The sequence below is a fragment of the Leucopleurus acutus genome (genome assembly GCF_964270905.1).
Source record: "Leucopleurus acutus genome assembly, chromosome: 5".
NCBI lineage: Eukaryota > Metazoa > Chordata > Mammalia > Artiodactyla > Delphinidae > Leucopleurus > Leucopleurus acutus.
In genome coordinates, this window is record NC_139147.1 from 88,058,604 (window position 1) to 88,130,692 (window position 72,089).

Genomic DNA, 72,089 nt, shown 5'->3' on the forward strand with positions numbered 1-72,089 from the left:
TTTGCTTCCGTATTGTGACTGTTATCTCAAAACCTGGCTTCCAGATTGGAAGATCACATACTGGCTCTTAAAAGCTTTGAGTTAGAAATGACATACATTATTTTCTTTCCCAACCCAAAGCTAGTCACACAGGCTTATCTAACTGCAAGTGTCTAAGGAAATGTGGAGTAGCACATGTATATTTGGTGAGGAGTACAGGACTCTACCATTGGTGCTTCTTCAAGCATGAGTCTTATTATCATGGAGGTGCAAAATAGCTTGAACCTTAGTGTGACTTACGGGGATAAAGTCAGAGTAACTGCATAAAATGACCCATCTTTCAGTGGTTTTTAAAAACCAACCCCACAAATTATGAAGAAAATCACTAAAAGTTTTAAACAAAAATGAAATAATTAAAGCTGCTTTTGAAATTACTTTCAGAATTCTTGTGGACAACGATGCTACTGAATGGGAGAAAGTTTGGAGAAGGTTTGGTACTGCAGATTTAGCTAAAATATGTTTTGCCTCAAAAATTGGTATCCAAGCTGAAACAATTGACCTTTCTGAACTATACTGTTGAAGGACACATTTTTATATGCTCAAAACATGTATGCAAACATGTTGATGACAAACATTATTGATCTAGCTTCTCATTGATTTTTGTTTACTATTGTTTACAGTGAGAATATTTGTGAATTCATATTTATTTGCAAAGTACAAACAAAAATATTTTCAACAAGATGATGAATTTTTAGTGAACAGAATAGAAACTGAAAAAATTAATAAATGTGGTGAAATCTATCACATATAAAGTTGGGAGGTGCTTATCTCCTGAATTTATTAGCTAATACTGTAGAATTTATTGAGAACATTTCACAGGATGGTAAAAATGATAAATTGTGAATGTTTTTACTGAAAACAATAGTGTTGCTTCAATGAAAAATGAACTTTGAGGGTAAATCTTGAGGATTGAAGAAGAAGGTTGATCATGAGGGTCATGAACCATCTGAGACTGTTAAATATATATGTGATTGAAAATTATAGCTTAATGGTAAAATCTCACTTTCTTCATTGAAAATGTCTTTTGACAAGTAATCCCCAAATTGTAAAATATACTGACCCTGGATTAACGAGCCTATCAGTCTTTCTTATGTCACTAGTGACTTGTTCTTACAGAATGTCTAACATTAGCCTGATGTTTCTGCTTGCACCCACTTATCTTTGTAGCTGCATTCTGAGTGCCTCCTCTTGATGATTTCCCTTCATAGCTTGAAATGTAGTAAAAGCAAACACATACAAACAAACCTCTTGTTATCCCTACCTACACATTTATGGGGTTCTGGGTCTCCAAAATATTCTTACCTCAAGAGAATAGAGAAAATTGAGAAGAAATTGAAAATATGTTTGGTAGGAGCTTGCTTGAATCCAATTTTTCAAATTGGTGTTTACTGTTACAGAATTCTGTCAATTTACCACAAGACATGCTTTTACTAAAATTTTCCCTAGCAATGACTAATTCAAAACATTGTTTCTATATTCAAACAAACATATCATAAAGTAAGATACAAGAGTTCTAATAGGCATTTTTTTATTCTGGAGAGCCCCACTGGGTATGCCAAGACTGTCAGATCTACATTGGTTTTTGATTGGTTTCCCTGCCTAGTCCTGCTTTATTCCCTCTAACTTTGACAGATCTCATCCTCCAATAAAACTCTTGCACTCCTAATACTACCTTAGTGTCTGCTTACTCAAGGACCTGAAGTGATGCAGTAAGGCACCAGCAGTGAAGATTATGAACTGGATCGTTTGGCTGGCATCCCAAGTGGTATGTGTGGCAAAGATAGTTTCTAGCACAAGATGGCAGCCAAGTTGTTTACACTTTCACCATTGGTGATTTGGGAAAATGTTCTGGTGGAGAATGCCTTGACTGGTACAATAATTCAAGCTTTGGAAAAGTGCCAGGGTGGTAGTGGGTGAACAATGAAAACAATGACATGAAATTTGCTGACTGATAGTAAGTTGCATTGATGCTTTACAGGGGGCTAAAGAAATGTTGAGGGCATTTAACAGACACTTGAAAACTGAGTGTGAATGTCATAAGACCTCTTTGGTAATTACAAAAGGTCTTTATCTCCTGCAATGAGAGAACAAAAATTGCTGAAAACCATACTCAGTACTTAGTTTGAGTCACTGGTCTTCAAAGACAATTGACTTCTTAGCTAAGGCAGGACTGCTATGTCAAGGTGAGGGCTTTGGTTGGAAAACTTGGGTCCCTGATGTATAGGATGAGGATATTTGTGTGGATAACCTCAAAGATTTTGAATCCCCAGATTCCTCTGAACCATCAGAGCCTGCAGAGATATCCCGCCCCTCCGTATTAAGAGCTAGTACTCCTATCTTCTGTGGGAAGACACTACAGAGGACTCTCTTCTGCAAAGCAGTGGAGGCTCCCTCAAGATCTGTCCTTGCTTCCTCTTCTGGCTTCCAGGCCAATAACTAAGATTAAGTCACAACATAACCCATCCAAGGACATGCTGGACTTGACATGGAAAGAAAGAGACCAACCAAAGGAGCTACAAAAATGAGTCAGCATGTACTGACAGGAGCCAGGGAAGGTTCTTGATCAAAGTGACTAAAATTTAAGACTGGATAAGGAAGAGGTTATTGACTCGGGGCCACTTTCTTAGGATATCAGATTTAACATCCTGACAAGGATGCCAGAGGATGGTGCAAACTCAGAGCTAAGATGACTCTTAGAAGCTTGGAGAAAGCAATGGCCCAGGCTGAATGAAATTTAAATGCCTGAACTACCATGGCTGATGGTGGAGGAAGGGATTAAAAGGCTTAGGGATTGGGCATGCCAAAATGTTTATATTATGCACCACCAGAAAACCCACCAAGGAATTATAGCCCAAGACCCAGAGGACACATCATTACCAAGACCATCATGAGTGCATAAGTGAGAGGAGAATAACTAACAAGGTCAGTGGTGGCTCTCCTTTGTAGGTTATAACTGATGGAAGGAGAAGTTGTCACAGAGCTTGGCTCATGATAGCAATGGGAACAATGGGAACCCAAAGTTATAGAGGCCAGAGGGTGATGCTTATCTGCCAGAAGCCAGGGGGTTGCAATTATTGTAATGTCCAGAGGGGCTGGAATGGCAGCTGTCTTACTCAGCTTGGGCTTTTATAACAAATACCATACATTCAGTGGCTTACACAGCAGGAATTTATTTCTCACCGTTCTGGAGGCTGAAAGTCAGAGATCAAGGTGCCAGCATGTGTGGTGGTTTCTGGTGAGGGCCCTCGTCCTGGTTTATAAACAGCAGCCTTCTTGCTGTATCCTCACATGGTAGAGAGAAGCAGCTCTGGTCCCCACCTCTTCTTACAAGGATGCTAATCTCATCATGGAGGTACTACCATCATGATCTCATCTGAATTTAATTACTCCCCAAAGGCTCCACCTCCAAGTATCATCACATTGGGGATTAAGGCTTTAAATGTATGGCTTTTGTGGGGACACAAACATTCAGTTCATAGAGGCAGGCTTGAACCACATAACATTGTGAAGATCGTTAACAGAGCATGGCCTCCCTAGAGACAAAAGAGATGAGCAGGAAATGAAGATGGTGTTTAGTACATATAATCAAAAGAAAGTGGCAATGGATAAGCAGGAAACTGAGGGTTATCTTCCATTAAAAAGTAAAGATGAAAGGTGACATATTATATGAATCCATTTATATGAAATGTCTAGAATAGGCAAATCCATAGAGATAGAAAGTAGATTAGTAGTTGTCAGGGGCTGGTGGGGGGTTGGTGGCATAGAAAATAGTGACAACTACTTAATAGGTACAGATTTTCTTTTTAGAGGTAATAAAATGTTTTGGAATTAGATAGGGGTGATAATTGTACAACATTGTGAATGTGCTAAAAATCACTAAATTGTACACTCTAAAGTGGTTAAAATGATGAATTTTGTGCTATGTAAATCTTACCTTAATTTGAAAAGAGATGATCCCTTGCCCAGACCTGAGTCAGTGTTCAGGTCCAGAACCTGCTACATGAAGAGGTAGCTAGATTCCCAGGAGGAAGTTCTCTGAAATACCACAGGAAGTACATGCCCTGATGGTAGCCTCAGTCTTCGCCCAAATGGACCTATGGCCATTTATTCAGGTGACAGTTCTGTTCACTGAGGAAAGGGAACTGTCCAGACATGTTGAAGACTATTAACGCTGCAGGAAATAAGTTGACATTGATAAACAGAAACCCAAAGTGTCATAATGCCCCTATATTAGTCTGCTTGGGTTGCCATAACAAAATACTACAGACTGGATGGATTAAACAACAGAAATATATTTCTCACAGTTCTGGAGGTTGGGAAGTCCAAGATCAAGGTGATGTCAAGGTAGGGTTTTGTTTTTTTTTTTAATTTATTTATTTATGGCTGTGTTGGGTCCTCGTTTCTGTGCGAGGGCTTCCCCTAGTTGTGGCAAGCTGGGGCCACTCTTCATCGCGGTGTGCGGGCCTCTCACTATCGCGGCCTCTCTTGTTGCGGAGCACAGGCTCCAGACGCGCAGGCTCAGTAGTTGTGGCACACAGGCCCAGCTGCTCCACAGCATGTGGGATCCTCCCAGACCAAGACTCGAACCCGTGTACCCTGCATCGGCAGGCAGACTCTCAACCACAGCGCCACCAGGGAAGCCCCCAAGGTAGGTTTTATTCTGAGGCCTCTTCTCTTCACTTGTAGGTGGTCACCATCTCCCTGTATGCTCACATGACCTCTTCTGTGTGCACATGTGAAGAGAGAAAGAATGAACTCTCTGTTGTCTCTTCTTATAAGGGCACCAATCCTATTGGATCAAGTCCCCACCCTTATGATCTCACTTAATCTTAATTACTTAATTACTTATGTCCTTACAGAACTCATTTCCAAATAGAGCTACACTGGAGGCTAGGTCTTCAATATATGAATTTTTAAGGGACACCAACATTCAGTCCATAATACGCCCTATTAGTTTGGAAGCACATGGGGGGCAGGTAATGAATGGAGTCTTGATCAAAGTGTGACTTCCCACTGACCCATTAGACTGCAGACCCACCTGGTGTTCATTTTCATGTTGCTAAATTGGGAACGACATTCTTGGTTATGTCAAGCATGTCATAGCCCCATAATGGGTCTTGGTTTGTGAGGTAAGAAATATCATACCAGGGAAAACTAAGGGGAAGCCTTTGAAACTTCTCACCCTTACCCCCAGCCAAAACAGTGAATCAAAAACAATGTTGCATCCCAGAGAAGACAGTGGAGTGCGTCCCTTAAATATCTAAAAGATGCAAAGATGATAATCTCAATTTAATCCACCAGACTGGCCTCTGCAGAAGCCATATAGATCCTGCAGAATAACTGTAGACTACCTTGCTGTAATAGTCTCGCTGCAGTAGTCATGCTGGGTGTAGTATTTTTGTTAGAACAGATGAATGTGGCTTCAGGTACATTATTTGTGGTCACTGATTTTGGTAAATAAATTCTTTTCCATCTCAGTGAGGAAAGAGGATCATGAACATTTGCATTCACATGAAGTGGATAACAAAACCTTACACCTAATGGAACTAGAAAAAGAAGAACTAATTAAACCAAAAGTTAGTAGAAGGAAAGAAACAATATAGATCAGAACAGAAGTAAATGAAATAGAGACTTAAAAAATAGAAAAGATTAATTTAACTAAGAGCTGAGTTTTGAAAAGATAAAACTTAAAAAAAATTTATTTATTTTTGGCTGCATTGGGTCTTCGTTGCTGCGTGCGGGCTTTCTCTAGTTGCGGCGAGTGGGGGCTACTCTTTGTTGCAGTGCCCGGACTTCTTGTTGCAGTGGCTTCTCTTGTTGTGAAGCATGGGCTCTAGGCGTGTGGGCTTCAGTAGTTGTGGCACGTGGGCTCAGTAGTTGTGGCTCGCAGGCTCTAGAGCGCATGCTCAGTAGTTGTGGCACACGGGCTTAGTTGCTCCGTGGCATGTGCGATCTTCTTGGACCAGGGATCAAACCCGTGTCCCATGCATTGGCAGGCAGATTCTTAACCACTGTGCCACCAGGGAAGTCCCGAAAAGATAAACAAAATTGATAATGCTTTTGCCAGAGTCATCAAGAAAGCAATTAAAAATTAAATAAATAAAATCATAAATGGAAGAGGTTACAACTAACACCACAGAATTACATAAAAGATCACTACAAACAAATACATGCCAATAAAATGGACAATGTAGAAAGAATGGATAAATTCCTAGAAATGCACAATTTCCCAAGACTGAATCAGGAAGAAATAGAAAATATGAATAGACCAATTACCAGTAATGAAATTAAATTAGTAATATAAAAATCTCCAAACAAAAAAGTCCAGGACCAGACAGCTTCACAGATGAATTCTGCCAAACATTTAAAGAAATTCTGTCCTTCTCAGACTATACCAAAAAATTGAAGAGGAAGGAATGCTTCTGAACTTACTCTACAAAGCCAGCTTCACCCTGATACTAAAATCAGTCAAGGACACTGCAAAAAAACAAAATTATAGGCCAATATCACAGAATGTAGATGCAAAAATCCTCAACAAAATATTAGCAAACCAAATTCAGCAATATGTTAAAAGTACCATGTACCTTGATATAGTGGGATTTATCCTAGGGATGCAAGGATGGCTCAGTATTTGTAAATCAATCAACATGATACACCACATTAACAAAAGGGAGGATAAAAATCACATGATCACCCCACAGATGAAGAAAAAGCATTTGACAAAATTCAATATCCATTTATGATAAAGATCTCTCAGCAAAGTGGGTACAGAGGGCATATACCTCAATATAATAAGGGCCATATATGACAAACCTATAGCCAACATCATATTCAATGGTGAAAAGCTGAAAGCATTTCCTCTAAGATCAGGAACAAGACAAGAATGTCCACTCTTGCCACTTTTATTCAACATAGTATTGGAAACCCTAGCCACAGCCATCAGAGAAGAAAAGGAAATAAAAGGAATCCAAATTGGAAAAGAAGAAGTAAAACTGTCACTGTTTGCAGATGACACAATACTATACATAGAAAATCCTAAAGATGCCACCAGAAAACTACTAGGACTAATCAATGAATTTGGTAAAGTTGCAGGATACAAAATTATTATACAGGAATCTGTTGCAATTTTATACACTAACAACAAACTATCAGAAAGAGAAGTTGAGGAAACGATTCCATTTACCATGATATCAAAAAGGATAAAATGCCTAGGAATAAACCTACCTAATGAGGTAAAAGACCTGTACTCAGAAAACTATGACACTGATGAAAGAAATTGAAGATGACACAGACAGATGGAAAGATATACTGTGTTCATGGATTGGAGGAACTAGTACTGTTAAAATGACAATAATACCCCGGGCAATCTATAGATTTAATGCAAGCCCTATCAAAATACCAATGGCATTTTCACAAACTAGAACAAATAATTCTAAAATTTGTATGGAAACACAAAGACCCTGAACAGCCAAAACAATCTTGAGAAAGAACAGAGCTGGAGGTATCATGCGCCCTGTCTTCAGACCATACTACAAAACTACAGTAATCAAAGCAGCATGGTACTGGCATAAAAACAGACAGATCAATGGAACAGGATAGAGAGCCCAGAAATAAACTCATACTTAGTCAATTAATCTATGACAAAAGAGGCAAGAATATACAATGGGGAAAAGACAGCCTCTTCAATAAATGGCGATGGGGAAACTGGACAGTTTCATATGGAAGAATCAAACCAGACTACTTAAAAACAATGTGGCCATTTAAAAACTTGACATATAAAGTATGTATATATAAACAGAAAATTAGTTCAGAAAAACAATTTGTTTTCTACCTAAGTATGATGGATTACTCTCCCCAAATGGCCTGTGTACACTAGCTGTGGGTGTGATTGCTAAACAGTCAATGTATTTATTAAGTCATTTCTAGAAAACAGTCAATTTGGTGTGTTGGTGGTAGCATTGGATGGTGTGTTTCAACCAAAGAAACAGCTTTAATTTCCTGCAGTAGTTTGCCTACTACTAAGGCACATCTTTCTATAAGTAGGTCTCCTTGACATTTTAATTAATGATTACAAAATAAGTACACAACATTGTGAATGTACTTAATGGCACTGAACACTTAACATGGTGAAAATGGTAAATTTATGTTATGCATATTTTACGTGCCCCCCCCCCCCGGAAATATTCCTATGGGTTAATTTACAAGTTAACAGAATTTTAGAGCTGCAATTTTCTCAGCTCATCTTTCAATGTCAACCCTGAAAGTGTTGAGGTTGACTATGAGAGGATGTGACATTTTGGCCTTAGCCAGTCTCTTCCTAGTCTTTCCTGTTTTGCAGGCGCGGCTGGTGTGTGTGTGTGTGTGTGTGCGCGCGCGCGCGCTCAAGGGAAGGTCCTCTCTATCCCTTGCCCACTCTGATGCTGGAGAGAGGGCAAGTCTGTCTGTCTGTCTCTGTCTCTCCCTCTCCCTCCGTGTTTTCTTGTGTGATTGGAGACCACTGAGTAGGCAGCCGGACTAGTCTTCCTCCTTCCTGGGGAAAGGTGCAATTTAAAGGTTCTGTCGCAGCAGGTTAAAAGATCCTGGATATTTTGGCCACTCCACTCTGCCGCCTTAGCCGGCAATCAGCGGACTGAGGGTGGGGCTGGAATGAAAAAGATTTGGATCTCAATGACAGGAGATGAAAGTTGCAAAAACTCTGCCCAGGTTTCTGCTCTGGATCAACTTTCCAGGTTATATGATGAACAGGTCTTAGGACTCGCGGTGGTGCATCCTCCCTCTGACTCGTGCCTTGGTTCGCCGCTCCTGCTCAGCGCCCCTGCGCTCACAGTACCCGCACCTGCCGGGCGCGCGCCCCACCAGCCCGGGGCTGGAGCCTCCGTCGCCGCTGTAGTTGCCGCCGCCACGGGGCCTGCTACACCAGGCACATGCGCACTGGCGACGCCGGGCCGGCGCCTTCAGTCTCCTCCTCCGCAGCCTCCGGGTTCCGCAGTCACTTCCTGCAGCTGTTTCCCTGTGCGTCCGGTTGGACTGACTTTTGACAGTCAGCCTTTAGCTGCGGAGGGGGCTCGGCGGGACCAGCGAGAAAGTTGCGGGGAGGGAGGCGGAGTTGAACCGGGCCGAGCGGGGTGCGTAGGACCGAGGGCGGCGGGCGTCCCGGGCAGACGCGGCGCCCAGACTCCCGGAGCGTTCTGGGGGTTCCGGTAAGTGCGGGCGATCGCGAGCCTCGGGGCATTTAGGACAAGCACAGGAGCGACGGGACTAGGAGTTCCTTTCCGGTGCGGTCTTTCCACCTGCCCTCCACGTGACAGACTTGCGCTGCTTTTATTTATCTGTTTGTTTATAAGCATTTCACGTGTACTGTTTGGATCATTTTAGGCGTGCAGCTGCCTTGGCCCTTGCGCTTGCCCCCGCCCCGTGGGAGACCGGGGATTCCATGTTTCGTGATGGCATCCTTATGGGATTGAGGTGCGTGTGTATGTGTATGTATGTGTGTGCGCGCTCGTGTGTATGCATGCACATTTTAAGAATGTAAGGTATATGTGGGCGATGCTGAAGTATATGTAGCTTTGATTCAAATAACGTGAAAGGTTCCCTGGGATTAGGAACCGTCATAGCTGAGCCTAGAGAACATTCGCCAATCCACCAAGGCCTCTTCTCCCCCAGATTCTTCCGTTCTTTTGGGTCTTCCTTATGTGATATACCTTACCTCAACTGATTATTTTTCTATTTTCCTCTTTCTCATTCCTTCTCGCTGCGTTCTGATGACCTTTGAATAACGCTCACCGTCTTTCCCTCGTTTCCAGAATTCCCAATTACAGACTTCCCTAGTTTGTTGAGGTGCCAGTAACCTGTTCCTTTATTGTGTTCCCTTTCCTAAGAAGATTTCTCCAAATGAGAAAGTGGTTGTCTTTAATACAGTAAGTGAAGAGTAGGCCCCAGTCCGATCATGAAAACTATGCTATATGATCATTCGTTTTCTTTAAATAGGGTACACTGAAGCTTTGATTTTCTTTATTGCCCCTCAACCCCTTCCAAACCGGGATATTAACCACCATAAATCCTTCATTTATGCCACTTCAAGCATCAAATTGAATGGCTTTTATGATCCAAGGAATACTTTATTTACATCAGCTATCAAGTTAGTTTCTTTTAATCTAATGCAGTAGTTGAGCAGGTCTGAGTCGCAAGTGCTTTGAGTCTCTTTATATTCCACCATTCCTGCTTTCACTGAAGGCTTCGTTTTAGTATTTCTTTTAGTTATTTATTTTCCGCTAGTTTTTTTTTTTTTTGCAAGTATAGAAATACCTGATGTAATTGTCATGCACAGATGCTTTTGGGGGGAGTTGACATCGTTTCGATTGTTAAATATTACAAGAAAGAATTTTGGACTATCTAGCTATTCTTTAAACATTATAAAGGTAAGATGCAATAATGGGTAAGTCTGTACTTGGTGAGAATTTTTTCTTCAATTCAGGGGATTTTATCAGGCCTTTATTTTGATGGAAGCCTGTAGACAACACTGGGGGAGACACATGCTGGTATTTCCTCAAGTGGGAGTAAACTTTCATAAAACAAGTCCAGACATGTCTAGGCATTTGGTAGCATTTGATTTTCTGTTTATATTGCTGATTTCCTTTATCCAGATGTTTTGACACCCTCCTCCACCATTTCTCTTCTGAGCTGACAGCTTGTCGTTGGCACTTTGGTATCAGTATGTCTCTGTACAGGTGGTATGTGTAGTTTTTTAATATTATGAATTATTATAATTAGGTAGTTGAACTTAAAAAAAGTGGTCTTTGTCTCCTTAGTTTCCCTTTTCAAAATATCTGTATCTGCTTTCTGAATGTCTTTGACTTAATTGAGAAATAATATGGTTATAGAGACCCTGACTTTTTAAATGTTCTAAATCTGTATTGCTTTTTAAAAAAATATTCTCAGAGAAATGGACAGCATACTTCTGCTTGAGAATAAAATAATATTGTTGTATTTCTAAATATTATGTTTAATGAGAAGTATTGTTAAGTACTATGACTAATAATTTATGTACTTTGTCCTTTACTATATTATTTTCCCATTGCACTGATGTCCTTTGCCCCAAGACCCTGAATTTAGTATAAAAGCTGTTACTTGGTTGCAATTTCCATGTGTATACACTTATTAAATGTGGTAAAAGAGACTTTTAACTTTTCAAAATGTTCTTGGTTAATTTTAGTAAATCTATTATTGTCATAAAATGTACACATTTCTATTGCAGATGGAAAATTTCAGCAGCTTAAAATAGCCATATTCTATTGACCAAGAAAAGAGGTTTTAATAGTATTGAGAGTGAAAAGAATAGAGGAGTTTGAAATAAGGATTTTAATTTGGGTTAATTAGAATTGTGGGAACTCAAAGTGCATACTGTGGTTCATTTTGAGATACTCAGGGTTAGAAGTTGCCATCTGGGTGGGAGACCGGAGAAATCATAGATAAAATTGAAGTGGGATTGGAACATACTGGGTCTTTTCTGAGGGAAACAGAATAGAGACTATCAGTTATTTAATAAGAAGGGGAAAGCAAGTAGTCGAAAGACTGAGGAACTAGAATTATATTGGGGCTTGTGGTAGTGTGATTCAGTATGCCATTGGACATTTACTTGATACACTATTTCATGTAGGTAATTTACCTCTAGAGGGAGAGAAAATACTCTGATTTTATAGTGGACTCATGAATACCATCTAAGGCTATATGAGGTGGGGTCTTAAACTCAAGCTTACGGGGAGCAGGCAACTAATATGAATATAGGCAGCAGGCTGAGTGCAGACTGAGGTGGCCTAGAGAAGGCAAGCTTGGCTACCCCGGGACAGTGCCTGTCAGCACTAACTAGCTAATTGTTGCCCATGTAGGACCATGGGCCAAGTGTTGCCAGATCACCCTTTTAGGAGCCACAAATCTTTTGATTTTTAAATGTTGACTTTAATTCAATTTAAAAATGAAAGCAAAACAAAACACTGTATATTCCAAGCAGAGCACATCTGTGGCTGCATGTGGCGTATAGGTTGTCTGCTTGCAGCCTCTGCTCTGAGGAGTCATTGGCTCAATTATTTAAATATTACTAGTTGATCAGAAGGTACACTTTTATTTATTTTTGTCACATGGTAACTCAGATTTTTTCCTAGAGTTCCATGATATTTTAGCTAGTTCTAGAAGTGCTGGCAGTAATCTGAGCAGTGACACTCTTTATTTCATTCTTTTTGATATCATTTGGATAGAAAGACTAGTTTGCATGGAAAGGAGATATTTGCTAAGGTTCTTTGCTGGTGTTGTTGTTTTTTTTGTCTATGCATGATTATCGTCAGGAGTGTTTAAGTGTGCCTGAGGGAAGGGGTCTGGACTGGGTGACCTTTGATGTCCATTTCAGCCATGTGATTTTTAGATTTAATTAGCCACGGATGCAATACTGTTAATAATGTTCCTGGGCCAGAGGGACTGCATTTGGAGCTGTGCCAAGCAAAATCAAGCCAGATCTATAAAGCTGTTCTCAGTGGAAGAGCACTGTGTCAGTGTGGATTAACACACAGGGCAGTCTGCTGGATGAGGTAAAAGGAAAGGAGTCCTAAAGATGGTTTGGAGAAGTAGAGGAAGGGGCAGATGGTGTGGTCAATTTACACGTCATATTGCAGAGGACACATTTTTAAGTATTTTTTTGCTGTTGATTCAGATTTGAAGACCTGACTTCTCGTCACCCACTGGATTATGCCCAAGTCTTTCCTACCCAATGATCCTCTTGCAACACGCTGGGCTTCCTCCGCCTAAGCGGCCCTCATCCTCTCCTCCTATGTCAGTGGCCGCCAGGTCTACAGGAACCTTGCCGCTTCCGCCGCAGAAACCTTTTGGGCAGGAGGCTTCCTTGCCTCTGGCCGGGGAAGAAGAGTTACCTAAGGGAGGGGAGCAAGACACTGCCCTGGAGGAGCTATGTAAGCCCCTGTACTGCAAGCTCTGCAATGTCACCTTGAACTCAGCACAGCAAGCCCAGGCTCATTATCAGGTAAGGGAAGAAGAGAAAAATCAGGCATTTAGTGGGAGAACATTTCAGGGCTCTGCCCAATTCAGAGTTGTCTCTGAAATGACCAGTTGTGCCTGGAATAATAAGATGGCTAAGTATTAGTTTGTTTGGCTAAAAACACAATGTTCCTACTTTAAAAAAAAGCATCACTTTTCATAGGATGGCGTCTCTCTCAACCTCCTACACTTAGCTGTGTGGCATTTGATAGCTTACCAGTTGTTAAATGTAAATCGTCTATGCGCGTTTGAACCTGTGATCCTAAGGAGAACAGCTGTTTGAAACATGGTGTACCAAACTCAATCCAGTGTCAAAATTGTTTAGAAGAATTAGTTTTATAAATATTCTCTTCTAGCTAATACAGTTTGTATCAGTTCAGGGTATTCTCTATGAATCTTATGCTTTTCCTGGTGACCTCTGTCACTGCTAAGGAAAACACAGGTATCTTTCTGTAGCGAGAATAAAATGACATTGCAGTATTGAACCCTGTTCTTCATTTTTAATAATCATACTCAGACTCCTTTTAGCCTTTAGTATGAGCTGTTACTTATTTCTAAGATGTAAAGCTTCCACCTCCATGTAGAATAACTAGTGGAAAGGACAATTTTAAAGGATGTTATTACCGAAGAACAAATGGAAAATTAAATTTTGGCTAGAAAGAGAGTACAGTATTTCTTTTTATTCTAGATTGTTTTCTGTATATAAAATTATATACTTTTTTGAGAAAAGAGCTCAAAGAAGCAATTGAGGCCAAATGCCATTGAATGAAAGTGTATCTTCTGGGTATCATTGATTTGACTATTCTCTGCATGAATATCTAAAATAATAAGACGGTATGGTAGAAAGATGGCTGTTACAAAGATGTTTCTTCTATTGTGCCTCTACAACTTTCTCCAACTTTAAGCTTTTATTTACTCTGGGTGCAAGTCTTTTTTGTTTTGTTTTGATCTTGAAGAGTGATAATTGTGTCACTTTGTGACTGTACATCAGAAACATTTTGGTGGTGAATTGTTTTCTCTGGGATTTAGGGGAAAACATGATATGTTACTTCTCTGGAGTTCCTGTTATTTGGGTTTGTTTTGCCCTCTGGTGCAAAAAGTTGAGTTGATTATCACCCAGATCTTGACACGTGTCATTATTGGTTCATAAAGGCCTCTTCTGGTTTTAGTTTACATTTTTTTCCTTTTCCCCAACCCCTACTCTCATTCTCTCTGTGTACCACTCTCCACGACGATGGTTTGATACAGGGTCTTCCTTTGCCTGTTTTGCCATTCGGTTGGAGTCTGTTAGGATGGATGATCTATCTCAAATCCAAGACACAGTGCTAATTTTTGTCTTCATTTGTTCCTGTGGAATATTCGGTATTATGGCCTACGACTCACTATGAAAAATCAAGCCTGGGTTCTAAAGTTTTGATTTTTAGCTGTGTAAAGCCCCTAGTAAACCATTAACTTGGGAGCAAGCCCACTTGTGTGTCATGCAAACATATAATTACTCTTTATAGAAGAGTTGTTCACTTTTATGAGGGAAGACTCTCGGGCAATGTGTAATTTTAATATGTGTGCATGGATTGTGCATACACCTCCTGCCTTTTTTTCTCCTAATATCACTTTGTGACTTTATAGACAGTGATGGATGCTTTTGGTTATACATAGAGAGAATTCAGTTTGAGCAGGGTCGTTGGATTCTAAAGCTTAAACTAAATAAGAAAGAGAATCAACATTTATTTAGATTTTTTCTTTTCTTCTACATTTGTGTGTGTGTGCGCTCTGAACTTTTTAGCTGATGAGTAATATATACTTAATTTCAGCTCCCTCAGTGATACATTGAATATATAAATTAGAAAATATAAGAAAATGGAAGTAAATTTTAGATAAATTTCTCAATAATCAGAATTTTTAAGTGGAAAAGTTGGAGGAAAGGACAGCCTGTCATAGAAACAATTTAAGCAGCCAAAAACTAAGGAAGGTTAGAGTAGAGAAGAAGCAAGCAGGTATCAAGAGAGTGGAACCTAATGGAAAATGAAAAGTTTGGGTGTAATAAAAGCCTATTCCTAAGAGCTTAGAAGCAAAGATTTGAATGAAACCAATGACACTGGTAATTCTTAAAGAAGAAGAAGTTTTCTTCAGAGGAACAAAGCAAAGCAGTTCATGTATACAAGTACAGAGCAATTTCATTAGGGTAGCATAGACAAAAGCTAATTTAGACGTGAAATCTGGATTCCAACGAGATAGAAATGTCAGGATGAGAGAGTGTGGATCAAAGAGTAAATCAGAATAATAAACAATCAGAACATGAACACAACCTAGAGGTGGATGAACCAACATAGAAGGAAAGCATAGAAATGTTAGCCTGAAAGATGCATCAGAGACTACACCAAGGGTACATGAATAGGCTGTGATTTTAAAAGGCTGCTAAAGACAGGAGTAAGACTAATGAGTAAGTCTTATTGCGAACCAGAAATAGGCAGAATGGCAATGATTGTAGACTAATAAAGCTAATGGCTGGTGAGATGGTGGGAGTAAAGTTTTATTTCAACTCTAAACGCCTGCTTTGTAATTTTTAATACAGAGTGATACCAAGACTGCAAATTCATTATTTCAATTATGTGTGAGATAAAAGGGGTCAGTGGTAGCTTATTTATAAGCTAGAAACACATTCATGTGAGGTAATAAATCACAGTTGATTACACTACTCAAAATGTTTTAGTTAGTTGATGCCATTGTTGAAATCTCAAAGTTTCAAATTGCCCAGGGTATTGTAAACAACCCTTAGTCTGGTTTGAGTGGTGTTACACTAGAGTCTGACTGTATCATGTTCCAGTAATCCAGGACACACAATGGAAACTGCTCAATAAATACTTCCCTTTAAGCTCACTGCGATCCTTCCCTGCCATCCTTGTGTTCTTAAGTTGGGGCTGCCTTAGCAATGACCCATGCGTATCAGTGATCATCACAGATTTAGTTTTATTCCCAGGACTTTTTAACCCAGTCAGCTTGCTTCAAAATACCCTTAGCTGTTGTTTAATTTTTAATGAGGGTGCATATTTTTGTGGTCTCAAAATTATGGTTTTAGTTATAATTTAAAGTAAAACCTTTGGAGGAAAAACATGTCTTCATTTTATTAAAATTCGTCTGCAGGCTTCAGGTTACTTAGGGTAAGCCTGTCATGGAGTAACATAACACTGTTTCAGCAGCATAAATGCCTAGAGGAAGAACTACTTTAGGATGGAAGGTCATTAACAGAAATTTAAAAAGCAAAAAGCATGAATAAATTTTGCTAAAGCATCTACATTTTAAAACAAAGTCAACGATTTTTTTTGGTAAATTCCTGTACTCTTTTGAAAAAGAACTAGTTACTCAAGGTAAATTTTAAAAATCTGTCATAAACATAGATTTCTATTTGTAATATTTAGTAGCTAAATAATAACCTATCATAGTAATCAGGTTAATTTGAAAGAGAAATAGGGACTTCCCTGGTGGCGCAGTAGTTAAGAATCTGCCTGCCAATGCAGGGGACACAGGTTCGAGCCCTGGTCCTGGAAGATCCCACATTGCTGTGGAGCAACTGAGCCTGTGCTCCAGAACCTGCAAGCCACAACTGCTGAGCCCGCGTGCCACAACTGCTGAAGCCCGCGTGCCTAGAGCCTGTGTTCTGCAACAAAGACAAGCCACTGCAATGAGAAGCCCGCGCACCTCAATGAAGAGTAGGCCCCACTCGCCACAACTAGAGAAAGCCCGCGCACAGCAACGAAGACCCAATGCAGCCAAAATATAAAAAAAAAGAAAGAAAGAAAGAAAGAAAGAGAGATAGAACACAGGAGGAAAAAGTAGCTCTAGAATTGTAATACTGAAAGTAGTGATCTTAATTCATAATACAGAGAATACATCTGATGTTATCCCCAAATTTAAAGTACTGATTTTGGCACATACATTTTCACATTGATCACCCAGCTTTGGATAGCATAATCTCTAATTTCAGCAAATTTTTATGTTTTCAAACATTTCCTGTCTGATTGTTTTTCATATGAGCTTGCAGTGTACTGAGAATGGTCAAAATACACTTCATCAGTGGATTAAGAAGCTCTTTGTGATCCTGTTAGCTGGATCTCACCGCCTTTCCGCCTCCCAAACTGAATCCATCCCTACCTCTTTTCTTTGTATTTCAGAAGAATAGATATCCCTTCTTCTGTACAAGGCTGATTCCTCATCCTGTACTCTGGATTTCATCACCTGTCGTCTCTTCTTTACCTTAGTCAAATTAAAAACATGCTCAGGTTTTTTCCCCATGTAAAAAAAATAGCAACAACAACCTTCCCTTTCTTTTTAATTCTTCTTGTTAGCAACCTTTCTTTTCTTCCCTCCTGTCCTTAGAGTTCTGCTGGGTATACTTGTCCTCTTCAGGTCTTCATTTCCCAGCCCACCATACTCTGGTTTCCATTCCAATATTCTCATGAAATGGTCTTTTCAAGGTCATCCGTGATTTTACAGGCCAGATCTAGCTTTCTCACTTGACCTCTTTGTAGCATTTGCACTGGTAACAGCTTTCTCCTTAAAACATTAAAAGATATTTTTCGCAAAATAATGCCTATAGAACAAAGTACTTATAATGAAAAGCAGTAATCACCTGTTCTCCCTTCCTTATCCATCCCCTACCTTTTCTTTCTTCTCCATTCTTCTTTCTACCTCCCATCTTGGGTTGGCTGTAGTTTTATTTTGACACTATCAAGGTTTATCACATTTTTGTTTATTCTATAATCAAATTAAGTTTCCCATGCTTCATATTTGCAGGTTGATTCCGACCTTTGAAAATTGATATTCAGCTTTTGCATTATTAACAGTAGGGAAATATTCACTGCAAAGCTGTTTCTTTCTCTTTGTTTCCAATGTCATGATTCCATGCTACTTAAAAGAGGTGTTCAGATGGGTAGCCCTTTCTTTTAAGTCACCAGTTACTCAAAATCATGTCCATTTTAGTTTGCTTCATATGTGGATTATAACTTGGAAATAGCTTTTTGTTTTTCTTTGAGTTTCTCACACTTTTAAAAAATATACAGAGAAGAATCTTATGCCTTAAAAAAATCTACTAGTTTCTTAATCTTTCTGTTTATTGTTTACAGTCCGTTTCACTTATCTTCATGAAACCCACTGATTTCCTGTTCTAATTTGGACTAGATATTTTACATTTGGATCATGACTTCATTGTGTAGATTTTCGTATTCCCTATAGTTTTTCATTGCTTTTCTTTTCTCCTTTCTTTTTCTTACATAATGTATTTTTATCATATCCTCATTTTCCCTTCCAACTCTTGAACACTCTGTCTATTGTGTGGGATCCTTCCCCCCGCCCCATCTTCTGGATCCCTCTATCTTCTTGCTCCAGTCTCAACTGGTTGCCCTCTGGCTTTGCTGCACAGCTGTTAATTTTGAACTTCTCTTCATTACTCTATGGCTTAGGCTACTATTTCTAAATATACATGTTTTCTTTTTTTTTTTAATCTTGTTTTGTTGGAGTACATCTTCACCTTACTTGAAGGAAGAAAGGATAAATATAAATTTATATTACAACACATCTCTCTCTTTAAAGTGAGGGAGGGACTTCCCTGGAGGTCCACTGGTTAAGACTTCACCTTCCAATGCAGGGGGTGTGGGTTTGATCCCTGGTTGGGGAGCTAAGATCCCACATGCCTTGTGGCCAAAAAACCAAAACATAAAACAGAAACAGTACTGTAACAAGTTCAATAAAGACTTTAAAAATGGTCCACATCAAAAAAAAAAATCTTCAAAAAAAATAAAATAAAAAAGTGATGGAGTGATGAATGGGAAATACATTTTTCTGAGCCTTTGTGTTTCTAAAAATGTCTGTATTATATCTTCATATTTGACAGTTCAGTTCCAGGCTGAAAATTATTTTCCTAAGCATGTTAAAGGCTATACTGCATTTTTTTGTGTTTGTGTGTGTTTTGTTTTGATTTGTTTTGTTTTTTGTCTTCCTAGCATTGCTGAAGAGAAATCTTATTCAGATTCTTATTCTCTTGTGGGTGACCCACTTTAATTTGGACATTTTTTTTCTGGAAGTTTTTAGGCTTTCCTTTGTCAGCACTAGTGGATCCTTTCAGTTTGCATACTCCTGTTTCTCTTGAACTCTGGGGAATTTTCTTTGGTACTATTTCCTTGATAATATTCTTCTTTATATTTTCTGTCTCTTTTTTTTTTTTCCCGGTAATTCTGTTAGCTCTATCTTGGATTAGCTGGATTGATTCTTCATACTTCTTATCTCTTCTCTCTTATTTCTTTAATTTCTGAGAGATATTCTTAAATTCTAATGCTATGTTGAATTTTTTTTATTTTGACAATCATATCTTTAATTTTTAAGGATCTTTTGATTTCTTATTATTTTCTTTTCTAGCATCTGTTTTATAGGATATTAGTTAAGAACATGAAATCATGGACTTTGGGGTTAAGCTAGTGTTCAAGTTGTAGTCTTACTACTTACTAGATGTATGATATTGGAAATATTTCCTCATTTCTCTATGCCTCATGAAGATGATGATGATAATGAGGATACTTATAATACCTGCAAGTTAGTATGTTTAAGGCATTTAGAACAGTTCCTGGTACCTGAGTTAGTCTTTAATTGTGTTTAGTTGTCCTAAGGTGCAGTGGAGCATGTTGGTATGGGCTCTGGAACAAGCGTGTTCCCAGCTCTGGCATTTACTTGTGGCTTTGGGCAAGTTTTATTTTATTTTATTAACTTTTTAATTTGAGTAACTTTTAACTTACAAAACACTTCTAAAAAATTTCTGAATGCACCTCATCAGATTCTCCAAATTTAATATTTTATGTAACTGCAGTGTAATTAGCAAAATCAGGAAATCAACACTGATAACAACAATATTATCTAATCCACAGACTGTTTACATTTCACCAATTGTCTACTAATGTACTTTTTCTGATTCCAGGATCCAATCCAGGATAAAATTTTGCATGTAGTTGTTATGTATTCTTTAATCTGGATGGGTTAAGTTTTCCTATGCTTTTTACCATCTTGCAATTTTTGAAGAGTTGTTTTGTAGAATGTCCCAATTTGGGTTTGTTTGTTGTTTTCTCATGCTTAAATTCAGGTTATGTGGTTTTTTGGACAGGAATACCATAGAACCAAGGTTGTGTCCTTCCCAGTTCCTCATTTTGGGAAGGACATGATGTGAATATTTTGCATCACTGGTGCTGTTAACTTTGATCACTGGTTAATGTGGTGCCTACCAGGGTTCTCCTTTGTAAAGTTTTTATTTTTCTTCTCATGTTTAATCAGTATCATATGAGGGGATACTTTGAGACTACGTGAATATTTCTCATTATATTTTTACTCAGTGATTTTAGCATCTATTGATGATTCTTCCCTGCAACGACTATTACTGTGGTGTTTGCCAAATGGTGATTTTTCTGTTTTAATCATTCTTTCTACATTTATAGTTAGAATTTTACTTTAAAGAAGAACTTTTTTCTTCTTAATTAGTTAATTAATTAGTTAATTAATTAATGAGTATCACTATGGATTATGGATTCTTATTTTATTCCAGGGATATAAACACTTACTGTAATTTATTTTGATGTTTTAACTGTCTCACATTTGACCAGTGTGTGTCCCTTCAGGCTGCTGCTTATGTTCTTTTGATATGTCTCCATAATTTTTTGCATAGTTCCTTACTTTCTGACAATACAAAATATTCCAGTATTTTGTTGTACCTTCCCCATGCCAACCATTTCTTCAAGGAGCCAGGTTTCTTTTATTGGAGAATGGTATTTAGAAACCAAAATCTAAGTGTTAGGTGTGCCCTTTGGTACTGGAGTGTCATTGCTTCTAGATCTTCTCATGACAGAGCTAGTAATATATATGTATGTATACATACATTTGTATTTATCTATACGCACACATATTGAAAACTGAGTTCAGGCTGATGCTTAAAATTTCAATACAGCATGACAGTGTTCATTCCAGCTTTCCACCTTATCTTAATGTTTAACTCCTTTCTTTGATAGTGAGAAACCTGGACTTTCATTATTCACAACACAAACACACACTCATTCACTCACAGTACACATAAAGTAGTTCAGGGATTGATAATCTATGTCCTTTTGAAAAACAAGCCTACTAATGAGAAGAAAATATTTGTGCATTGTTCTTTTTGTCTTTAGCATTACAGTGTGTAGTTAAAATACTGTTTTACAAAGTTACTTAGTTTACAAAGGTGCTACCTGCTAGGTTTGTCCTTTGTAAAGTTACTGGTTTTCTTTTTGTGCTTAATAAGTATCATGGGGGAGATACTTTGAGACTATGTGAATATGTGAATAGTTTTTTTCTTCCCTCTGCCTTCAGTGCGGTTATGGTATTTATTTTTTCATATAGTTAGGCTTATTTCTGTTTGTATGTATTTCATTTCGGGTTTTCCCCAATTCTTGTTGGCTTTGATTCTTTTTCTAAGTCTGTAAAATGTTAACATAGTTCTGAAAGTCAGAATCATACATAAAGGTATATTTAGAAAAGTGTCACACCATACCATCCTTTGTAGTCCATTTTCATTTTCTTATTGTTTATACTATTTAAAATGATTTTGCCAGCCTGTTTGGTTATTTAATGTTTTAATGTCTGGTTTGTCAGTTTTTAATGGTATCCTGACAGTTGCCTATTGCAGAATCAATAGCTTATTCTACTTTCCTCTTTCCTTTTTCTTCCCATTTTTTGTTGCATTATTTCCATTGTATCATAATGTATAATATTTGAACATTGATCTTTCACCCTCATCTTCACCTTTTATTTAGTCTTTGATACAATTAGACATATGAAAATACTTACCATCAGCCTTTTTGCTGAAGTTTTCCCAGTCATTTCTTTGTTGAATGAAGCTCTAATAGGTTTCTGAAGAGTGACTTTTAAGTATTGAATTCCTAAGGTCTTATATATTTAAAACTGTTTTTCTATAGTCTTGACACTTGATATAGGAAGAGTTGGCTGGACATAAAATCCTTGTTTCACACTTTATTTTTTAAAAAATGCTGCTCCATTATTGCCTTGTTTTGCATATTGTGGATGCCATTCTAATTCTTTTGCCTTTGTAAGTTATTTGATCTTTTTGCCTGGAGAGCTTGAGGACTTTTTTCTTTTTCTTTGAAGTCTCATACCTTTTAAAAGATCTACCCCAGATTTGACTGTTCCGGGTCAATTTTCCCAGATACCTGGTATGCCTTTTCAGTATGTAGATTCAGATCTTCATTTACTTTTGGACAATTTTAGACAATTATAATTTCAAATATTAGTTTTTCTTTTTTTTTTTTGGCCATGCTGAGTGGCATGTGGGATCTTAGTTCCCCACCCAGGGACTGAACCTGCACCCCCGGCAGTGGAAGTGTGGAGTCTTAACCACTGGACTGCCAGGGAAGTCCCTCAAATATTAGTTTTGTTTGATTGTTTTACTTTTCTTCTTCAGGGACTCCAGTTTTACATAAGTTATTCCTTCTTTACTTGTCTTCATTTCCATTGCTTCCTCTCTGACCCATTAAAATTTTTTCTTTGTATCATTTTTATTTTCTTGACTGCTTTTCTGTCTTTCTTCAATGCCTCTTATTACATTTTCGTTTGAGTCTATTCTTTGACACTTGTATTTACTCCTCATTTTTGGCATAATTATCTTTTTCTTTCCTGGGTTTAATTTTCCTTCTTCTCATTTCTCATTACATTTTGCCCATTTTTCTTTGTACATTTTGAATTCCTGATTCCAGGTGATTTTTTATATCCTCAAAGTTTTGTTTGAATACTATATTTAATTCAGTTTGGAGTGTTGTTTTCTTCTGTTTTTTTTTTTTTTTTTTTTTTTGTGGTACGCGGGCCTCTCACTGTTGTGGCCTCTCCCGTTGTGGAGCACAGGCTCCGGATGCGTAGGCTCAGCGGCCATGGCTCACGGGCCTAGCTGCTCCGTGGCATGTGGGATCTTCCCAGACTGGGACACAAACCCATGTCCCCTGCATCGGCAGGCAGACTCTCAACCACTGCGCCACCAGGGAAGCCCTGTTTTTTTTTTTTGAGGGGTGGTTCATTTGCTGAGATGTATTGCTTTTTTTGGTAGTAACTTTGTATAGAATTGATTTGTTTTTGTCTATTCATTATGTGGATTTTGGGTAGTTTATGAGATTCTTTATTCAATGGCAACCTCTTCTATCAATGTATCAAAGTCCAGTTCTTTAATAATTTGTGACGTTTTTTTTTTTTTTTTTTTACGGTGGTCAGGAGAGTGTTTGCATGTCCTCTGATTTTTGCTTTGTTCTGTTTTGTCCTGAAGGACGCTAACTTTTCCTGTTTTGCTTCTTTTCCCTTTCACCTGCCAGTTGCCAAAGGGTGCCTCTCCCTTCCTTTTAGCCTTTTTTCTCCTCTAGAAGCCACTTTGAAGATACCCACTTCAGATCATGTGTACATTTAAGTCCCTCTCCAGCAGTCAGTGACTGGATCATGTTTTAGTATTTATAAAATAAAGGGATTTACTTTTTCTGGTAGTGGTTATAAAGCAATTTTAGGCCTGCTGCTAGCTTCGTCTTTTCTCTGTCCTTCAGTTTTTGCTGGACTGCTCTTACTTACTGTGAAGGCTTGTGGCAGGAGCATGAGTGATTACTCACTGGGATTCGATGTTTTTTCTTTTTCACTTACAGTTATTTTGGAGTCTGGACATTCTGTGGCTTCTAGTTGTATGGAGGACATGGTTTTTGTGCAGTTTTATTTGTTTTTCTTATTGTTCTATATTGTTCATAGAGGATATATGTAGAAATGCAAATCTGGGCAGCCTCTACCTAGCTATCTGAAAGCTCTTGGGCAAATTTTTAACTCTCTGAACTTAGTTTCCTCATATGTAAAATAGGGATAATAATTATACCTACTTGATAGGGATTTTGTGAAGGTTAAATGAGATAATATTTATGAAGTGTTTATAATACTGCCTGTAACATAAGTGCTCAAAATTGTTAATTGCCATTATTATCATTATGTATGGATGCAATATCTGCTTGAATACTACTGTGGATACTGCTTTGGAAATAAAATGCTTGGCACTATCTGAAGTTGATCCCTCCTGTAGTCCTGTGTACCTCATCTTCTTCTGCCTTTTTATGGACTGTGCTTCTATAGCTATGCTTTAGCTCCTGCATCATCTGTTCTTTTGTTTTTATTGACTTCCTCCTGTTGTCATGCAAAGAAGCCTAAGCCGTCTTAAAAAAAAATCTTCTGTTAACCCATTTCCCCTTCTAACTCTGTACCCTATTTCTCTGCTCCCTGTCATGGTAGAACTCTTCTATATAGCTGCCTATATGGGTTGTCTCCATTTTCACATCTCCCATTCTCTCTCTAAGCCACTTCATATGACCTTTTATCCCCTGCTCCTCTACTGAAGTGGTTCTTACCAAAGTTATTCTTGACCTGTGTCTTTTCAAATCCAAGTATTACTTCTCTGTCCTGACCTGGTGAACCACTCCTTTTTTTGTTATTGGTATTTTAAAATCATTTTCAAGTCCCTCAGACATAAAAAGTATTTAAAATAATAAAATGAACATGTGTATTTGCCATCTAGCTTCAAGAGTGAAAATTATCAATTCAATTGAAGCTGTGTCCTTTCCCAACAGTAGATGCTCCTATGCTCCCAGATGTAGCCACTATACTAAGTTGTTTATTGTTCATGCCCCCCACTTTTTTGTACTTTTGCTACATATGTATCTTCCTATAAAAAAATGTAGTGGTTTTCATATTTTAACCCCCAGATTAAAATGATTACTCTTACATATCTTCTTTTCCAACATGTTCTTTTTATTCAGCATTTTGTTATGAGAATCATTTATGTTGACACGCATGGCCTAAGATGTGTACTTTCACTACAGTATAGTGTTACATTGTATGTACAGTTTATCCATTATCCTGTAGTTGGACACTTAAGTTGTTTCCACTTTTCAGTGGTTACAAACTGTCAAGTTGTTTCCACTTTTCAGTGGTTACAAACCGTCCTTCTGGGAACATTCATTATAGATACCTCCTTATATGTGTGTTTCTGTTTTGTAATACCTGGAAGTAAAAGTTCCTGGGTTAATAATGTATATACCTAGATTCTTCTTTTGAAACACCTTGTTCTAGACTTCCACAATGCCACACTTCTCTGGTTTTCATTTTACTTCAAAACCAGGCATTCTCAATCTCATTTTTCTGGATCCTCATTCTCTACTGCACTATATTGTATCATCCTAGGGCTTTGTCTTTGGCTCTCTTCTCTGTCTTCACACGTCCCATGATATTTATCAAATGTGATCCAGTCATGTAACTGCTTTGCTTAAAGTCATTCAGAGGCCCCCCCTACTGCCTCTAAAGTCTGAGTTCTGTATCATGGACAAAACCATGAATAATTAGCTCCCTGTGTATATCAATTCCTACCTCTTTTCCAAAGGATCCTGAAGACCATCTCTCCAGCAGACTGGGCCTTTGCTCACACTATTTCCTCTTTCCCAATTTTCTTTCCCCTCACTCCTTATCTGCCTAGTAAACTTGCTCATTTTAAAAGATAACTCACACGTCCCCTTTTCAGGGAAGCTTTCCCTGACGCACTCAGGCAGAAGTAAGCCATTCCTTCTTTGTGTTCTCCTAAGCAGTTTGTTCCTTATCTCCACTATAATAGTGATTCATTTATCCAACAAATATTTATTGAGTGCCTGCTATATGTTAGAAACTGTTCTAGAAATTGGAGCTATACAAGACAGACAAGGCCCTTATTTTCAAGGAGTCTACATTCCAGAGGGTAGGAAAGAGAAAAATATAAGCAAACATTATTTCAGATAGTGATAAGTAGCACTATGATAAAGTGAGAGCAGACAGTGTGGCGGTGTGACGGAGAGTGTGTGTGGGGAGTGGGTTTGGGCGATGGGGGTGACACCTCAGGTTGAGTGAGATGCTGTTTGAATTGAGACCTGAAAGATAAGAAGGAGCCAGCCATGTAGAGATTGGAAAGAAGAACATTCTAGGCAGAAGGAATAGCGAGTACACAGGCCCTAGAGTCCATGTGTTTGGCATGTTTAAGGAACAGCATGATGGGCCGTGAGGCAGGAACGTGATGAGGAGGAAGGGGTGCTGTGTGAAATCAAGTCCGAGAATAGACAGGACCAGATCAAATAGGACTTACAGGTAAGAGTTGTGGATTTTAGTTTATGTGTACTGGGAGGCCATCGGAATATTTTAAGTGAGAGGTGACAAGATGTGACTTATGTCTAGAATTGTCAGTATGGCTTCTATGAGGAGAATGCTAGGGGGATGAGAGGGTAGAGCAGAGACCATTAGGAGATGCTGCCTACTACAAGTGCAAAAAGTTGGTAGCTTAGATTACTGTGGCATTTGAGTGTCCATGGAAAGAAATGGAATGACTTAGGAAATATATTTTGGAGGTAGGCTGACAAGACTTGCTGATGGATCGCATGTGTTGGCTTTAAGGAGGGATGGACTCAAGAAAAGGACCCCTCGGCTTTTCTTGAGTAACTGGGTGAAGAGGAGTGCCATTTACTGACATGTGGATGAATAGTGGTGGTGGCACTGATGAGAAGGTTCTGTGGTGGGGAGGGAACCCAAATTTATGTTTTAGATGTTTTAAGTTGGATATGCCTCTTAAGAATGCAATGTGTGGATCGCACGAAGGCAGTTGGGTATATGGCTCTGAAGGTCAGGGATTGTCTTAGTCTGTTGGGGCTGCTATAAAATTACATAGGCTGGGTGGCTTAAACGACAAACATTTATTTCTCACAGTTCTAAAGGCTGGAAGTCTGAGATCAGAGAGCTAGCATGCGTGGGTTCTGGCGAAGTCCTCTTCCAGATTGCAGACAGGCTTATATCCTTATATGTAAGGATATAAGGAGATCTCCTTATATCCTTACATATAAGGATATAAGGAGATCTCCTTATATCCTTACATGGTGGAAAGAGGGCCGGGGAGCTCTCTGGCCTCTTCTTTAAAGGGCACTAATTAGGCTCTACCTTCATGACCTAATTACCTCCCAAAGGTCCCACCTCCAGATACCATCCCATTGGGATTAGATTTCAAAATAGGAATTTTGGAGGGACACAAGCAATTAGCTCATAACAGGGAATGATATAGGTAATTTTGGGAGTCACCAACTTATTGATTATATTTTAAAGCTGGGAAACTGGGTAAAATAACCTAGAGTTTGTGTATAGATGGAGATAAAAGAGGGCTGAGGGTAGTGCATTGGACGCTGCAGCATTTAGGGAATGAGAGGTAGGGAGGTAAGAGGTAGTCATAGAAGACAATAGAAGGAGGGAGTATGAATAGTATGGTGCTTCTTAGAGTTAGAGCATAATGACAGCACAGACGTGACTGTTGTATTTGACTCCTGGAGATCACTGTGACCATGGTAAAAGCACCTTTACAACATTCCAGTGGCCAAAAAGTGGAACTTAGCTCATTCCTTTAACTGCTTATGTATCTGTCTCCTCCTCTAGACCATGTGCTAGTCCTATTTATTTCTAGGGCTAAGCATGTAGTAGATGGTGAATAAATATTTGTCTATAGGTTTGGATTTTACAGTGCAGTTTAAAGAGTAATATACGGTTTTACCCTCATTTAGAATGCTTTCAGACCACTGACCCTTCCCACCAGTTTGTATCAGCTCAGCCATAAACTTGTGAATAATAAATTAAACAAAACATGATGAGAGAGGAAAGCCACTTTAATAGAGGTTCACAGTGTATCCTGAAGCCATCATGCTGTACTGAAAAAGGGCCTTGCTTTGGATTCAGAAGGCCTGCCTCAAGGCAGGCCCCATTGCTAGGCCTCCTGAAGGTGTTGGGGGCAAGTTCCCCACACTCTCTGGATTGCAGTTTCTCAGCTGTCATATGTGGATAACATTAACAAATTCCTCTTACAGGATTTTTGTGAGTGGCAAATGAGCTAATGCATATGAGAGTTCTTTGTAAGTAAAAAGATGCTCTGTAAGTGCTATTTTTGTAAAAGTAATTGGATTATCCATTTCATTACTGACTTACAAAGTAGATTAGATCAGAGTGTCATAAAATTCATATTTAGGCAGTGGCATATGAATGGCAACAAGTTGGGAGAGGACACAGATCTGGAAAATGTGGTACTTTTCCAGAAATATATAGGAAATTAATGTCTTTTGGCTTTGTTCTCTTATCGTTCCGAGATAAACTTAATCATTCTGTTAGAATCAAAGAGTAGTAGACTCTTCTACTTTAAGATGTAATAATCAAATCTAGCTAGTGGTCTGTTTATCTCACTGTTGCATATCTCTGAAAGAATAAAATTTATTTATTAATAAATACATTAACTCAATTTGACAAATTTTCCTCACAGTGATTTCTCATTTCATGTTACTTCTAGGGTAAAAATCATGGTAAGAAACTCCGAAATTACTATGCAGCAAACAGCTGTCCTCCTCCTGCCAGAATGAGCAATGCAGTGGAACCTGTGACTACTCCAGCTGTTCCAGTCCCTCCGCAGGTGAGACACGTGTGTCAAGGTGGGCACTGTCCTATGCACAGATGGTCATGGGTAAAATTTGTTGTCTATGTGCCCATCAAGGTACAGTTGAGCAAATATTCCTAAAAGGTCCTACTTAGTGCTTTTAACTCCTTGAACTCCGTGGTGCTGGATTTAATGCATGCAAAAATCCATGAATCCCAAGATTTCTCATTGGCTTTGGTTACGGTGCATGAAATGATGAAACAAAATTATTTCATGAGTCTTTCTCTATGCAGTTCTCAAAATTCTGGGTTAAATGGCCCTGAATGTCTAGGCGAAGCCCTGAATGAGAGATTTTTAAACATTTATATCTCTATCGCAGTTAATCCCATTGACTTTATATTTTGCCTTCCAGCAAGATCAGTTTCTTGAGGCTGCCCTTTTCTTACCTCCATGAAGAGAGCCTGTATAAACTCTTTCTGGACTTTGGTATCGTGACACACACTTGAGAGCCAAGTTCCTTTCACTCTTTGGGAGATAGATCAGGTGCTTTGAGGCAAGATATTCCTGTACTTTAGTAGCCTCTGAAGTATGGATGCTACTCTGTCTTTGAAGTATTATTTTTCTATAGGTCATAAATAATAATAAATAATAATCACTTTAATTGAGTACTTACTATGCTAGGGACTCTGCTAAGCACTTTTCATGCATTACTTCATTCAGAGCTGGGCCTAGGGTGAGATGAGGGATGCACTTGACTTAGGCACAGAATTTAAGAGGGAGCCAAAATACTCAGTAATCAAGATAAATAATGTGATATTTAAAAAATTCAAAATTAACGTTGAAAAGTCAATGGTGAACAAAATGTCAAAAACTTAAAGACAGGATAAGTGTTATTAATTTTCCTTTTGCCTTAGGCAGCAATGTGGCTTGGCATGGCACTGTTGCTGATCCTGTCTTTATTTAAAATTTTGATTTTTGTTTTGTTCCTCATTGATTTTTCTGCAATAAGTTTGATTGATAAAAATATTCCATTAAGTATTTTTCTTTTATTCTATTTATTTATTTTTGGCTGCGTTGGGTCTTCGTTGCCGCACGCGGGCTTTCTCTAGTTGCGGCGAGCGGGGTCTACTCTTTGTTGCGGTGTACAGGCTTCTCATTGCGGTGGCCTCTCATTGCAGAGCACGGCTCTAGGCACGCGGGCTTCAGTAGCTGTGGCTTGTGGGCTCAGTAGTTGAGGCTCGTGGGCTCTAGAGTGCAGGCTCAGTAGTTGTGGTGCTCAGGCTTAGCTGCTCCACGGCATGTGTAATCTTCCCGGACTAGGGCTCAAACCCACGTCCCCTGCAGTGGCAGGCGGATTCTTAACTGCTGTGCCACAAGGGAAACCCCCCATTAAGTATTTTTAATCCTGATTGCTGAGTTTTTTGATGCTCCCTTAAATTGTGTGCCCATGGCAAGTGCCTCTCTTGCCTCATTCTTGGCCTGGGTCCTGACTTCTTTTAATGCTTGCAACAAGTCAGAGGTATTAACCTTATTTCTCAAAGTATGATCCATGAGCCAGCAGCATTGGTTTCACCCGGAAGTTTATTAAAAGCCCAGGTGAACTAAGTAACTTGTCCGTCGTGTTACAAATTTTATAAAGTGGTGGAGCAAATGATTTCTCTTGACCTTAGACCTCTACTCCTAAACACCATGGTATAATTTTACTTTTCTGAGTGTCAGTTTTTCAGTACTTACAGTGTGGATAGCAATATCAGCTATTCATGTCCTCATGAGTTTGTGGGGAAAATGAGATATGTTAAAAAGAGAATCAGAGGACAGGAAAATACCCAGAGAGATCTTCAGGCTGAGTAGTTGTAACAGTGCTAATACCTGAAGGCTGCTCTAAATATGGACAGCTGCTTCCTGTTAGGGACTGTTTTCAACTGGCTCCACCCTCCTGGGCAAACAGCCTTAGGCTTCTTTCATAGCATAGCCCTTTGTGATTTTTGAAAACAGTTATCTTGTCCCCAGAAAAATCTTCCCTTCCAGGTGAAACAGTGCTATTTTCTTCAGCTGGTCCTGATATGATATGCTTTCCAGATTCTTTATTGTATATTTTATTCTTCTTTAGCCAAAATCTAATGTGTCATGTTTTGTTAACCCAGCAATACTTACTGAGTTCATACTGTTTTCCAGGCACTGTGTTAGGTTTCCCTTAACTCATTGTTTCCCAACCTGAATACAATTGTCTGGATCTGCTGGTTATTTCCCTCCTAATTATATTATATCTGTAGCTAATTTATAGACTCTGAGGACAGGGGCTCATTTTTTAAATACATGTATGTATATCACTTTTGCATTAGGTAGCAAGCCCTATAAACAGTAGGCATTCAGTAAATACTTGTTGATGGATTCTGGGAGGACTTTGTTCTTTCTGGTAATGTGATTTTAAGCCTTACCTGTACTGCCCTAAATCTTCCATATTGGGTTTTTAAACTTCTTTTCTAAAATTTCTTCAATGGAGATAGCAATGAGGCATTCATCAGTTTGGTACACAGGTGATTGTAATGCAAAACCACGATTGTCTCCCAGCCATTTTTTCTTTTTTTCTTTCTGGAATGAATTATTTCCTGTCCTTATAAAGCTGAGTGTTCGTGGTCATGCCATAACATTCGGTTATTTTTCAGCTCTTAGAAGGAAGGAACTTTGAGGAGAAGAAGAGAATAAAGTGCACATTTTTAAACCTTGTTTCTCGTGTCTTTGCTGTCAGATGAGCTCCTTTAAGCCAGGAGGCAGAGTGATTCTGGCCACAGAGAATGATTACTGTAAGCTCTGTGATGCCTCCTTCAGTTCTCCGGCTGTGGCCCAGGCTCACTATCAAGGGAAGAATCATGCCAAGAGGCTGCGGCTGGCGGAAGCTCAGAGTAACTCATTCTCGTAGGTATTGCTGTTTTCTCTTAGGCCAGCGTGTTATGTGAGACTGTCTCTAGAGAGAAAAGAGTTGAAAGGGATCCTTGTTTAGAAGTCTCACTCTTAAAATTTCTCTTCTCCAGAGAATCCTCAGAGGTTGGTCAACGGCGGACCCGGAAAGAAGGGAATGAATATAAGATGATGCCTAATAGGAGAAATATGTATGCAGTACAGAATAATTCAGGTATTCTGTGGATTTCCACATACCTTCACTACATTCTGCAAATGGTCTCCTCTATTTTTATTTCCTTTGATGGTAATAGATAGCCCTGAGAATTTGGGGTTAGCTGTTGTTTTGTGGAATTGGTCTAGTGGTTTTTCAAGCTGGTGTTTATTTCAGGTCTTATTTATTTATTTCCTATTTAGAGTATTATTTGTTTTGATTTTAAACCAAGTCTATGTTTTAAGGTCTCTTATAGTACCTTTATGTTTCTTCTGGTATTTGTCAGCTGAGACATTTAAATGCGTCATAAAAATGGGCTGTTTGGTTTAAAGTTGCACCATATTAAATCCCCATTTATTGGGGAAAATAAAAATTATAGCAGTGGTGTTCAACCAGGATAGTGACTCAGATTATCTGGGGAGTTTTTATAAAATACACATGGCTGAACCATGACTTAGAGATTTTCAATCAGTAAATTTAGAGTGGTACTCAGACATGTGTGTGTTTTGAAAATGCTTCCTCAGTGATTCTGATATATACCTTCAGTTCAGAATTACTAGTTTTTAGGAATATTTCCTGAATTTTCTGATTACCTTCAGTAGGGAGAGTAGGACTGAGCAGTCCCTCATCCTTTCCCTACCCCAGCCTCCAATGCATACATATATGAGCAGAGGTCACTCATGTGAACAGTAAAACAAACAACAACAACAAAAAGCTAATTGGAAAGGCAAGAGAAGCATAGAAAAAAGGGACATATAGAAAGCACAATGTAATAAGATTAATGAAAATCTACACATATATCAGTAATTGCAATAAATGTAAACTTACTAAAGTCCCAGTTAAAAGACAAAGATTTTAAGATTAGGTAAAAAATATTCAGCTGAAATGAAGGAAGCTGAGGTAGGTCTCTTAATATTAGATTAAAAAAACTTTAGGATAGAAGGTGGTTTAGACTTATGTTCTCTGATCAGAGTACAATTAAATGAGCTGTCAATAATAAAAATATAAAAAAGCAAACAAAATTTTTATGTGTTTGGAAGTTTTTAAACAATTCTAAATAACTCATGGGCCAAAGAAGAAATCATACTGGTGATGGAGAATTCTTAGACCCAGATAGTAATAAAAATACATCAATATTTGTAGCATGCAGTTTAAGTAACATTTTGAGAAAAGCCTTAAATGTTTATTATTATAGTAGAAAGGAAAAGCAGAAAATGATTGAGCTAATGGTCCAACTTAAGAAGTCAGTTACGTAAAGAAAAAAATTATCAATAATTCCACCATTTTTGTATACATCATTCCAATTCTTTGTGTATGTTACTTCTGTAAAATGGAAATGTAATCATATTTTGTGATATTTTTATTTTACTTAATAGCATATTATAATCAAATATTGTTACTAAAGAGTTTTCTATAACCTTGTTTTTAGTGACTGTATAGTTTTTCATTGCATTCATTACCATGATTTTTCGAGTTATATTTTTGGATCTTTCCTTTCCCCTCACCCTCCCAAAAAAGCTTTTATAAACTCTGATGAAATAAATGTCCTTGCTCATAAATCTCTATGCAAAAATTCTCAACATTTTCTTAGTATAATTCTTAGAATTTTTGGATTAAAGAATTAGCATAATTATACAGATTTTTATATAATGCTTGGAAACGAAAGTATTTTTTAAATTATATTTACTTTTCAGAGACATTGCCATTTAGAGTTTGGGTCTGGCTCTACAGTAACATTTCTGACGATAGTTGGAGGAATCATTTTAGCTTTTTAGGTTGAACCTGTATAAAATTGTAATTTAAAACACCCATTAACTTTACATTCTTTTAAAGCTAGGAATCTGTGAATTTTATACTTTGAGCTTAGAATTACAAATTACGGTGATAATTGGTCAGACCACCATTCACTTAGTATGCTGAAGTGAGTACATTACTTTTGCCTCTTGCTTTAGCAGGTCCTTACTTCAATCCCCGCTCTCGGCAGAGAATTCCACGTGATCTGGCCATGTGCGTTACTCCAAGTGGCCAGTTTTACTGCTCCATGTGTAATGTTGGGGCCGGCGAAGAAATGGAATTCCGGCAGCATTTAGAGAGCAAGCAACATAAAAGCAAGGTGTCTGAACAGCGGTACAGGAATGAGATGGAGAATCTGGGATATGTATAGTGATTGTCATATTAAGATAGAGCAGCTTGTCCTGCCTGTTGTTTGCCTTCTGTCAACATGTTCTGCTTTGTGGTTCTTTTGATATGAGTACATTCCTCTGCTTAATGTTAATACACCTAACCTGCAGTGGTACCACAAGGTGTCAAAACTGGGGAAGGAAGAGAACATGCTTAAGTCATGATGCTTTTTCAGGTCAGTTGTGTTGAGCTGCTTAAAGCCTGTGACCTACCTACCCCATGAGAAATAACTTTTTATCTTGACCAAGTTCTGGTCAACTAGTAGCCTGACCACTTAGAGCTTTAGCTATTTAAAAACTTCATCTTTTTCTGCAATTTTAGTGTTACGTACTGCTAAATAAATAATTTTATTGAGTTCTTGCTTCAGATCATAGTAAAAACAGATAAGCAAAGATTTTAGTTTCCCAAGGCTTCTTTGGAATCACCATCTCAACTCAATGCATTGTCAGTAGGATATACTATGTAAAACTGCTTTAGAGTCCTTCCCAGGACAGTTTTTCTCTTTATCATGTCCTCCAATTATTGAAATGCAGGTTTTCTTGGATTCAGACAGTTCTAATGTGCTTGTGTACGTCCAAACAGTGAAACTTCATTTCCAGTTGTGAATTTCACAAATTTAAATTCACCTTCTTCCCACCTCTTTTCTTCCCCCAGTTGAATTAGCTTATCCAATAAGCTCATTTTCATGCCCCAGCTATGTTGTGGGTTTTCCAAGACTCACATTTGAATATCCAATGAGTTTAGAATAGATGTGACTTAAAAAATATATATACGTTTTTTTCAGTTGGTTTTAGGAAATGAAATGTGTTTGATATTTCAATTTAGAGTTACTTGATGATAATAACATGTACTTATATGATGGTCTCAACTGTAAGTTCAGATCCCTTGATGTTTGTTTTGGTAGACTTTTTAGGTAAACAGATCCTTACGTTTTACTTACATTCTTCTTTGTCTTGCTAGTTTGTTGACTGTCCTGAAAAATACCACACCTTTACTATTTCTGAGATAGAGAAGAATTGTTTTAAAAAGTTAATCAAATTTTAGTATCATCATTTCCAATAGAAAAATACCTGAACTTTGGTATTATTCTTTATAATCTAGCTTCCTTGAAGATAATAAAAATATATTATAGATTACTTTCATATCTGATAATTTCAACAGCATTATTATTTTTGTTCTTTGTTTTTAAAATGAGAAGCTCTAGTGTTATATCTAGATTAAATAATGGAGGATTCTACGAACTTCCATTAACCATATTTTACATATTTACTATATTTACATGGATAAGATTGGTGCTCATCCATACTTCTTTTGAAAGGCCATGTTCACCAGGTAGTTTATATTGAGCAGTATCTGTGTACTATGGTAAATTCACTTTTGATTGCTTATATTATTAATTAAAAATAAAACTCCTATTTTTCCTTGAAAATTCTGTAGGCAAAGAGATGAGAAGAAGGAAAATTATAATCATCATTCCTCTCCTTTAGTACTTCTGAACAATTTTTAAATACTAGACCCATATTTAAAATTAAGTTTTGTGATTAACCTCTGGTACACCACCAAGTTGCCCTTCTGTTGAAGTGGTGGTTTTTTAAAAGTAAAATTGCTTAGTAATTTTATTTTCTCCCAGAAACAAAAGAATGAAATAATATTCTGTTGAGGTTCTATGTAGACCTGTGACTCTTAGTATAATAACCCTTTTTGTAGTAATCTATAAAGTATAATGGATTATTTTAGGGCAATTTAGAGCTTATCTTATTGGTCCGTAGGTTACTCATTTTGCTGCTAAGTATAATTTTTTGGTAGATTTTAATATGACAGTTCTGACCACATGGTTCTGTGATTATTTAAAGATCTCATTTTTTCCCCTCTCTGTATGTGTGACTATATATATGTATACACATGTATAGGTATGTGTATATATATGTATTTATATATATACACACACATATATGTATAAAACTATGTACATATAGCTTTATGTGATACCATAGAGAAGACTTCATTGAATCCTTAGATAACAGTAAAAGATTGTGGATAAAAATTTACATTTTATAAAAGTGGCATTCATCCACTTTCGGTTTTTCCTTTGCAAATAAAATTAAAGGAAGGATTCCCTCCACTCTCCCCACGTAACAATTTCATTATATATATATAACAGCAGAGGACTTAAGGCCTTAATGTTTTTCCTGGCCTTGCATATTCAGGTTTCTCATCTCTCAGTGCCCTTAATGGATGTTATGAATCCATAAACTCATTTTCTTTTAAAGAAAAAAGTTAGATTTGTAGTGTTAATTCTTACTTGTTATATTTCTTTGCACTAAAAAAGAGTGATGTGTTTGTTTTATATGACACTTTAGATACCATATTGCCTACAATAGCTGGGTTTGCTCCTTAATTTCCAAACTCTAGGAAGTTGATAAATAACTTCTATGATCATTTATAAGGGTTACATACACGTCCAAAAAAAATCACACATCTCTGTGACAGTGGGTTATGTTTTGAGCTTGTTACCTTGCAATATTCTCCTGTGTTCCATAGGTGAAACAAAGTGTGACAAAGGTGTCAGAAAGGAAATGCCTAAATAAATACATCCCTTCATGGTACAATTTCTCATACTCATGCATTCCTTACAGACAGTGGTTTTTTTTTCCCTGTCAAAGAAGGCTGTTGTTACTACTGCAGTCAGTGATACGTGATCTCATTTGGTTTCATTTAGTGAAATCGAGTCCTGCTCTTTATTGTGCTTTAGAATTTGCACTCTGTGCTCCCCAGGAATCATGTTAGTATCTTTTTATATTCTGTATATAAGGATGGACAGAGGCCTAACCAATGGAAAACCTTTAGTCAAGTAAGTAGATTCCAGTAATCATCTGCAAGAAGAACTCAGAGCATCAACGTCTCTTTTCTCTGTGAATATCTTTGTGTAAGTTGTCATTCAAAAATCAGTGTTCAAAGATAACAATTAGAAACTCTTCTAAGATATCGAGGGCAAGAAGTTGTGAAGGAAAAATTTTGGTGTTCCAATTAAAAGATTGGATTGCTTATGCCTTCGAAGTATTTTTTCAAAAATGTTCAGCTACAAAACCGAGTGTGCCATGTAATCCTTTGGACCCCACATTGAAAACACTGTGTTGGTCTTGTCTTTGTGTATCACGTACTACAACTTGTAAATACGTGCATGTTGTTTATGACGTTTGTCTGCTTGTCTCTTATTGCACGGAATTCCGCAAGGTGAATACTTGTTTTATACGATTCATTTAGAAAAAGTTCTGCCTCCAACTCCTCCTCCCTATTGCCCCTTTCATTAGTTGGTAAACTTAGAAAACCATTTAGAGTTTTTGAAACCCTGAGATTGAATGAAGAACCATGGCTATCAGAGATCATCCCCATGTCCCTCTTACTTAAACAACTAAAAGGAAAGCATGAGATCTTCCACTTTATTTTACAGAGCTGTTCTCCAGTACTGGTGTGCTTGCTTGTAGCTACACTATCTACACTTTGAACAAGGATAAAAGGATATATGTATATATCTATATCTGGTTAAATCTTCCTCTGTAGATAGATTAGTGGTGGGATTAATGATTCCTTCACTCCTGAATTGGCTGGGATTATGAGCAACGGCAGTTTGAGGACTATCCAGTGACCCATGTGAAACGAGTCTTGCTTGTGTCAGGGGAGACAGGTAACTGTTCTGCATAATATCCTCTACACAGAGGCCTAGGAGTGATGGATTTGGAACCTAATCTGTTTTGTTTCCTCAGTGTCAGAACATAGGCTGGAAGTACCTTCTAAAAAAACTTGTTGGGACATGTACTAAAGACAACAGAGCTGCTTTAGAGATAGAGAAATGTTTTGTCAGTATAAGCAAAAGTTTAATGCAGGCTTTTGAGCAGATATTTTAAAAATACTCCACCTTACCAACTTTTTTTTTTTAACCAGCAAAATCACCCTTCAGGAGCTTCAGGCATAATAAAGAATGTTTTGCTTTAGTTTTTTGGTGGTGGACCCCTGCCATTGTGAGCTATTACTATCAATCTAACTGAATGGACAAATAGCTGTGTAAATAGCTTCTCATATGATATTTCTACTGATAGCTGTTTGACTTTGCCTTCTTGTTATGAATGGGAGGATCATTTATCAACTCCCTTTCTGGGTAGCTACCAAAAAAATACTGGCTTATGGTACCATGTGACCCTGTCTTTGATAAGCCCAGAATATGAGTGCCTTTAGCAAGTTTTAGCATTTCACAGAGAGAAGAGATGATAGAATTATCAAGAGATGATAGAATTATTGCCATTAATTGCCATTGCCATTAATCACGATTCATAAAACAGGAGCTTGGAATAACAAAGCTTTATACACATTCTGTGTTCTACATCTTTTTTTTTTCTTTATGCAATCTCAATTTGATATTAAGACTGTATCATTATTGATCAGGAACCATACATCCTGAAAATGAATCCAGTTGTCCCAGGCTGGCAACAGTCATTGATTTTTGTTTTTCGCCTTGATCTGTGTTACGTTTATATTTAGTGAATAGTAGTGTGGTGGATTGGGAGAGCTTGATATTGAAGTCTGGAAAAACTTTATTCCAGTGTCTTTTTCAAACTTATCTAATACTGTAGAGAGGATAGAATTATGTATTTGCAAATGAAGTGTGTGAAGAGACTGTCTTCACAATACTTATTAATTGTGCTAGTTCGTCTCTACATTAAAAACAGGCATCTTCACAAATCAGGTTCAAGGTGTTTTAAAGCAAAATTTTCCTTCAATTAATTTAAAATTTTAAATTGCCTGAGTACTTTGAGTCTTTAAAACACACTGCTAAATTAATTTTATTGTAGAAATATTAACATTTTTCTTGACATTTTATTATGAAAATTTTTAAACATAGAGTTGAAGAATTTTACAATACACTACCACTAGATTCTACCATCAACATTTTCCAGTACTTGTATTACTGCATATCTGTCTATCCCTCTACTTATCCATCAAACAATGGAGTTTTTAAAAAAATACACATTTTAATGTAAATTTCAGACATTTCCCTTAAACACTTTAGCATAGGTGGCATTAACTGTAGTTTAATATTTGTCTGCATATTAACATCTTTTAAAAAGCTGTGTATGAAGTTGAAAACCTGAGCCAATTAACATATGTCCTTTTCTCCTGTGGACTTTAGCCTACCACTTTCAGTTTCTGTATGTGCTTAGAGTGAGGGAAGACAACTCCTTTTCAAACTGAAGTTTTCTGGTGTTGGTCGTTTTAAATGCTAATTGTCATACATTTTAAAGCTTCATGACAAGAACTTTTTCTTTACCCCTCCTCTTATGATGTCTTTTTGCTGAACTATGCAGCTTCTTTAGAAAACTGTAAATTACTGATTGGGGTTTATTAAATCAGCTATACCTCATTTCAATCTACTGCTGCTTTTCTCCATGGTATCACTTCTTTTACTACTTTCACATGTTCTACCAGAAAGTAGAGAGGAGTAAAGAGTCAACCCCATAGACTATTAGCTGTTTTAATCAACTCTACAGGATCAGATTGAGTAGTTTAGAAAGTGGAACCATTAATTTATCTAAAGCCTTTGACTTCCCTGAGAATTGTAATTGCCCGTGCTTTCTCTTAGCCATAATTAGCAGGATTAAAATTGATTGTACTGTACGATGAGTTGTTGAAATTGTGAGCCTTAGTAACCATCTTCAGCTTTACTCTAGTACTGTTTAGGAAAAAGTTTTGACATATGCCTTTATTTTTATGCCAATTTTTTTGTGGACAAAATCGGAAGAATTTAAGTGACTTATTGCAGGTCATGAAGATTCAGCGGGTAAGTCAGAACTGAAACGTCAGTATTCCTGATGCATGTTCTTGTGCTTGCTTGATAAAATTCATGGCTTTCAAAATAACACTTCCTTTGGGGCCCTTAAAATGAAAATATGTATTTTTACTAATTAGACTTTCACTTTTAGACATTTCACAGTTCTTTGAACTTCAAGATTTTTCCATGGTCAGAGTTCCTCATTAAGTCAATGCAACTGCTAAAAATCTCACTAACAATACAGGTTTTATCAGATTTCCTTTTGCATTATATAACTTTCTTGATTCATTCATAACTCTTTCTATGTAAGTGCTTAAGTGACCCCCTCACTAGTGAAAATAAATGTTCTATATCGCTGATTATATGTATATTCTCTACATGATATATTTTTTTAAGGAAAAGTAACCCCATGTGTCTGGACGAACGATATTACCCTAGGGCAAAGCACATATAAAGCAGTTTATTTCTACTCTGAAAAATCTGGCATTTATGGGAACAAAACTCTTTTAGAGTGGCTGGTCATCGTTTTGCCTTCTTTTGGTACTTGAGCATATTTCTGTGGTTTTGTAAATTAGTGTGTCGTTTTGTAAGAATTTCATGTTATTCTGTATTAATTGGTGTTCACCTTGTGGTATCCTCAGCTGCCGTAATAATTTACTTTGGGTATGGTGTGTCTGCTTTGAAATGCCTTACTAGAGTATGTCAGACTCTGCTCTAAAGCATTTCATGTATCTGCTAGGACAATAAGTTGCCTCTCTTGGATGTATGCTCTAGATCCAGAAGCAAAACTGATTTTGCTTTCACTGTTAATGTTGCATTTTAGCGCAGTCATTGTTTTAAATTAGAGAATAAAATCGTGGAAAACCAAGGAGGCTTTAGAACCCTTCATTTAATGGCATGGCAAACTTTTAAAACTGCTTTTACTGTTTCACTAGGACAAGGTCTCTGGTAAAGGATATAGCTAAAAAATGCCAGCCAACACTGTATGAAATTGGGATTGTTTCCTACAATTTTCCCTAAATGTCATACAGGGGTTTAACATCTGTATATGCTGTATATGCTATGTGCCAGTCACCACTTTGGAAATCTGTTTGTGTTCTGAGGCTACATAAATGACAGAAGTGTCATGGGATTAAAACCACTCAACTGTGAATTGTGAAACTGAAATTGCTCTTTTGGTTTTATTTTCTTCAGCATATTGGATAGAGAAATCTGAAAGTTATTTAAAATTTACACTGCTTATGTTGATGGCTCATTTTGGCTGTGTATACTCACTTATGTATTGATTTCTGATAAAGGCTTGACATTATTATAACAGTCATTTTGCGTTCAATTTAATAAAAGAGTTTCTGAGTCTTGTCTGCACATCATTTGCTTATGAGTTGGAGATCAAGGAAAGAAGGTACATTGTCAGCACTGAGGTGCTGAGGTGTTATTTTTGATGCAGATTGTTGATGGTTGTGGATTCATCAGTCTGCATGTACTCCACCACCTGCTTCTTGAACTCATGCAGAGTATTGTCAGCTACTTGGGCTTGCAGTAGAATTGACCCAGCTGCCCACACTACCTACCCCTTTCCCCCATCACTGGAGTTCACCTGGGACTGGAGCGAGTTCTCAATTTTATTGATGTATTTTAAAGTTTATCTTTCCTTCAAATTCTGAGAAAAGTTGCTTAGCGGGACCATAACTGCTGCTTCTGGAAATAAACACATATTAAAAGGCGTATATGAAAAAAAAAGCGTATATGCCCGCTAATCTTTCGTGTATTTCACATATAAAATACTCTTGCAAATATAATCAGCTTATATAAACAATATATTACTGGGGTATGGTCTTTTAAGCACCCTGGTTAACTGTATGCAACGTGCTTTTGAACTTGAATGCTTATTTTAAAAAGAAGATTATAGGCCTGGAAGGTGCTGTTGTGGTTTTTTTAATTGGGATGCAAGACACATACGCTTACTGTCGTGGGAAAAATTCTTGTGTCTGCACAGAAAAAATGTTTCTGAATGAAGTGAACAGATTGCATTGAATCTGTCTGTGTGTTGTAAAATACTCAAGGCATCGTCACATTTTATTAAATCATCTACAGGAGATTTTTAGCTTAAAAGAAAGCCACGATAATGGGCATAAAAACAGAGTTTTAAACCACTTGAGCTTGTCAGGTTTTCTTTCTTCAGGCATTTCTGAGGCTTATGTGTTTGCTGAAAATCTATTCAAGGTCAAGCATGGGGTGTTATCTTTTAAAATTACCTGTATGGCAAAGACTAACACTGAACTTTCCCAGTCTGTTATAAATTGATACAAGATTGTTAAGATCATAAATAGATCTTTTTGTGATAAGTTTTAAGATTTTTATCATCTGAGTTGAAACTTAACCCACCAAGTTTTATTCCTATTAGTGAGACATTCATAAACTGTTGAAAATTGGGAACTTAGAAAAAGATAAAGACAGGTAACTATTTTGAAGTATAAATATTATTTAATAGAGATGTGATTATGAGTTCTTACCCTGTATCAGAAAACAAAAGTCGCCTGAAAATACACTCCATAGTGTGTGTGTGTGTGTGTGTGTGTGTGTGTGTGTGTGTGTGTGTGTGTGTGTGAGAGAGAGAGAGAGAGAGAGAGAGAGAGAGATGTGTATTGGGGGGAGTAGATGGAAAGATGGAAATATGTTTAAGATGATCAAATACTTGTAGTGAAGTATGTCCAAAGGAACAGACGGAAATTTGCCACTGGAAGAAATATGCTCCACCACAGGCAGTCTATAACTTCTGCTTGGCATTTTGGATAAGTTTTTAAGTATGTAATTGGAGCTTCAAATGTGTTTTGGCTGGCAGCCATCCCTCCAGACAGGAACAAGATGTCTTTCATATTAGCCTCAATTTTTTAATCTTTGCTGATGATAGAGGCTCTTCTCTATCCTCGTTTTCTGGAAATGGTTTACCAGGTTATGGACTTTGACCAAAGGTATATAGTGCCACCCTGTGGGCTCTTTAAATATTGCAGTTAGCAGTTTGAATGTGGTTGGTACACTACCTTTGAAGCAGGATCTTTGGCTAAAAAACACCTAGTGGTGGAAAGGACTTTTTATCCGTAAATAAAGCAAAGGCAGATATGTCTTTGGGAGATATTGAGGAGTGTATTCTTTTACAGCTTTATCTGCTAAAGTGTGCAGAGTGGGAAAAGTGGCAGATCTGGATTCAGGATACATATGTATGTATATGTCTGTATATATAGGCATATGTGTCTATGATTTTTTTGTGATGTTTTAAAAATGTCTATTTTTGCTTTAAGGAATCCATTATCCATACATTTTTGGGTATGTGAACAACAAGCATGGAAACTACATTAAAATGATGGTCAACAAAAGTCCCAAACTAGAAGGAAAGGACTAGAAAAATCTTTCATCAAAGAAGATGGTTGAAAATTTAAAAATTATATACAGGGACAAATGTTAACAGACGTGTAAATCATGCTGACAATATACAAACTAAACTAGATAATACTGAGGTTTTCTCAAACATAATTTATTTTGGAGAACATAATGTTTTCTGCCTCAGTAAGCTAGCAGTACATAAAGAGACATTTTTAAGTCTTTTATTAAATATTTCAAATGTTTAGAAAAGTACATACTAAGATAACTGGTTCCAGTTCTGTTACCTGTGTGCTCTTGGGCATGTCACTTAACCTCTCTAACATTCAGTTACTCAGAATTGAGGTATTAGGTGTGAATTCTAGTTATTTATTTTCATCCCTCTTAGTAGTATGGATAGTTTAGAGAATTGATCATTTAAAACTCAGTTGAGTTTTTTGAATAGATAAGTCTTGATCTCACGCTTCCCTGTTTCCTTCCCCAGAGGCGATCACAGTTACCTGTTTATTAGCTATTTTCCCAGAGATATTCTATGCAATATGAATGGTGGCATTTCATACACTTTTCCAGTGACCAATGTGCCTTGGCAGTCATTCTATACCAACACATGTGGATCTCATTCTTTTTGACAGTGTGGTGTTCCCTTGTATAATTTCCAAAATTTCTTTTGTTGGTCCTCTACTGATGGATGTATATATTCTTGTGATTTGTTTAAGTTTAAAAACCTTTAAAAATCGTAGTAAAATATACATAACAAAATGTATCATTTTAACCATTTTTAAGTCTACAGTTCAGTGGCATTAAGTATATTCACATTGTTGTACAACTATCACCACCCTCCAACTCCAGAACTGTTTTCTTCTTCCTAAACTGAAACTATGTAACTCATTAAAAAATGCTCTTTCCCGCCCCCCCACCCCACCCCGAGCATGGCAACCACCATTCTACTTTCTGTCTTTATGAATTTGACTATTCTAGGTACCGCATGTAAGTGGAATCATACAGTATTTGTCTTCTTGTGATTGTCTTATTTCATTTAGCATGATGTCCTCAAAGGTTCATCCAAGTTGTAGCATGTGTCAGAATTCCTTTCCTTTATAGGCCAAATAATATTTCATTGTATGTATGTACTGCATTTTGTTTATCCATTCATCTGTTGATGGACATTTGGACTGCTTCTACCTTTTGGCTATTGTGAATAATGCTGCTATGAAATGGGTGTACAAAAATTTTAAACTTTTAAAAATTATGAATTATTTCATATATGCAATACAGAGGAAAACCAAACAGACATACATATACTCATCACAAAGCTTGCCAGCACTATCAAATCCTAACATTTTGCCATATTTTATTCTGATAGTTTGAAGTACAGATTCAGCTGAAGCCCACTGTGTACATTTTCCCAATTCTAATCTCATCTCTCCCCAGATAAACCCACATCTTGAACTTGGTATTTATTATTCCACGTACATTACTATATTAGTATCACATGTATCATAAACAATATATAATATTGTTGTTTATGCTTTCAAAATTAATATAAATGGCATCACAATATGCAGATATCTGTATTTTTCTTTTTTCTCATCATTGTTTTTGAGATTTATTGATATACACATTTAGCTATAATTTATTCATTTTAAATACTATATAGTGTCCCACTGTCTGAATTCATCCTGCTGTTGATGAACGTCTAGGTGGTTTTTCAATATCTCCTTTTTAGAAACAATACTGCAGTGGATTTTACAAATTTATCTCAATAGACTCTAGAAACTGGATCCTTGCTTCATCACCTCAGAACCTGTTACAAATGCAGCATCCCAGACTCCACTCCAGACCTACTGAATTAGAACATATCTTTATGCAAGATCTCCAGGGGATTTGTAGGCATATTAAAGTTTGATCAGTTGTCCTCAAACAGTCCCACAGTTGAATCCCCTGGGGACTTAAAGCCAACAGCAATAACAATAACAGCAAACTTATGCCTGGGTCATTCCCCAGAGATTTTGATTTAATTGCTCTAGGATGTGCCTGAGTCTCCAGAGACTTCTAAAGCTTCTTAGGTGATTATAATATGTAGCCAAGATTTAGAATGACTGCTTGGACCAAAACAGCCGTGGCTGCGTTGTGTGTGTCGCTTGGCTTTTACTGGGACGGCTCTTTCGAAAGGACAGTTTTACCAACAAGGGGCTAGAGCAGGCAGGTAGATATTATGATGGAATTTCTATTGCAGGAAATTTTCAAAACACTTGAGCAAATGCTTTGTCCTATTTTAAGTACAATTAGTTCTTAGTCCCTAGAGCTTAATTTGCTTAACTCACACTTGTAAGGCACTAACTATATATCAGATAATCTTCTAAAGAGCACTTTGTTAATGTTATCTCTCTTAAAATTTGTTGCAAAATTTCCTTTCCACTTAAGAAAACTTTGGAATTTTGAGTGAAAAAGTGCAGTTTGACAAAGTCAGCATACGTTAGTCCTAAGAAAGATCGCACTGCAGGATGCTGAGGTTCTGTGCTTTGTGTTCAGTGGGCTGTGAAGCACTCCGTTTTCAGCATCCAGTCTGGGGCTCTTCCTGGGGGAAGCTGCCACCCACTTACTGGACAGGGCATAGGATTTGAGTGCATAAAAACTGCCGCTTCCCAAAGAAACGGAACTTGGGATGTTGTCCCTTTAGTGATGTGGGCTTTTCTGCCCAACACTAAAATTGGAAACATTTCTGACCTTCAGTGGAGTCTTGGGAATAATTATTCACCTATCCAGTTACGCTGCATTTTTGCAAATAAGTTATAGAACAGAGCATTAAATCACAACTGGATCAGCTATTTTGAAGTGTATTTATGTGACCTGAAGGAACTTTCTCAAAAATTTGTTTTTTCCCATTACTTAAGTTCATGTTTAATCACGTAAGTAGACATACAAACATTTTCACTGTCAAATATTCCAACACTTTTGAAAAGGGAAAATGCTCCTTAAAATCCCCGTTTCCCCAACCCCACTTTCCCCTTCCTAGAGGTAACTCGTGCTACCAGCATGATGTGCATCCTTCCAAACCTATTTCACTGTATCTCTAAGTATGTAGCTTTTATGTTTTACTGGAGAAGTTTTCTAAGCCCTTTACTTTTAGTGTCTGTTATAGTGCTTCTTATTTAACCATATGTTCTCATCTCTAGCCCAGATTTGCTAAATTCTTCCATGTGTGACACTAGATATGCATTTATTCACCCCCGTTACAGCTTAAAAATACACGCTAGAGAATTAAAACAAGTGAAGAGTTCACTGCTGTAGCAGAATTGTATTTTAAAAGGCAAGCAGCGACACCTTAGTTGTATGTTTCCTGTTTTGGATGGATAAAATTATAAGGCAAAGCCTTTCCCTGGGACAAGAACTGTGCCTCTATTTCTGCGTGAGGACCCACTGTCGCTTTCCTCTAGTGCCAGTGGCTCGCAGTCAGCAGCCTGGGGGATTTTCGTTTGCTGAGTGTGATGCTGTTTTTCCTCTGTTCCCTTCCTCCACCTGTGTATGAGGATGATGAAATTTGTTCCTTAGGAATTCTCTTTGATTGCTGGCAGCACGGTATCCACCCAATGGGTTCATAAGCAAAGGCCTTAGGAAATGCTCATTGTGTTCTGCAGATGGGCACTCTCAGAATGGCTGTGGCCTGATGCCGCCATATATTTCATCCACATGCCCTCCTGCCAAGTCCTTCTTAGTGGACCAGGAAAGAAAATGAGCAGCTTCATGTTTCTTTGCGTGTGATCACCATTTTATCACTTGGTAGCTGGCGAGGAAAACAGGAATTCATCTTTGGGTTCAAGGACTCTACAGAGTCACTACCAGTTAGAAAAACTGTGGCCTGTGCTGGATTTCAAGAGAGATTTATGTGCTACCTTGTAATTGCCCTATCACAGGTGGTTGCCACTTTTGGAATTCATAGACTGATGCCCTGAAGAGTAAAAGCCAAGCATCTGAGGAAGCAGCCTAAGTCAAATCTGGCCGTGTCATTCTTTGCCTTTAAAACCTTCACTGCTTCCCTATTGTCATATAATTAAATCAAAGTCTTTTTAAAGTAGAGCTCACAAACCAGCAGCCTAAGGCTGAATTTGTCTTGCAGATATATTTTCTCTAGCCCCACAGTGTTTTAGAAAAATGAGAATTAGTTCCTAAGAGACTACAGCCAATGGATTTGCCATAAAAATTTGGATTTCTGGCCATATTGGGCAGCATTTCTGTATAAGTCAGATGATGATGTGTGAGCTGTGGCTACACTTTTTGGATGGGGCATGAGCTCTCCACTTTGCAAAAACAGCCGGGCCTCCACCCTTTATTGGACTCCTCTGGGGCTTCTGGAACTACAAGCCTGCTCTCTGCCCCGCAGCTCCTCTGCTGCTGCAGGATGGAAAGCAGGAAGGAACTCTAACCTTTCTGTTATAGGTGCAAACCTGTAAGCGTCAAGGTGTTAATAACCTATGTGGCAGCCCTTTGGTAATGAGGATCAAGAGCCAGCTGATAAATACTCCCTATTTTTATGTCTTGGGGGAATAATTCCAAGCTGTGTTCCATGTAGTGATTCTCCATAGCTCCTGGAGAGTCCCCAGTGGAACGGAGCTGCAGTTTTCTACCGCAGTAACCAGATCACCTTCACTCTTGGATTGGTTTTCTCTCCTCGTTTTCACTCTTTCCAGTCCCTCACTCTCATTCTTTGGGAAGACCTCCTTAAGATAAACTGCTTGTACTTAAGCCCCTGTCACAGGCTCTGCTTGGTGGGCACCAAGGCTAAGACCTCCTCCATTCCCAATTTTCTTAACCAGCCCACTTGACTCGTTCAGTTTACCTTCCTGGTTCTGCAGGTCTTTGCAGTTGTGACCGTGTCCTAGAGACTCTCCTTTAGCAACTCACTCCAGGTATTCTACACCATGACCACCCAGAGTAAGTCCTCAGGCACTCTAGGCAACATCAAAGCCCTTTGCTAGTGCTGTTTGCTTTGCTTGAAACCCCACTCCTGCAGCCCTATACCGATTCCCTGCTCCTCTCCTTCCATCAGCAAATTCCTACTCAGCCTTCAAGGCCAGCTTCAGTTTAGATTCTTCTGTGGACCCTTACCTAACTCCTCCACACTCGAGCATCTTTAAAGGCTGAGGAGAAAGAACTAGGAGAGAGGGAGAGATTGCAGAGAGAGGGAGAAGACACTGATGGAGCCCGCTCTTGTTGGAGATGATGGGAAGGGCATCAGGGGTGCAGATGCAGGTGCTTACCTCTAAAAGGTGAAGGATTCTTCATTCTCTGAGATAGGAGTAATGATAGCCAAAAAACTATCTACTATGTGCCTGGCACGTTCTGAGTGTTTTCAAAATATTTAACAAGTATAAGCCTTTCTTCCTCACAAGGACTCTTGTATCCTGTGAGGTAGCTATTATTATTATCCCCATTTTACAGATTAGAAAATTGAGGCACAGAAAGGTTAAGTACCCAAGATCACACAGCTGGTACATAGTCAGATTGCCAGGTAATCTGGTTTCAAAGTTCATGCTCTTGACCACTATGTCTCATGGTTTCTTAAGGGAAGCTAATGTAGAAAATACATACTTAGGGAAAAGAAAGCTGAGATGGGTGATGTTAGTTGACCTAAATTTTCCCAATGGAGCAGGAGACAAAGCCAGCCAGTGTGCTTGTAGGAGGTGGTGACCTTGTTTGAATTTGACTAGAAAGTGAAAAGAAGGAAGAGTAAATTGGTCTTGGTCTTGTTTTTCAAGAGCTCCTAAAATATGAGTAACACTGTGCCTGCCTCTTAGAACATTATCAAGTTCTTGGCAACTAAACTTCTACTTTTGCCAAATGGCATCATTCCTCTGTTGTTGGTTTTCCTTGTGGCATTTCTAGAAACCACAGTGCTTGAGGCTCTGACATATTTTGGAAATGGTACAGGAATGGACAGACTGTCCAGAACATGGGGGAACATGCTTCTGGAAAAAGTACCTTTGCTTTCCCCAGCATTGCTGTAAACACCTAGGAAGGATTTGGGGGTGTTTGGTAGTCTGGCATAGTCTGGGTGGTTTCCAGAACAGAGGGGCACCAGTCTCCATGAGAGTGGAAAAGATGTCTCCTGCCCAGCAAATTCTCATGCCCAGAAGGGTGGTTTATCCAAAGCCATGAATCTCCCCGTGGAATGTATTTGCTTCTATTTGTGTTATTGCCTGCTTTACACAACCATCTTCAAAGTTTTCACATCCTTACCATTAAATAAACGTTACTTGTTGATGTCTGTGGGAATCTTTCCATTGTCTCATAACCATCCTGTGAAGACATGCACAACTGATTCACCACAACACAGGCAGGAATATAGCTGCATGGAGTGATGGGAGGACGATATGCCTGATTCAGGGATGCAACACTCAACTACGTTTAACAACTTTAGTCAGGAGCCTAAATCGAAGTAAACAAACCAAACAACCAAAAGTGTGGATGCATATATGGGTAAAGTAATGGGAAAAAAAATGTGGGAAAGGGAAATTGCATTTGCCCATTGAGGCTGGTTTTTCCATATTTAATTTTGTGAAAATCTTGTTTGCATCATCATCTTTGCTTTATGAAGCAAGACTAAAAGCCCTTTAGTTACGGCAATTATTTTTCACTCATGGGATGGTAACAAAAGATAGAACAAGAATGAAGAACAAAAGGTAATATTCTGAAAACAATCAGGCTGTTTTCACCTCAGGGCTTCTTGAGGTGAGGCTGGAGTTCTCAAGCTTCAGTGTGCACTAGAATCCCTGGGGTGCTGGTTCTTTAGCCCCACCTTCAGGGGTCTGGCTTGAACCCAGAAATCTGCATTTTGAGCAGGTACCTACGGTGAACCTGATTGGGGGGCAGTACCCACAGTGGTTTAGAGGGAATGTTTTTGTTTTAAAAGATAAGAAAATGAAAAGAAGGTATTGTTTTCAAGCTTCAATTAACTTATTGCTGGAATTATTATTAAAATGAGTAACCTAGCAAAATCTCGATACTTGGTTGAGTTTGCCTAAACTGTCAATGTTTGTTATATGTACTATTTCAAATGCATAGTATTCCCTTATCATCCTTTTGTTGGCTGCAGAATCTGTAGTGCTAGCTCCATTTTATTTGTAATATGTGTCTTTTCTCTTTTTAATCTTCGTCAGTCTTGCTAGAGATTTGTTGGTTTTATTGATCTTTTCAGAGAATTACTTCTGCATTCGATTGATTTTTCTCTATTGTTTTTCTGTTTTCAATTTCACTGATTTCTTCTCTTCTCTTTAGTATTTCCTTCCTTAGGCTTGCTTTGAGTTGATTTTGCTCTTCCTTTTCTAGACTGTTGAGGCAAGTGCTTGTATTATCAATTCGAGATTTTTCTTTGTATCTAATTATGCATTTAACACTGTAAATTTCACTTTCAGCACAGCTTTAGTGCTAATGTGTTGTGTTTTCACTTTGTTCAGTTTAATATATTTTAAAAAATTTCCCTTGAGACTTCCTCTTTGACGTGGATTATTTAAGAGTGAGGAGCGTATTGCTTAACTTCCAAGTGTTTGGAGATTTTCCTATTTTTGATTTCTAGTTTGATTACCCTGTGGTCAAAGAATGATGCTTGATTTTTTTTTTTTGGCTGTGCTGCATGGCTTGTGGGATCTTAGTTCCCTGACCAGGGATCAAACCCACACCCTTGGCAGTGAAAGCGTGGACTGCTAACCACTGGACTGTTGGGGAATTCCCTGCCTGATTTCAATTTTTAAAAATTTGTCGAGGTTTGTTTTATGGCCCAGAATATGGTCTATTTTGGAATATATTCTTTGGGAACTTGAAAAAAATATGTATTCTGCTGTTGCATGGAATATTCTATGAATGAGTAGATCATGTTGATTGATAAGTTTTTGAGTTCTATATCCTTGCTGATTTTCTATCTAGTTGTTCTGGTAATTGTTGAGAAAGGAGTGTTGAAGTCTTTAACTATTGTGAATTTGTCTATTTCTCCTTTCAGTTTCATCATTTTTGCATCACATATTTTGAACTTTATTATTTGGTGTATCTAAATTTAGGACTGCTATATCTGCTTGGTGGATTGACCCCTTTATTATTATATAATGTCTCTAGTAATTTTCTTTGCTCTGAAGACTTATCTGATATTCATATAGCCACTACTGCTATTTAAATGAATGTTTTCATGGTATACCTTTTTCCATCCTTTTACTTTCAACATGCTTATATTGCTATGTTTAAAATGAGTTTCTTAACACAACATAAAACAACTATAGCCCAATAAAAAAAAGAAAAAGTAAAAAAAAGAAAATGAAGTGAGTTTCTCATAGACATCATATAGTTATGTCATGATTTTTAATCCACTCTGCCAACTTGTGGCTTTTAATTATTGTATTTAAACCATTTCCATGTAATTATTGATATGTTAGGACTTAAAACTGCCATTTTATTTTTTGTTTTCTGTTCTCTCTGCTTTTTGTTTCTGTTTTCTTTTTCCTACCCTCCTGGGGGTTACTTGAACATTGTTTAGACTTCATTTTAATTTATCTATAGTGTTTTGGTAATATCTGTTTGTATAACATTTTAAATGGTTGCTCTAGGTATTACATTATGTATATCTAATGTTACCATTTGCTAGTGTTGTCCTTTTACTATTTCAAATGAAGTGTAGAAACCTTACCCCTGTTACTTACCTTTACCCTTGCTTCCTTATAATTGTCTTAACTATTTCCTCCACATACATTTAGAACCATGTCAGACAGTGTAATATTTTTTGCTTCAACTCTCAAACATAATTTAGAAAACTGAAGAGCAGAAGGAAAGTCTATTGTATTTACCCATATTTTTGGTCCTTGTATTTCCAAGGTTCCTACTATTATCATTTCCTTTTTGTTTAGAGAACTTTCTTTAGCTATTCTTTTAGGGTAGGTATGCTGGTGACAGATTCTCATAGTTTTCATTCATCTGGGAATGTACTGTCTTTCTCTTCCTTCCTAAAGGTTATTTTTGCTAGATATAGGATTCCGAGTTGACAGTTCTTTATTCCAGCACTTGAAAAATGTTGTGCCACTTCCTTCTGGCCTCTGTGGTTTCGAATAAGCAATACACTTTCATTCAAATAGTTCGTTCCTATGGATGGCATGTCATTTCTCTCTTACTGCTTTTAAGAGTTTTTCTTTGTCTTTCATTTTCAGAGGTTTGACTATAATGTGTTTTGGTATGGATTTCTTTGGATTTCCTTATTTGGGATTTTTCTCCCAAACTGAATCTGTAGGTTTATGTTTTCTGCCAAATTTGGGAAGTTTTCACCATTATTTCTTTGAGTCCTTTCTCAGCCCCTTCCTCTTTCTCCTCCCTTTTTAGAATTCTGATGACACAAATGTTCAATCTGTTGTTATCATCCCACGAGCCCCTGAGGCTATGTTCATTTCTTAAAAGTATGTATTTCTTTCTGGTTGTTCAGGTTGGGTGGTGATTTCTATCATTCTATCTTCTATTTCACTGATTCTTTCCTCTGTCCCTTTCATTCTGCTCCTGAGCCCATTCACTGAGTTTTTTATTTTGGTTATTGTATTTTTCATTTCTAAAATTTCCATTTCACTCTTCTTTATATCTTCTATTTCTTTGTTGAGGCTTTCAATTTTTTTCATTTGTTTCAAGTGTGTTAATTATTGCTCATTGAACATTTTTGTGATAGATAATTTAAAATGTTTGTCAGATAATTCTGTCCTCTCAATGTTGGCATCTATTAATTGTCTTTTTTATTCCATTTGAGATCTTCCTGTTTCTTAGTATGACAGATGACTTTCTAACAAAATCTGGACATTTGGGTAGCATTTTGTTATGAGACCTTGGATCTTAATTAAACCTACTGTATCAGCTGGATTCGTGAAGCCCTGCTCCAGCAGGGAAATGGCAGCAGAACACTGAGACAGCCAAGTGAGGCTGGAAGTTCAGGTTTCCCACTTGACCTCTATTGACATTGAAGAGGAGGCTCTTTATTACTGCCTTTCAGGGGTGGGAATTCTGGCTCCCCATTTGGCCTCCACTGACACCTGCCTGGCTGGAAGGGGTTGGAGTGCCTTGTTATTGCTCCCCAGGCAGCCTCAACTGACACACAGTGGCCTCCTCACTGCTGGGCAGTGGTGAGGATCCTGACTCATCAGTAGGCCTCCTCTGATCCATGCCCCTGGGTATGTCAGGGGGCACTAAGTGGAGATGGAAGTCCAGGCTCCCATGTGATCTCCAATGATACTGCTAGAGTGGGGGCTCATTACTGGCTGATGGGAATGCAAGTCCAGGTTCTCTACTTGGCCTTCTCAGATGCAACCCTGGCAGGGGTGTTGGGGTGCCTGGTGAGGGTGGAAGTCTAGCTCCCCACTCAGCCTTGGCTGGCATGGGTGGGGCTGGGAACCACAGGTTTTTCTGTGGTATTTGCCTAGAGTATAGCTGTTTCTGTCTGAACATTTACTATCTTGCTTGGCTCCCCCTCTCCTAGTCCTTTGGCTAGAGACAGCAGGCTTTTGTCAGAGCTTTTTTTTTTTTTTCTTTCTTTAACAGCTTTATTGGGGGTATAATTGCTTTACAACGGTGTGTTAGTTTCTGCTTTATAACAAAGTGAATCAGTTATACACATACATATGTTCCCATCTCTCTTCCCTCTTGCGTCTCCCTCCCTCCTACCCTCCCTATCCCACCCCTGTCGGAGCTTTTTAAATATCTGCACTTATTTATTGAGTAGCTGGCTTCCTTAGCTATTGTACAAGTCTGGGATATATGAAGCAAACAGAAAATCCAGGGTACTCACGACCATATCATTCCTTGCATCTTGAGGTCCCTAGCCATTGGGCCTTCCTTTCTCCACCTTTTTGATTATTCCTATGATTGTCTCACATATAACATTTTACTTAGCAGGAGGACTAGAGAAAAGTACATCCTCCCCACCTTCCCAGAAGCAGAAGCCCAGGGCTTTAAAAATACATCTCCACAAAACTAATGTGAGGTATGAGCTATAGCTACTATTTCTACTTAATATTTTACTATAGGGATTCTCTTTAGACTATAAGTCCCTGAAAAACACCACTTTTAATTGTTGTATAACATAGCGTTGCTTCAATGGCCTTTTTGTGACATTTAGTCTGTTTTCAGTTTTTCACTAGTGTAGATAACATTAAGTAAACATATTTTCCTGATAACTGTCCAATTCTCTGATTATTTTCTTAGGATATATTTCTAGAAGGGGAGTTGCTAGATCAGAAGGCGGAAAAAAATTAAAAGGCCCTTGATATATATTTGTTTCCAGAACAGTTGTACTGATTTTGACTCCTAGAAGCAGACCGTGAGCACGCCAGACTTACTGTACTCTAACGCTGAATATTATCAGTTAGGAAAATTTGCTGATTTAAAAGGAAAAAAGAGTATTTTAAAATTTTACACAGGATTTCTTTGATTAATAGTGAGGTTGAACTTCATTACAATACTAGTTCAATAACTTCACCAACAACATGGAAGCTTAAAAAATAAATCATGTTCTGATTTAAAGCTTGAAAATATTATTATGGTATGATATAGTATCATAATATCATGATAATATATCATAATATTATAATATTACATGAATCTCCATATGTGATAAAATTGCAGAGAACCATATACCCACATAGAAACATATACAAAGGAGCACATATAAAGCACGTGAAATCTGAATAAGGTCTGTGGATTGTACCTATGTTAATTTCTTGATTTTGATATTGTACTGTAGTTATATACATTGTTACTAGTAGAGGAAACTGGCTGATGGCATCTCTCTGAGCTATTATGTAAACATTGATGATCGGTACCTTCTGTTTTATTTTCATAAACATTATTCTTTTGGCGTGTCTGAACCAGTCTGCCTCTTAAATTAGTTTCTTTCAAAGTTTCTCTGTTTAGATCAGGGACAAGGGAAGCCTCTATTCTCTTGTCACACCTGAAATCTGATATGGGGACTTGTCTCTGGTCACGCGGAGGCCTCGCTCCTATTGGGCATATCAGATTTCCGGCCAGGACATTGCTTCATGCCTTGTTCCTGATTCATACTTGAACCTGGAGTTGCTACTTTCCACTTCACTATGCTGCTGGGTAGGACATTGTGTCTCCACCCATTTAACCCCAAATGAAAATGGAGTCTGTTCTGTCTTTTGTTTTTCCTAGAAGGAGCTCTTATAATTGTCCACAGATCCTATGACACTGGGGACTTATGAAGAATACTGACAGGGTGGTCTCAAAAGTAAGAATAGGCACATAAAATGATTGAGTTTTAGAATAGTAAATAATTCTCCAAAGACTATAATAATAGTAAAAACGTTTCAACTAAAAAGAGATCAGTGTGTAAGAATATTCCTAGGCTGTCAGGATCTTTCCTGTCAGGCAGGACCAGGGTCAGGACTTAAAAGACTGTTTTTGAATTATATCTGCTCCCATCATAATAAAACTCCAAATACAACTTTCACAGTTATGATTTGGGTCATATAAAACATATTCACTTAGACATTAAAGTTAGTGTGCTCTGTAGTTATATTCCCAAAGGACAGAATTGACAAAATATTTTATCCAAGAGAGGTGAGGCTTTGAAAATAGGCTTGTGTGTCCAGATCAGAGAGGGTTATTGTTTCACTCGACCTTGGATTAGTAGGAGGGAGTTTGAAGTGCCACATCCAGTTTGTGACATCACACTTTAATGTGGCAAGAATATACTAGCAGTTTCTCAAGTGTGGGTCTTAGGCCACCTGCATCAGGAAGGGAGCCCTAAACATTCTGATTCAGGTCCCATTCTAGATATTTGACTACAACAGAACATGGGGGTGGGGTGTGGCTGGCAGGCTTCCTCTCATCTTTACAAGCATTCCAGGTGATTATTAGGTCGCTGAAGTTTGACGCCAAAACAGAGCTCCTAGGGTTTTGAGAGACCCTAGGAGCCATGTCATCTGACTTTCAAAGGGAACTGTAGCTATTTGGTTTGGAGAAGAGCAGGTTTGGAGAGGGATTGATAACTGATTCATTTTTTAAGAATTGTCACAGAGACTTATTCTCACTACTCCTAGGACCAGTAAATGTGAGTTATATGGAGGCAAATTTCATCCCAAAGAACAAAGAAAAATTTTCAGTCAAAGGCTACAGAATCCTGTGGAATGGAACAAGGGTCTACATCTCTAAAACATTTTCCAAGAATCTGTGATCCTATGTCATTTAATTGGTTCTTCTGCCTTTGGAAGACCGTGTGTTCCAAAAATCTACAGAATTCACATCTTCTCTTGTTAACCCTTGGTTACCAGTGTGTTAACTGCTCTCTCTTTTCAGGTGCTTTTTAAAGATGAGACCTAAATCCCTCTTGATATGTTGAGCCTCCTTCGGACCCCAAACCTCTATCTAAAGCTGAATTTGAAAAGTTTCCAGGCATCACAGCGTCATGGATGCTTTCTGTTTTCCTTCTGCTTCTTACATGACAGCCCTACTCAGCAGAAAAGCACCACTGACGATGAAGCCTCACTCTTCTTCTCCATTTTATAATCCCCCACACCATTAACCCCTCAGTTTGCTTTTGAATAATATCTGTAGTTATTTCTGTCTACTCTTTCACTTTTCTGAGATAATTTTGATGTGTTGTTTTGAGTAAATGTCTGAACTCTGAGGCCCAGGATTACCCTTGGACTGCTTGACTGGCCTCTGTGAACTTAGTGCACCTCTTGCTCATTCCACCTGTGTCTTTGAAGATTACCAGCTTGTTCAGGGTCAGGATGGTGTATATGCACTCACACACTCTGTGTGTGTGTGTGTGTGTGTGTCTGTGTAGTGTGATAGAGAACTGATTGACAACAATGGTCTCCAAGATCCTCCTCTTTCCAAGTGTCCTAGAAGATGGGGCAAAAAGTATGGTGAGAGAGGGATGTTGCACTTTCCAAGTTAATACTGTTACTATTCATCAGAAGGGCAGATTATGGGAGAGGACAGAGCCAATACTTAGCCAGAATTTTCAAAAAGGAATCGACATTTTCAAGTGAAGAAAGTGTGCACGTTCCCTGATAGGGGAATCTTTTTCCTGGCAGGTGACATTTTGTAGCTTCCTGTAGGAATGCCTGAATGTCTCTGCTATTATCTGTTTTTACTACCAACAATTCTGACACCAAATGTGTAGGTTTTCCACACCAAGCAATTCTCCAATTCTCTGTGGACTCCAATAGGGCTGTCCTACAATTTAATTCAATGTGACAATAACTACCCAGAGTTAGAGACCCCTGAGGTTAAGGACTCAGTCCCATAACACTACCCCTCACTTCAGAAGCCAATTGCACGTAGTGGGCCCCCAGGTAACCCAGACTTCTGTCTGACTTGGCTACAAATTGGAGGTTCCCCTGAGCCCCTCCTCAGGCTCGATAATTTGCTATAACAGCTCAGAGGACTAAGGAGAACATTTTACTTACTATTACTGGTTTATTATAAAGGATATTTTGCAGGATGCAAATGAACGGCCAGATGAAGAAGTATACAGGGTGAGATTGAAAGGGCGCAGGGGCTTCTGTCCTCATGGAATTTGGGATATGCCCCCTTCTTGGCACATGAATGCATTCACCAACCCAGAAGCTCTCTAAACCCTGTTGGTTAGGGTTTCTATGGAGGTTCTATTGTGTAGGTATGACTGATTGAATCATTGGCCATTGGTGATTACTCAATTTCTAGTCCCTCTCTTTGCCTTGGAGGTCAGGGATGGGGCTGAAAGTTCCAACCTTCTAATCACACTATTGGTTACTCTGGTTACCAGCCCCATCCTGAAACTATCTAGCAGTCCGCTGAGTGTCACCTCATTAGCATAAACTCAGGTGGGGTTGAAAGGGGCTTATTATGAACAGCAAAAGACACTCCTCTCACCCCTATGACTTAGGAAATTAGAAGGGTTTTAGAAACTCTGTGCCAGTAATCAGGGATGAAGTCAAAATATCTATCTCTTATTATGTCACAATATCACAATCCTATTTATTCTTGATCATTTAAATTTTCCCTTTCTTAAAAGTAGGGTAAATAATAGCCATGATAACTTACTACAGGGGAAGGTGATTGACTAATGAAGTTAAACTTATTTGATGTTCTTGATTACTTTGGAAGAGAAAGCCTTATTAGCGTTAAAACTATTAATTATCCTTTTTCTAATGATTTTTTTTTCTAGATGATTATAAGTAAATCCTGGGACTTGAATCTCCTTTCCCTCATTTTACAAATTAAATACTACCTCTATGTCTCCTGTATAGAGCTACCAATTTTGGAGTCCTTGCTGAGGTGGGGGTCACTCACTACAGGTCACCTGGTCATTACATCTAACACCGTAAGCGCTTTCCGTCCAGCAAGTGTGTTCACAGTTCACGTTGTCTCCCTGGATCTTCTAGAACCTAACGAAGCAGGCTGAAGATTAGTGGGGCTCTGGGGTTTGCTGCTTAGTGATTCTGCTGTTCAGTGAGCAGGAAATCCTGGTCCCGATTTAGCTTGCCTGTGCTTTTGTGGCCTTCCCCCCTCCGCACCTGCTGTGGAGGGGGAGGCTGTCTGCTGTGCACCATTGTCTCCCCCACCCCTAGGCCCTCTTATCAGCAGTAACTGAGTTTGCGCCACAGAGGGGTCCTCTCCTCGGAACGGTAGCATCGTAAGGTTCTATGAGACTATCTTGAAAAGGGTCTCAGTGATGGGTTCTTTCTTCTTCTCCTTCTGTGTTTTGTTCATTTTCTGTAGGGTGAAGAAAGTGAAAATGAAAAGTAATAAAAATCTTATTGATTTGATCGTTTTTCATTTATAATCAAAGAGTGTGTGGCACATGGCAGATGGCCAATAAATATCTGCTGAACAAATGAATGAATGACAACCCTTGACATCCATACTGGAAGGCGGTGTGCGTAGTTATAAAAAGTCTGAGCTCTGGAGCCAGACTACCTGGGTCTGAGTGTCAGAGATTCTGACATTAGTAGCTGGGAAGACTTAGGCAAAATACTTAATTTCTCTATCTCAGTTTTCTTATCTGTAACATAGGAATAAAATAGTCTTCACTTTGTAAATCTGTTGCGAGGATTAAATGAGTTAATAAATATAAAGGGCAAAGAATAGTGTTAACGTGAACTTCCATATATAATCTCATTTGATCTTAACAGCCACTTGATAGTGTAACAGGAAACATCTATTTCTGAATCTTACAAGTTCAAAAGACTGGTAAGTAGTAGAGAGGTGTCTAAAATTCACTTCTGATTCCAAAGTCTAGTTTTCTAGATTAGAGTTATTTGCTTAGTTTTGAAGACGATTAAAAGACAAAAAAAAAAAAAAAAAAAAGCGAATAGCTTTGATGTTGGCAAAGGTTACACATCTTACATAAGGACAAACTCACTTTCTGTAGTTGAATGAGATGAGAAGAGGTGTATGAAGTACCAAGTACCAAGGATGAGAACAGCCCGCTGCTCTTATCAAAACCCCTCAGTGCCTCCAGGGAAGAGGGAAAGAAGCAGTTTAGAAGAACCCAGGAAAAGAATCCATCAATTCAATTTAAAACTACATAATGCCTTCTTTATTCTTTAGTGTTAGCACTGAGCGTTTGCTGAAAAATGGCTTTGCTCTAAAATGGCCTAATTTTTCCTTTTAATTTGCATTTCCTTCCTGCCCAGATGCTACTGGCAGCGGCCCAGAAGCAGTTCCACTAAAACTGTGCTCCAGCACCTCGATGTGGATCTCGGAACTCTCCTTTTACATTTGGTTCTTTGCATAATTTGTCAAACTTTGCAAGTTGCACAGCAAAACTCTGCCAACAAAGAACAGGAAGTTTGGGCTGCCCTTCTGGGTTTACTGTTATCTTATTGGTTTTTCAGCAACTGGAATCAAGCCCTGATGAAAATATTTAACACATTAACAGTTTGGAATTGTGCTCAAGGCTGTGGGCAGTGAATATAAAAAAACTGAGCAACAAGGGGACTTGGGCACATTATTTATACATTTGGTGAGCTCATTCACTCGCCCAGGGAAATCAGGCACACGGCCTCCAGCCCAAGGTTAATTTTATTTTCTTCTCAGCCAGGAACAGGGTATACTATTACACAGAGAGAGGAATGAGGACTCTTTAATTGGCAGAGGGGAACTTCTGCTGCATAAGGAGATATTCCAATTGCTGGAGGTCAATAGAGTAGGATTTTAAAATCCTGCTGTGTTCACAGTTTAATATGAAATCCTCGAAAAATTGCTTGGATTCAATAACCCTGCATTAACTGTTTAGAAACAGAAGAGGGCACCTCATCATGCCTTTTGTCAGATTTATTTATTTTTTTTTAAGAATGAAAAGGAAACTGGTCTTCGAATGAAAATGAACAGCGTTTCCTTTTTGGGATGAATGAATGAAAATATTATGTTAATGTTTTCAAAAGCTGGAATGTGACTAAAAATGCCGTATTTGCCTTCTAGCTGAAGACTAGTCATAATAAGCTTTTTATATTATAAAGTAGCTGTCAAATACAATGCATTTAGACTTTAAGCAAAGTATCACATAATACCCTTCTCCCACACTGGCTAGGTAGCCCTCATTAGGTCACCCTCCTCTGTCCCCTTAATTTCTCATGTTCAGATTCCAGTTTTTCTCAAAACTTTCTAAGGGTCAGTGAGTCTTCTAAAATTGTATGCAAAATGCGTGTCTGTGTATTTTTATTCTGGGGGAGATTTGTAGTTTTAAACATACTGTCTACTTTCTTTCACAGATTATGCCCCTAGGAAGTTTCCATGTTTAATTCTACTTTATACTAATTGGTTCTTTACTCTACGTTCTGTGTGTATTTAAAGGCTCAGTTTATGATATCCTGGACAAAGCCTGTTATAAGAAACACCACTGAACTGAAAAGCTCAGGATTTTCCTAATAATTTAAACCATACCATTATGGAATACAGCAACAAGCCTTTTGAAGGTCTTTGGTATTCTTCGTATTAAGTTCTAGTCAGAGCCGAAAGGGAACTTTTCTTGTTTTTTCTTTTTTTTTTTCATGCATACATGTTCAATTTATTTTCAACAAATGTGCCAAGGTACTTTAATAGAGAAATAAAAGTGATTTCAAAGATGGTACTGCAACAATTGGATATCTAAAGAAACAAACTTTAAACACTTCTATATATCATTTATAAATATTATTTGAAAATAGTAATGTCTTTTGGAAAAATTGAAAATTATTTTTAGCAGCACACTTGCTGGGGTACTTCAATATGAAAGAAAACTTCAGATCATCTATAATTTTTTTTAAAAAGTCAGAGGTATGTGTAGAATCTAAGGCATTCACTAAAAGGCTACTTTTGGAAAGTATAAATTATCAAGCTAACAGAACAACAAAATAATGAAATGTAATGTAAAACAAGGCAAAAAGTGAGAATATAAAAACATCTCAGAAAAGAAAATAATTAGAAAACACATGAGAAGTTACTTTCATAGAAAATTGTAAAATTAATTTCCTTAAAAGGGAACTTTTCTATCTAATCTTGTCACTTCACTCACTGGTGTCAGAGAGGAACAATGTTCTATGCAGGGTTACACAGGCAGTGCGTGTTGTGTAAGCATTCAGGATTACAGCCCATTCTTTTACCTTTTAGTTCACTGTTCTTTTCCCTCAGTCTTGCTTGGTCCAAAGCTTGCATTGATCCAAAAATACATGGGACCCTTAAATTGCTCTGCTCATGCATATATATTGTTTGTCTGTGTTTTATAGTGTCGTGGGTAGTTTGATTCTCTAGGTGAACACTTTGCAGAAAAATATATTTTGTCTCTTTTCCAGGAGTCCAAATTGTTTCACCTGGTAGTGCTTAATTCAGTTTTATGAAATAATTAATTTAGTGAGGGCAAAGTGAGTTTGAAAGCAGGGAGGAGCTGTTGGACAGATGGAGTAGGAAAAGTTAGCTCCAGATTTGACCCCTGGACTTTTAAAATACTTATTGTATGGTCAGAACCTGGTATTCACTGCTTTATTAACATCTTCATCAGTGGCCCCATTTGAAACTTGAAACTGGCCCTTGGTAGTGTCCTCTCTATTTCTATGAGAGCGTCTAGAACACCCAAGTTGGTCATTTTCTGAGAACCATTAAACTTGCAAGAAAAAAAAATTCCTTGTCATGTGAGACGTATCATTCCTGAAGCTGACACTCTATCCCTGAGCTCCAGGATTGGGGTAAAGATGAGGAATGTTTGTAGCACACATTAATTGGTAATTTAAAAAAATCTTTTACATTTTGATGTAGCTATTTTGATTTGGTTGATCAAATCCACCAACATAATGTCTAGTTTTGCCCTGGGAGTCTCCAGTGGACATCATAAATTATTCTGAAGTTGAAAGTAGAGCCTTTGGAAACCAGAATGGCCTAGGATGGGTCCTTCCTGGGACTACAGATTTCATAGTTAGGGCTCTAGTTAGGGCTGAAGTGCAGGGATCTCCCTGTATTGCTGGGCAATGTTTAAGCGAATAGGTTGTTTCCAGGACAGATAATTAAGACTCACTCTGTGTTATTCAGTGGTATTCATGCCCTTATATTTTCCCCTTACTGCATTAATGGAATGCATGTATTGGAATCTAACAGCTGCCTTTGATCTATTTTTGTTAAATTATATGATGCTTTGTGCATTCCTTTGAATTAGGTACATTTTTACTTTCTTTCCTTTCCTTGCCTCAGATTACCATAAATCTCTAACCGTCCAAGCAGTGGTTCTGAGGACAATGGGAAGGAAGTTGAGTTGTAAGCACCTCCTTTCAGAAAGGAAAAATTCAGAGGTAGAGTAGGGAGCTCAAGGGAATTGTACTTAGATGAGACATTAATATTTGTAGAACTTCAACTTTTTGTTGAAGACATAATTGTTATTATTTTTAAACAAGTTACTTAAAAAAATAACCAACTAGGAATATGTAAGCAAAGTGAGTAATTTGGAGATTTGATGTAGATATTTAGACATTTCAGGATCCAAGCTCTACTAGTTGCTTTGAAAGGTTAAAAAAAATTAAGACCTGAATTAATTATCCAGGCAAATTAACTGTCTACATTAGTTCAATTTATTAGATAATTGCTTTGTTCTCTAACCAATTTTAATTGTGTAGACATAATTTCATTAAAATGTTTATATGTGTCCTGGGGATAGATTAGTTTTACAAAGCATGATTGTTTCCACTGACACTCGACAATGTGGGAGTGCTTATAGGGGTGGTTGCTTTTCTATAAGAATAATAGCAAAGATGTATATAGCATTTACCACTTACAAGGCACAGTTCTGAGCACTTAATTTCACCCTCAAATGACCTTACAAGGTGGATGCTATTATTTTCCCCATTTTACAGGCAGGACAACTGAACTCAGAGACTTTAAGTAATTTGCCCAAGGTCACAAAATCTATAGTGGCAAAGTCAGGATTTGCACTCAAATAATCTGGCTCTAGGATCTAGGCATGTAACCACTATACTATGCAATCAATTGATTTTTGGACAGCTTCTGGACTACCTTCTGGCGTAGGCCAACCTGATAAGCAAGAACCCCACAATCTTGAATTATTTTTATTTCAAGAGATCATTTGGTTTTAATCTAGGAACAAAAAGGGAAGATCACAAATTCAAATGCCTATAGGGGTTAGACAAAGGGCATTAAGTGAAGAGAACTGAGTGAAGGATAATCAAATAGCCCTCTTAGTTTCTATTTTGTCTTCCCATTTTTTTTTTTTTTTTTCCGGTACGCGGGCCTCTCACTGTTGTGGCCTCTCCCGTTGCGGAGCACAGGCTCCGGATGCGCAGGCTCAGCGGCCATGGCTCACGGGCCCAGCCGCTCCGCGGCATATGGGATCTTCCCAGACCATGGCACGAACTCGTGTCCCCTGCATCGGCAGGCGGACTCTCAACCACTGCGCCACCAGGGAAGCCCTGTGTCTTCCCATTTTTAATAAAGACATTTTTACAAAAAATATTTCTCTACCATAAAAAGAAAAATAACGCAAGTGAAGTGATTGATGGCAGCTGACTTTGGTTCTCGATGTCAGGGAAACTACCGGGACAGGTGGAGGTTGCAACATATTGGAGACTGCTTGCCCTTTTTTCAAAATAAAAGCAGGTGCTCATTTTTTATGTGAAATATGAGGATTTTTAATTATTAGCTCAATATTTTAAAATGTATTATGAGAGCTAAATAAAACCTCTGTTTCAGCCAGAGTTTACTAGTTTGTAGCCTCTGAAATAAAGACTATCTTGCAGTTATGTTTATGGGCACGTGCAGGTGAAAGAATAGATGGAAAAATAGATCCAGTTACTTTGTACCTTAATAGCCCCAAAGTCAATAATGAACGATTGCATTTATCACCTTTTAACTGGACTATATTATAAATAGGAGTGGTTTTCAATGATTTGGCTTCCTAGTCAGAAAGAAGAGCTATGGAAACTTCATAAAAAGAGGTTTATAGATTTATAAAACTAAAACAAACCTTCATAAATATTTAAAATGCATCAGTATGGTCCCTGGACAATGACAATAGGTGAGAATTTTTTGACTATGTATACAGAGTAACCTGCAATTGCTGTAGCAATTTGCATCTTGATGGATGGATTATTTTATCTAGATCTTGAACTCTTCCTTTCATCTATAAAATATAGGCTTAGGCAATAATACTCTTTTCTTTTACTATTGAGATATTGAGATATGTAGACAATAAATATGCTTGAAGGGAAAAAGAAACTATTGTCTGTTCCCACTCCGTCTAGTCCCATCCCAACTGTGCAAAGAGAGCATTTCTGGAGACTTCTCTGCCTCTCTCCTTTCACTACTGAGAGTACAGTTGCAATGTGGCAATGGCTCTATTTTTTTTAAGTTAATTAATATGTATTTATTTATCTATCTATCTATTTATTTATTTATGGCTGCGTTGGTTCTTCATTGCTACGCATGGGCTTTCTGTAGTTGTGACGAGCAGGGGCTACTCTTCGCTGTTGTGCGTGGGCTTCTCATTGCGGTGGCTTCTCTTGTTGCGGAGCATGGGCTCTAGGTACGCGGGCTTCAGTAGCTGTGGTGCACAGGCTTAGTTGCTCTGAGGCATGTGGGATCTTCCTGGACCAGGGCTCAAACCCGTGTCCCCTGCACTGGCAGCTGGATTCTTAATCAGTGCCCCAAGAGGGAAGCCCAATGGCTCTATTTTTAGTTAATATTGAGAGATTAGAGCAGTAGAGTAAGGAGCATAGCAAATCCTCTTCTCAGAAAGCAATGATAAAACTGGATAACACTACCAAAAACAACCATTTCAGAGATCTGTAAATTGACTTAGGGCATACAACAATTTGATAAGTATTTATTTTACAACAACTGCTGAACCTCGGGTACAAGCAATGAGTCTGTGCTGTATTAACCTGGGCTGCTTCCATTCCACCTCCCACAGTTCTAGCATGTGATAGTTTGGTCAGGGTGGAGCAAACCATGAAAAAGAGCAGGTTAGCCACTAGAGGGGCCTGACTTGATTTGGAGAGGAGAGTGGGAAACCCCATGCCCTCAATTATTGTCAGAAATGGCAAATAAACAGGGAAGGTTAATGATGCAGCTAGCCTGATGTTGTGCTCCTAGTTGGAATAAACAAGAAACCAACAGACTAGTGAGAAAATTACTAGGGAGATAAAGGGAATGAGGCAGTTCACAGTGGGTCTTGGTAAACTCCCACTTATTCTTGGTGGTCTGGAAGATGGCCTACATGCCCAAGGCTTTGCACATGCTCCAGAATTCTTCACAAACCCCTGGATGAACTTGAGGCCTGCAGCTGAGAAGTAAAAGCTAGAACAGGCTTGTAAACAATGTGCTTTGTGTAGTGAGCTGAATAATGTCTCCTGCAAAGGATAAGTCCAAGTTCTAACCCCAGGTACCTGTCAATGTGACCTTAGGAAAGGTCACAAAATGTGATATTTGGAAATAGGGTCTTTGCAGATGTATTTAAGTTAAGGTTCTTGAGATGAGATAATCCTGGATGTAACATGGGTCCTTAATCAATGACTAGTTTCCTTTTAAGAGAAGGGAGGGGGGATTTAAGATAGAAACATGGAGAAGGCCATGTTAAGATGGAAGCAGAGAGAGGAATGATGCACCTACAAGTCAAGGAGCACCAAGAATTGCCTGTACCTTCCACAATCTAGGAGAGAAGCATGGAATAAATTCTCCCTCTAAGGAACCAATCCTTCTGACATCTTGATTTTAGGTATCTGGTCTCCAGAACTATAAGAGAATAAACTCCCATTGTTATAAGCCACCAAGTTTGTGGTAATTTGATACAGCAGCCCTAGGTAACTGATATACTTAGTGTTGGGAATGTACAATGAATATGTTAACTTCCCATAGTGGAAAGAGGGGGAATGTTGGGCTCAGACAGACCTGCTGTGTCTGCTTTCTGGCTCCACCAATTATTAGTTGTGATCATGAACATTTAACCTCTGTGAACCTGTTTCCTTGTCTGTAAAATGGGCTTCCTTGCAGGAGTTTCCCCCCAAATCCAGGCTATAATAAACTCTTATTCTCTGGGCAAATTCTCCCTTAGCCCTTTGTGTGAATTTGTACAAATTTGATTCCATCAGACTGAAAGTTCTCTAAGGTCACAGAATGGTTACATTGTCTGTAACATGACAATTATAATCATTCCATGCTTATAAGGGTGGTGTGATGTGAAAAGTAAATCTGGTACTTGGTAGCAGTGGTACCTATGATTATTATTTATGTCTGTCTTCAAGGTTTGTATTCCCCTTTTTCATTTTTAGCTACACATTTGTATATCCCTCAGGAAAAAGGCAGAATTTGAACTGATCTTTGAGCAATGTGTAGGCCTTAGGCTGGTGGAGAGGTTCAGGGAGGATGCTCCAGGTGAAAGAAACAATAGGAAACACCATGGTCTGCTCACAGGATGCTAGGAGCCTACTGGCCTGGAGGGGAAACTTTGCCCCTGCATAAAACGGTGCCAAAGATACTCTTAGCTGTGCTATCAGTCCATTCTCCCTTAAAGTATGGTATGCAACTTTACGATATAGGATCTGTGTTTGTGCACATATGCTTCATGTTTATTAAACTTCTTAGTTCACACACATGCCCTAATGTGTTTGTGGCCTAGAGTCATATGTGGTAAAACTAAATGAGATTATAGATCTCCAAACAAGACCAGCTGTCCGAATCTGGGATTATTTCCAGCTATAAATAGTGACTGGGCACAGAATTAACTAGCAAAATTAAGGGGTAGAGGGCTTGGGTATTTGGGGAAAAGAAAGAAAGAGTGCCAAGAAATCCAAATGTTATAAATTAACCCTCCAGGAGCAAGAGCAGTAGAGAGTTATAGGCAACTGCAACTGAGGGTAATAAAGCTTGTCAGGAAAGGAAATGTATGAATTGGTAAAGAGAAAAAAATACAGGGTGTTTTGACAGGCTAAACTCCCTCTTAACCAGAACTGTGCCCCCTCCTTTTAAAAGTAATTTAAAAGATTCCAGTCTTTAAGGAAATTATTTACAGAAAAATGTGAATCTTTAAGTTTCTAAAACAACTGCAAAAATAAAATTAACATTTAAAAGGGTTTTTTTTTTTTGGTGAATGTCATAAAATGCTATATGTGCTCTCTTAGAAAGCATCATATATTGTTAAAATCTCTGGAATCATGTAAAATTACCAGTAGAATTAGAAAGCTCTTCCCTTCATTATTATTTTGGTAAGAAATTATTACATATGTAATACATATAAGTGTATATAAGTGGCAGAAAAATTTAGAAGCTCTAGCTGAGAGTAAATTTGTCAAAATGACTCATTTCCCACCACCCAAAGATAATAGCATAAATGTTATGATGTGGATCTTCCTATATATATTATATGTACCATGCTAAAGTTGGCTTCTACACTATTATGAAATTCTTGAGGTTAGTTGGAATATTGCATAGTGATCAGTTTCAGTCACCCTTAGAGGGGCTTAATTTTTGTAGACATGGATGTATTTCTTTAAGTTTCTCAACTATATTACTTGTTGTGAACAAGGGTTTATTTATGTCCATCAGTCTGTTTGTCTAGCTAGCTGGTTAGCTTCTCTGGATCTGACCCCTTCCTATATTTGGGGAATTCCTGTGGCAAAGCTTGCCTTCCATGCTAGAAGCTGAAAAGGCCAGATGCGTGTTCTTCAACCTGCCATGTAGCTAGGGCTTAGGTGCCGGGCTTCACCTTGACTGTTCTTTGGATCTTGCAGCAAATAACCAAGGCCAGTAGAGAATCCAGTCTAGGGTGATGGCAGCAGCATGCAGGGTCTAGAGTGTGGGGACTGCTGTGGTGTTGTCGCCACCAGTCTGGTCCAGGACCTCATTTTTGTTTTGGTCTTGGCTGCTGTCAAACTCCCCTTGTTTCTATTTTCCTACCCCCTTTTTCCCATATATTCTGGTGATTCTAGAAACTACCCAGAAAGCCTTAATTTTTTTTTTTTGTCCTTCTTAAATCAGCTGAAGTCTTTTGTCACTTGCAACTAAGAGCTCAGATTGACAGAGTGCTGCTCTCAGTTCCACTCAGAAAATGGAAGGCCTAATTGTGTTCAGTAGCATACGAACCATCTAGATTTTAACCATCTCCAGGGAGCCTAGAAATTTAGACTAGAAAGAATTTTGGATATGGTCTTGTCATTTGTGTATATTGAGGGATTAGTTTCCCTTAATGGAAAGAGCTAAAAGGTCTGGGTTCATGTCCTCAATGTCACTTGCTAGCTATAGGATATTGGGAAAATCAGGTAATTCTCTGGGGTATATATGTATGTGTATGTGTGTATATATATGTATATAACCTTTAAAGTGAGGGAGTTAGACTTGAATTTCCTCCAGATTTGGGATTCTATGACTTTTAAGCAGACCCAGAAACTTTAGATTTCAGATCATAGCTCCTAATTCTGAATTCTCAGTCCCACTAAATACACGACGATGAATAAGTATAAATAATAATTAAAACATCAAGGAGGTATACAGGGAGTAAATCTATATCCTTCTTTTGAAAGTTTAAACTCATTTGACCTTTTGATGAATTTAGTAGCAGCACAGATATCCAGATGGAATCATTTATATGGATGAAGGGGCACTGTGTGTCCATGTTCACAGCTGAAGACATGAATTAATCCTTCACAATTATAAATTATTAGTTTCCTCTGTTATTGCTTCTCAACTCATAAAAGAAAGTTCTTAAATGTTAATACTGTGTGTGTTAAGTATGATGTCTTTTCCCAATAGCATTCAAGGACCCAAAAGTCTTATCTGAGGTGAAGCTTTAAAGATTAAAACTGGACATAGTTGACCTGTATGTTCATGGTAAGACACAAGTCAGTAAACTTCACACTGTCCAGTTGACGTTTGGAAAATGAATACTTCAGTCTGCTTCCTGTGATGCAGACCCAGCAGCGGCAGCAGTATGAATACCCGTAGTATTTTAGTGCTCGTAAGGATCTGGTCCAACTTCTGTATTTTACAGATGAGAAAAAAGAGGCTGATAGATTAAGTGACTTGTCCAAGATCATGTCACTACCTTCAAGCTGAGTTGTAGATTTGAGACTAGAAACCAGAACTTACACCATAAGTAATATGATGGCTGAGATGGTGTTTCTCTTGATCACTGTTGAGACCCAGAGTCTTGTACGTAGTGGGCACTCAATCATTAAATGTGACTATAAGTCAATGCCAGCACAGTGGAATTTTTGCTATGACATGTGTACTGAGGAATCTGAAAAAATATTCAAAGATTTAATTTTTTAAAAAACAGGACTGAATATTTTAATGCCGGGAGCCCGTGATTTATTTTAGTACTTAGGTTTAGATTCAAGTTGTGCAAATCCATGACTGTTACTACTATGTGGAAATACTTGATAATTGACCCAGTGTCTTTCATTCTGAAAGCGCGGGTTGGTATAGGATGGTAGTGACATTGCTCTTTCTTTAAATAGTTTATCAGAATATTGATGTAGAGCAGATGGTGGGCCCATTTAACCTGTGCTCTGATTAATAGGCCATTATTACTCTATCAAGGTATTTGATATATACTCAGCATGGCTCAGTGATGGTGCTCCCTTCCCAGCTGTGTAAGGATTATTTGGGTAAGTTTTATATTTTGTTGTTGTTTTAAAATTAATTAATAATTTTTTTTGGCTACGTTGGGTCTTCGTTGCTGTGCACGGGCTCTCTCTAGTTTCAGTGAGCTGGGGCTACTCTTCATTGTGGTGCACGGGCTTCTCATTGTGGTGACTTCTCTTGTTGCAGAGCATGGCTCTAGGCGCACAGCCTTCAGTAGTTGCAGCACTTGGGCTCAGTAGTTGCTGCTCGAGGGCTCTAGGGCACAGGCTCAGTAGTTGTGGTGCACGGGCTTAGCTGCTCCGTGGCATGTGGGATCTTCCCAGACCAGAGGTCGAATCCGTGTCCCCTGCATTGGCAGGTGGATTCTTAATAACTGTGCCACCAGGGAAGCCCTTGGGTAAGGTTTTGATTTGAAATATTTACAGTGTATTAAATAATACTGGCACTTATTTGAATGTGACTAAAGCAGAATAGAAAATCTTCTCCCACAGCATATAATGACTTAGTTAAAATGTAGTTCATCACATGAGACTGCTGTGTTCTGACAATAATGCCCCAATTGAGTTAAAATAAAGGGGAGCAGAGATAAAATCCCACTGAGGATGAGTTCAGAAATATGTGTCTAGATTAATTTTGGAATCTTGGTAATTAAGACACAGCTAATCTGATTTCTTAAATCTCCTCTGCCTCCTTCCACACTTCACTGTCATCTCTTCCCAAGTGATGGCTCCTGTTTCATTTTCTGCGTTAGTGTGCCGACATTTTCTTCATCTCCAGTGAGAAGTGGTTGGACTTCTTTTCATACATAAAAAAGCAGTCTTTTACATCTTAAGGTTTGCAGTTAGTTCTCTGGAGTTAGAAGATCTTCCTGAATAAGATAAAAATGTATATTCTTCAATAGTTATAGATCTGGAGTTTCCATATGGGGGCTATTTCCTGGCAAAAGAGAAGTGGCTTTGAATACATAACAGAAGAAGGTACTCTGCTCTGAGACTTTTTGCTGTGGGATTACCTTTCATAGAATTTAGACTGTGGCTGGAAAGTTTCTAGGGTCTGTGTTCTACAGAGTACTGTGAACACTATTTATACACTGATGTTAGTTAGAAGACAGGAGATTAACAGAAATGACCCGGGATATATAGTTACCACTATGAAAGGAGGTAAAAGGAAGTGGGATTTTTAACTGCTATAAAAGAATCACATTGTACGCAATGAATTTCAACAAACATTCTGTTATCTAACATGCTAATTACTCCATTGCTCCATTACCTGATACTTCTGTGCAGATACATTGCAGAAAAATTTAAGATAATAATAATGATCTGAGGAACTGTGAGATCACTGTCTTGTTTCAAACAAATGGGCTTTCAAACCAAGAAAATTAGTGGAAACCTTTTAAAAATGAAATGAGAAAAAATGCCTGGAACTGCCTAAGAGGCAAAAGACAATTGTTTCCTGGAGCGTGAGGAGAGGGGATTCAGAACACCACCTAAACCAGCTCCAGAGAGGGGCACGGGCTATGGCTATCCGTGTGGACACCAGAGACGGGCATGAAACGCTAAGGCTGCTGCTACAGCCACCAAGAAGCCTGTGTGCAAGCACAGGTCACTATCCACACCTCCCCTCCCAGGAGGCTGTGCAGCCAGCCACTGCCAGGGTCCCGTGATCCAGGGACAACTCCCCCGGGAGAATGCACGGCACACCTCAGGCTGGTGCAATGTCATGCTGGCCTCTGCCGCCGCAGGCTCTCCCCGCACTCTGTACGCCTCCCTCCTCTTGGCCTGAGTGAGCCAGAGCTCCCTAATCAGCTGCTCCTTTAAGCCTGTCCTGTCTGAGCAGGAACAGATGCCCTCAGGTGACCTACATGCAGAGGCAGGGCCAAATCCAAACTGAACCCCAGGAGCTGTGTGAACAAAGAAGAGAAA

The 72,089-nt window shown here is 38.3% G+C and overlaps 1 protein-coding gene across 4 annotated transcripts; it reads left to right on the forward strand.

Annotated features, from left to right (window-relative positions):
• The first annotated feature begins 9,083 nt into the window (after window positions 1-9,083).
• Window positions 9,084-38,150, forward strand: ZMAT3 (zinc finger matrin-type 3). 4 transcript variants are annotated; one of them, XM_082839038.1, is made up of 7 exons: window positions 9,084-9,239; window positions 9,415-9,504; window positions 12,740-13,066; window positions 28,505-28,624; window positions 31,338-31,504; window positions 31,621-31,721; window positions 33,653-38,150. In XM_082839038.1, exons 3-7 carry the CDS (start codon window positions 12,797-12,799, stop codon window positions 33,862-33,864), a joined length of 870 nt encoding a protein of 289 aa, XP_082695164.1. In that variant the 5' UTR covers window positions 9,084-9,239; window positions 9,415-9,504; window positions 12,740-12,796; the 3' UTR covers window positions 33,865-38,150. The 4 variants fall into 4 exon arrangements, with proteins under 4 accessions (XP_082695164.1, XP_082695167.1, XP_082695165.1 ...); XM_082839041.1 differs by having other exon boundaries at window positions 33,656-38,150; XM_082839039.1 differs by lacking the exon at window positions 9,415-9,504.
• The last annotated feature ends 33,939 nt before the right edge of the window (window positions 38,151-72,089 follow it).

Excerpts from the sequence above, each read along its gene's own strand:
- ZMAT3 (XM_082839038.1), top strand. The coding sequence starts at position 12,797 with ATGATCCTCTTGCAACACGCTGGGCTTCCTCCGCCTAAGCGGCCCTCA. Across the intron at positions 28,625-31,337 it reads CTGTTCCAGTCCCTCCGCAG|ATGAGCTCCTTTAAGCCAGG; the intron begins GTGAGACACGTG and ends CTTTGCTGTCAG. Across the intron at positions 31,722-33,652 it reads TGCAGTACAGAATAATTCAG|CAGGTCCTTACTTCAATCCC; the intron begins GTATTCTGTGGA and ends CTCTTGCTTTAG.